The sequence below is a fragment of the Mercenaria mercenaria genome, unplaced genomic scaffold (assembly GCF_021730395.1).
Source record: "Mercenaria mercenaria strain notata unplaced genomic scaffold, MADL_Memer_1 contig_2967, whole genome shotgun sequence".
Lineage (NCBI taxonomy): Eukaryota > Metazoa > Mollusca > Bivalvia > Venerida > Veneridae > Mercenaria > Mercenaria mercenaria.
In genome coordinates this window covers 355-72,443 of record NW_026461063.1, presented here as the reverse complement: position 1 = coordinate 72,443, position 72,089 = coordinate 355, and the positions used below count along the sequence as shown (strand labels likewise).

The following is a 72,089-nucleotide window of genomic DNA, read 5'->3' as shown; positions in this document are numbered from 1 at the left end:
TCTCTGGGGTCTCCGTAGATTGTGGTATTGCTAAAGTGTAAACGTTTATAGATATATAACATGGACATCGCATTTTGTCAAAGCATACGTTAAAGGTGATTATGGTTGGATTTTTCTAATTTCGTTCGGTAAAAGTACAAACGGGCCGTAGTGCAAAATTGGAAAATGTCCATCCTTTTAATAATAAAAAAGGACACAATGTTCATAAGAAATGAAAACTTACTGCTGTTGGTTATTTACAAAAATGACACGTTCATGTTTTGAGGTATTTTTGCAATATATGTGAAATATTTTATTCATAGTATACGTAGCAACTGTAAACGCAAATATAAAGAGATAGATAAAATATAATATCCGTATGATATCATATTGATGTAAGTATAGTTACTGTGTTATCTTTAAAAAAGCTGATTGTCGTTTTTGAAATATGCTAATGGTACAGCAAGCCTTTATCTTATATTTTCCTGAACCTCTTGTGTATGTTCAGATCTTTCCAAAATATTTCTTGAAATCAATGCTTTTCTTATCAATGATTTGTGATACAGTCTCACTACTAATGAAAATTTAAAGCAATATATTTGACACATGTTTCAACATATATGCAAAGATGATAGCTATATTTAAGTATTTTTAATTAACTGTTTTATAAATAACCAGCTAAATCAATAAATAATTGCCGCCAAATCTGAAATTATTAGGAAATTGATTTCAAAATTTCATATGCACTAATTTCCCTCCCCAATAAGTCATAGAAATAAAGCAATTTACAATATAACGTTAGTTCACAACTACTTAACTTTTGGTAGCTACACCTCAAATCCGCTTTTACCTTATTTGAGAAAAAAAAATGTTATTTTTGCAAAATGAGTGATCAGATTAGCTCTGCTGGGGTCATGCGGAATAATTTAAACAAACTGAGATTGGTCCATGTAAGACTGATGTTAAACAGGTTTGGTGAATGTCTGTGAAAGAGTTCATAAGAAGTCGTATGAAGGTTTCTATTGTTAGCTCTTGCGGCTATTTATCTGGATCTGTCGGAACCATTTGATAAAAACATTAGAGAAGTCTAAGCTAGAATGCTGTATGCAAACAGGTCATGAAAAGAAGTTGTTTAAAGACTTTTTAGATACTTTTATAATCCCCGTCATGTGTGTTGGTCGGGGAACCGTCCGCACTCCACACCTTACAAATTATATATGATAATTTATTATGTATATGCAGAATATATGCAAGTCTGATTCCTGGCATAATATCATTACGAATATATACAAATATGAAATTTCTGTTATGTTATATTACATGTATTTAGAAACTTTGCATTGGTAAAAGGTTTCATTATGAAGTACCGTACATACAAATATGAAAGTATAATCTGTCACGATATATAACATGTATCTAAAAACATTGCATTAGCAAAAGTATCATTATGAAGTATATACAGATAAGAAATTGTAATCTGTCATGATATACACCATATATCTAGAAGTATTGCATTAATTAGCAAAAGGTATCGTTGTGAAATATATGCAGATATGAAAGTGTTATCTGTCATGATCTATAACATGTAGAGATAGTTCTAATTTTAGCTCCGGCAATCTCACCCCCCCCCCCCACCCCCCAACCCCCACTCCCCACCACCCCAAAAAAAGGACCATGCAGACATCTTTGAAGAAATGTTGAATAAGTTTTTACCAGAATGTAACATTTAAATATAATATATATATTATATAGATCATCTATATACCTACTCTAGAAAAATGATCTGAACTAAGTGTTGAGGAAATGCATCAAGACCTTGTTTGTTTTTTTAAGAACTTCATAATTTAGCTCTGTAGGTCCCAAAAAGAGGCCAAGCCACAATCACTTGAAAACAATTTAGAACGATCTTTTACATGAATACCTCAGACAACATATGGTAAAAACATCGAGTTTTCTCAAGATGAAGCTGCTTAAATGTTTTCTATTTTAGCTTAAGTTGCTATCAAGAAGACTTAGTCAAATACGGCCAATCATGTATATATTAACAGATGTTGATAAATTATGTGATTGTTTCGAAGTTTCGAAAATATTTGAAGAAAGACGATTTGCAATGACAGCAGTTTTGTTATTTTCCTATCATCAGATTTTGATATAGTGTGACAAAATAAAAATTGACTTATATCTTTTTAGTAGATACCATTAAATTATATAAAAGTTTACATAATTTTCAAATGACACAAGAAAACTGTAATGATAATAACCTGACTGTTTATTTTTAAAGTACGTTTTGTTATTCTTTTTATTATATTACTTGATTTTGCAAGTGACCTTGAGTTTTCGGCACTTTTTTATTGATAAGGCTTGAAAACAGAAACAAACAAGCATTTTAGATAAAGTTCTCATTTCATATTATCATTCTATGGTGTTACTGATGCATTTAGCTAATGCAAAATCGGCTGAAACTGGATGTGATATTTTCTTCAAGGTCTGTAATTGTCTTTCTTATTATGTATGAATGATAAAAATATCTCAGCCTTCAATCTTATCAAATGTCATCAAAACTAACGTTCAAAATAGAATACGGTTTGTCATTTTATCAATTACCAGATCAAAACAGAAATAGCCAGAGCTCTAAATCAATGCTGCGTAACACACAAAAATATATTTGTTCTATCTTCATGATTTAGCCTTGAAAAGGTTTGTTTATTTCTCTACAGGCATACCATCATATAAAAGCAGAATTCTTTATTTTAGATGAATAACACTGACGGAGACACCTACTGACAGCTTCAGCAAAGGTTTTACTTTTAAAACTCGTTTTCCAATTGATAACATGCAAAGCATTTTCAATAAATTTAGTACAATATATTATTCTCAAATAAAAACATGATTTCTGTGCAAACGTGACGACACCTCCATTCGTACTACTTGAAAGTTGTTGTGTACTAAACAATTATTTCTTTTTCATTTGACTGCCGAAAATAGCTCAGTAGGGTAAAAACGCAGATCATCAAATCGTTTTGAATGAGCTCTGCATACGCAGCCAAATCGAGAAAAGTTGCGGGGGCAAAAATCGAAAAAGACTACATGCTTTTCACCAGTAAAAATAGCAGCTGCTTTCAATGAAACTGTCCAAGAACAAAAAGATAGAGTATTAGGTTTTACAACATATTGCCCGTTAAATGTGCAAGTGCTATTTTTTTCTTAAGTGTAGAAAGCTGTAGAAAGAAACATTGGTAACATTGCATGTGTTGCTTCTCATCTGGAGTTAATTTCTCAACGTCCAAGAAGCTGACTACTCAAAGTTTTACATTTCAAAAAAAGTCCTGCAGAAAAGTGCTTCATATTTCTATACAAACTATCCATGCATCATGCAAAATGATTATTGCAGACGAAAAAAATATCATTCAAAAAAAAAATATATAAAATTAGTTTGAACACATATTTATGAATCAATGCTTCATTTCTTTATCCTTTTTTTATTTCTTTTCTTTGATTTTTTTTGATATGAAATTGAAATAGTGATTCGTTACTTCTTACTTAACAATGCACGAGGTAAGACGGCTAGCAATTTTATATGTCGTGATAGTGTATACGGTGTTATAGGATAACCTAAAATTTGTTATGGGTGCATTTTAACTGGATTTTCAGAAAATAATGCTCTTAAAAAAATTAAGTCATTGGAGTTACCAGCGTGTTTTAATATCGACTGAACATTTCGAAAAGGGAATAAAAGTGTACAGGAAAGAAAGAAAGAAAATCATCGTCTGCTACATTGTAAAACACTTGTGTAGGCTATGGACTTAATACACAGGTAAGAGAATTCACTAGACTGTAGCGCGACATACATATAATAGCTTTTATCTTGCCTCCTACAAGTTTCTTGCATTTCTATTGGTCAATAGATGTCACGTGAAGACAGGATATATTCCATATCCTGCTTGTACATTTCAGATATGAATTTTGATTAAAACAAAATACAAAATACTAGATTATAGCATGTGAGTAAAGGGTAGTCGGCAAGATAAAATCGTTACACAGCTTGTTGGTGACAGGAAATGGGATATACGCTGTCTCGAATATCCATATCAGGCTCGAGCTTCGCTCTCGCCTGATATAGATTTCCTCGACAGCGTATATCCCATATCCTGTCACCAACAAGCAGTGTAACTAATAATATATACATAGTCTATCACTGATCAATTGTAAAGGTGTTCACATCCTGGGTCACATTCCAGTACATTTAAATGTAAACAATAACACTGACTGCTGTCTAACTTGTTGAGAAGGGTCTGCTTTCCCTGATGGCACTGATCGCTTCAATAGTTTTAATCACACGTCCTGTGGTCTCACCGTTGCAAAACAGCAGAATCTAAATGGTAAATTTCTTCACACAAAATATATTGAGATACATTCATCTGTTGTTGACAAAAATACAAGTCTACGGGACTACGCATTTCTAAACGGAAGGCGATGGTACGATGGTGAAAACGAGATGGTACGATGGTGAAAACGCGATGGTACGATGGTGAAACACGATGGTACGATGATGATTACGCGATGGTACGATGGTGAAACCGCGATGATACTATGGAGAAACCACGATGGTACGACGATGATAACGCGATGGCACGATGGTGAAAACGCGATGGCATGATAGTACGACGATGAAAACGCGATGGCACGATGGTGAAAACGCGATAGTACGATGATGAAAACGCGATATTACATCGACATTTCACCATCGTACCATCACATCATCGCTATTGCATCATCGTGCCATCGCGTTTTCACCATCGTACCATCGTTGTTTCATCATCGTGCCATAGCGCCATCGCGTTTTCGTCATCGTATCATCGTGCATCGCGGTTTAGTATTAAATAAAATGTCACGATTGTCCAAACGGAACACTTTTATCTGGAACAACTGATTAGTATTAGACTTTCCTGCTATTATGTTGTCTTCATGCATATTTTGGTTGGTATTTATAATAAAGCAGAAATTTTTTAAAATGTTAAAAAATCACTGGCAGTTTCAGCAATAGTGGGTGTGTTCAAAACAACTTTTCACAAAAACAAGCCTGGTGACCCATTGGTTTTATTTGTTCATTGTTTTCAGCACAGATTTTCCTAAAAACTTTGATATTACTTTCAGAACACGTGAGTGCCTGCGTGCATGTCTTGACTCGAGGGTGATCAAATTTCAAAATCCTAATTATTTTTTTTTCTTTCTTCAGCTTTTTGTCTTTCTTTATTGAAGGGGCCGTGCTAAATACGGCTAAGACATGCAAAGACACAAAGGTGCGGTTAGTAATGTTCGAACCCGTTTGTCTTCTTCTAACCTAGGTACTAGCTTGTTCTTTCCAACAACGTATCATTTATTAAAATCGGACATCAGGAAATGAAGATATGATTTGTCTGACATAGCTCGCCTATCTACGGTGGTATGTTTAGAACATGCAATTATTTTTTTAGGATTAAATTATCTTGAGCGATCAACATCTTATCTGGTGCGCACGACATCTTATCTAGAGCGATCAACATCTTATCTCGAGTGATCAACATATTATCTTGAGCGATCAACATATTATCTTGAACGATCAACATCTTATCTCGTGCGCACGACATCTTATCTTGAGCGATCAACATCTTATCTCGTGCGCACGACATCTTATCTTGAGCGATCAACATCTTATCTCGAGCGATCAACATATTATCTTGAGCGATCAACATCTTATCTCGAGCGATCAACATCTTATCTTGAGCGATCAACATCTTATCTCGAGCGATCAACATCTTATCTTGAGCGATCAACATCTTATCTCGAGCGATCAACATATTATCTTGGGCGATCAACATATTATCTTGAGCGATCAACATCTTATCTTGAGCGATCAACATCTTATCTCGTGCGCACGACATCTTATCTTGAGCGATCAACATATTATCTTGAGCGATCAACATCTCATTTCGTGCGCACGACATCTTATCTTGAGCGATCAACATCTTATCTCGAGCGATCAACATATTATCTCGAGCGATCAACATATTATCTTGAGCGATCAACATCTTATCTCGAGCGATCAACATATTATCTTGAGCGATCAACATCTTATCATGAGCGATCAACATCTTATCTCGTGCGCACGACATCTTATCTTGAGCGATCAACATCTTATTTCGTGCGCACGACATCTTATCTTGAGCGATCAACATCTTTTCTCGAGCGATCAAAATATTATCTTGAGCGATCAACATATTATCTTGAGCGATCAACATCTTATCTCGAGCGATCAACATATTATCTTGAGCGATCAACATCTTATCTCGTGCGCACGACATCTTATCTTGAGCGATCAACATCTTATCTTGAGCGATCAACATATTATCTTGAGCGATCAACATCTTATTTCGAGCGAACAACATATTATCTTGAGCGATCAACATATTATCTCGAGCGATCAACATCTTTTCTCGGTCATCTTATCAATATCTATTAAGGACCTTTGTGTGAATTCAGATCATTAGTAAAAACATACGGCTGCCACCGTTTTTGTTTTTATTTAGATTATACTTATAACCGTTTCACATGTTTGCAGGGTTAGACATTTAAATACGGAAACTGATAAAAAGGCAGCAAAAAATCAGTGATGATGCAAAGAAATAAATTTAAGTCCTTGACAAAAAAAATAGTATGTAGGCTATGGAAGCCGTGGAGGGACAATTGATTTCCGTACTTCCCACTTCTGACTTCTAACTTTTGCACTTCTCACTTCCAACTTCTTGACTTCCTACTTCCTACTTCTAACTTCCACACTTCTGACTTCTAACTTCCGCACTTCTGACTTCCAACTTCCCGACTTCTGATTTCCAACTTCCACACTTCTTACTTCTGACTTTTGACTTCTTACTTCCTTCTTCTAACTTTCGTACTTTTGATTTCTAACTTCCGCACTTTTGACTTCCAGCTTCCTGACTTCATACTTCCGACTTCCAACTTCCACACTTCTTACTTCCGACTTCCAAAAAAGGAAAGTTGCCAGTTGGAAGTCGGAAGTCAGGAAGTTAGAAGTCGGAAGTGTGGAAGTTAGAAGTCAGAAGTGCGATAGTTAGAAAAGGGAAGTAAGAAGTCAAGAAGTCGGAAGTAAGAAGTGTGGAAGTTGGAAATCAGAAGTCGAAAGGCAGGAAGTTAGATGTCAGAAGTGCGGAAGTTAGAAGAGGGAAGTAAGAAGTCAAAAAGTCGGAAGTAAGAAGTGTGGAAGATGGAAATCAGAAGTCGAAAGTCTGGAAGTTAGAAGTGCGGAAGTTAGAAGTCAGAAGTGCGGAAGTTAGAAGAAGGAAGTAAGAAGTCAAGAAGTCGGAAGTAAGAAGTGTGGAAGTTTGAAATCAAAAGTCGAAAGTCAGGAAGTTGGAAGTCAGAAGTGTGGAATTTAGAAGTCAGAAGTGCGGAAGTTAGAAGTAGGAAGTAGGAAGTCAAGAAGTTGGAAGTGAGAAGTGCAAAAGTTAGAAGTCAGAAGTGGGAAGTGGGAAGTACGGAAATCAATTGTCCTTCCAGGGCTTCCATACTTCGCCCATATATTAAACGATTTTCCTTGTTTTCCCTTAATTCATACATGCAACTTTTCTGCGCGAATTTATCAGTCGAACTGAAATTTGTTGCTGTTCTAACATGCAGTATGCATCATTGGTTATGTTCATTTGATTTTGAAGATAGGATGACCAATTGTATGCATTGCTTTCCCAAATGATGTGATAAACTTGTACATGTACTTGTGGGAAGTTTAAATAACAGCGGAATAGGCGGGACCCTAATTACCAACTTGTCCGTATGTTTTACTGATGACCTAAATGCACACACAAAGGGCCTTAATATATATAAATAAGATGTCGTGCGCTCGAGATAAGATGTTGATCGCACAAGATAAGATGTTGATCGCTCAAGATAATATGTTGATCGCTCGAGATAAGATGTTGATCGCTCAAGATAATATGTTGATCGCTCGAGATAAGATGTTGATCGCTCAAGATAATATGTTGATCGCTCGAGATAAGATGTTGATCGCTCGAGATAAGATGTTGATCGCTCAAGATAAGATGTCGTGCGCACGACATAAGATGTTGATCGCTCGAGATAAGATGTTGATCGATCGATATAAGATGTTGATCGCTCGAGATAATATGTTGATCGCTCGAGATAAATGCACACACAAAGGGCCTTAATATATATAAATAAGATGTCGTGCGCTCGAGATAAGATGTTGATCGCACAAGATAAGATGTTGATCGCTCAAGATAATATGTTGATCGCTCGAGATAAGATGTTGATCGCTCAAGATAATATGTTGATCGCTCGAGATAAGATGTTGATCGCTCAAGATAATATGTTGATCGCTCGAGATAAGATGTTGATCGCTCAAGATAAGATGTCGTGCGCACGACATAAGATGTTGATCGCTCGAGATAAGATGTTGATCGATCGATATAAGATGTTGATCGCTCGAGATAATATGTTGATCGCTCGAGATAAGATGTTGATCGCTCGAGATAATATGTTGATCGCTCGAGATAAGATGTTGATCGCTCAAGATAATATGTTGATCGCTCGAGATAAGATGTTGATCGCTCGAGATAAGATGTTGATCGCTCGAGATAAGATGTCGTGCGCACGAAATAAGATGTTGATCGCTCGAGATAATATGTGGATCGCTCAAGATAATATGTTGATCGCTCGAGATAAGATGTTGATCGCTCAAGATAATATGTTGATCGCTCAAAATAAGATGTTGATAGCTCAAGATAATATGTTGATCGCTCAAGATAAGATGTTGATCGCTCAAGATAATATGTTGATCGCTCAAGATGATATGTTGATCGCTCGAGATAAGATGTCGTGCGCACGAGATAAGATGTTGATCGCTCAAGATAATATGTTGATCGCTCGAGATAAGATGTTGATCGCTCAAGATAAGATGTTGTGCGCACGAGATAATACTTTGATCGCTCGAGATAAGATGTCGTGCGCACGACATAAGATGTTGATTGCTCAAGATAAGATGTCGTGCGCACGAGATAATTTAATCTTAAAAAGAAATAACATATGTCCTAAACATACCACCGTACCTATCTATCTATCACTAAGAAAAAAACCCATATATTTTCACGAAAATAGTAGGTTTTTAGAGGTTCCCACGACGGAACCTTTGGCGGTAAAAATATACAAATTACGTATCTTTTTAGACAATGCATTGAATAAGTTTTTTAAAGTTATTTCAATAAAATATCTTATGTCTTTTATATTCTACAATAATTTGAAGTTTATGAAAGACACAGACTTTTACCGTACGTAACCTGAAAAGCCTGAATCACGTACAGACGGAAGAACAAATGTCGTCTATTTTGCAACTAACTTTTATATATTATTATTTTCTATCAAAAGAAATGTTTACTTGTATTTATTTGTACCTAATAATCAATTTACAGGCATTTTTACCTTATTATATAGCTAAAATTTTACGACAAAAAGACCAAAATTCAGCAAATGTTCCCGACGCAACCGTCGGGGATTATTTTATCATTATTGTATATTCGTTTAAACGTTAGTTCCAACTACCTGTTAAAAGACAGTTTAGTGTGACATGTTATTCCAAACAGTTTTTATATCAAATTGAAGTTAATGAAATTTAATGGAAGAAAAACGTCCAAAATTACTGTTTAACGGTCCTAATAGCAAGTCTACAGATCGTACAGACGGATATGACTTACACAAAAGTATTTATTATATTTAGAAATAATAGTTATGCACCAAAGCGTGTTACTTCTCAGTCTTGGTTGGTGTAAAATAGATTTTTTTAGACAAATAAGGTGCATTTTTCGCATTTGAACCTGGCACTTATATTCGAGCCCGGACGACCCTATGGTTGGGTTTCAAACATAGACTATACCTTTACTGAAAAGCCCTTGAACATTGTGTGAAATTTGATCAGTGGCATTCAAAACTTTCTTGCATCAAGAATTACTAACTTCATAAATATTATCAAATTTATTGTGCTAAAATTACCACCAAATAAAAAAATTCATAACTTTTAAGAGCAACAGAAATGCAAAGGAAATTTAAGAATTTCATTACCAATTAAGCGCAAAGTAAATTGAAAGTAAAGTTTGCAATTAAATTTATATTAATTTCAATGTAATGCAAGTGCATTCAAAATTTCGATATGATTTAAGTTACATTTAATTTTGTATTAAATCCAAAGTCTTCATGCAGTGTTCGTTTTTCGTTTTATTCTTTCTCAGATTAAAAGATTGTGACAATTGATCCTAAATCATGATATGTTTGGATAATATTATAAATATTGTTTAGGGGGGAAAAGGTACCACCACACAGGATAACGCCTCCAAAATGAAATGTTTTATTGGTGATAGCTGACTTGTCAATAACGATGTCAATTAAATAGCTGATGGTTCCGCTTTTCTTTATGACCACCTGCCAGACGCAATACACAGCTGCCACAGCTTATGCTTGCAAAGGTTGTTCTAAAATATTTCATTCAACCGGGATTACAGCCTAAATTTGTTTGAATTAATATCAACATCTAATTGCATGTATACTCAAGATCCATTACATGAAACATCTATTGCAGGTTTTGCATAATTTGCAAGACACTTAAAGGCCTAGATTCTCTACTATATAAGTGTCCCCCCCCCCCACCCAAATCCAATATACAACTCCCATCTTATCTGCTGCTTATCACCGATTATGTAACAGTAACTGATTAGAGGGCAATTAGCACAGCAGGGACCCCAACTAGACCATGAAGATGTGTGCAGTGGAGTTAAAAGAAATTAATTTTTCTTCAGTGAATGTGGAATGATAATAATTATTATTTTCATATTATATAGATGATAATAACTATTACTTTAATGTTATGGAAATGATTATAATAATAATAAAAAATAATCATTATTATTATTATTGTTGTTATTATTATTATAATTGTTATTATTGTTATTATTATTATTATTATTATTATTATTATATTACATATAGGATGATAAAAGATACAGTAATAATATTGAAAATAATAATGATAATAATTTAAACACAAATATAGTGAAAACTTCATGAGTTTTTTTGCCCTGAAAAACAATATAATATAAAATTATTGTGTTCCATCTATACTCAATTTTCATTTTCAATATGTTGCCAAAAGTGATTTTTTTCATGCTTTGCTTTGTAACTTTGAAATGCACATTCTGTTTTCAATTATAGACAAATGTTATTTACAGTACTCCGCAAGCTTTAGATGAGTGAAAGTTACATTTTTCTGAGACATAATTAAAAAAAAAGTAAAAACTTGCATATTTCTTTAAGAAGGTTTCTCAGTATTTCATTATTGTGAAAATAAGTTTCTGATTATTTTATTATTGTGTTTGATCAACAATACTTTTTTTTACATAGAAATGAAAAAAAAAAAAAAAAAAAAACTAGTATAACTTTAATTTACCCTTGTTTATTGGAACCATACTGTGATGGTCATCAGCCCCCAACTGTGCAGGTGAAGACAGAAATCGCTTGGCCCACTGCCAAAATCTAGGCCTTTAAAGGCCTAGATTCTCTACTATATAAGTCCCACCACCCAAATCCAATATACAACTCCCATCTTATCTGCTGCTTATCAGCGATTATGTAACAGTAACTGATTAGAGGGCAATTCGCACAGCAGGGACCCCAACTATACCATGAAGATGTGTGCAGTGAAGTTGAAAGAAATTATTTTTTCTTCAGTGAATGTGGAATGATAATAATAATAATTATTATTTTGATATTAAAAAGATGACAAAAACTATTACTATAATGTTATGATAATGATGATAATAAAAATAAAATAATTATAATAATCATAATCATAATCATAATTATTATATTACATATAGGATGATAAAATATACAGTAATAATATTGAAAATAATAATGATAATAAAACAAAAGTATAGTGAAAACTTAATGAGTTCTTTGTGCTGACAAACAATATTTTTCGAATTTGAAATTGATTTTATTGTATTTATGTAATCAACATTATTTGAATATAGAATTATTGCGTTCCATATATACTGAATTTTCATTTTCACATTTTTCTGAAATATCACAGTTCTCCAGACAGAATTTGAAAAAATAAAAACTTGCATATTTCTTTAACCCTTACCATGCTGGACACGATTGATTGTGCATTTGCGACCAGTGTAGATCATGATCAGCCTGCACATCCATGAAGTCTGATCATGATCTGCACTGTTCGCTATTCAGCCAATATCATTTATGGTAAGCACACCTTTTAAACAGTTAATGGTACTGTCCAAATTGAAAATGGACAAGTTCATAATAGAAATTTAGCATGGTAAGGGTTAAGTAAGTTTCTCGTTATTTCATTATTGTGGAAATAAGTTTCTGATTATTTTATTATTGTGTTTGATCAACAAATATTTTTCTTCACAAAGAAATGCCAAAAACCTAGTATAACTTTAAAAGTTATCAATTATTCATTAATTTAAAATAAATTACATTGTATCCACTTCTCACTAATTGATAACCATACTGTGATGGTTATTAGCCCCCAACTGTGCAGGTGAAGACAAAAATCTCTTGGCCCACTGCCAAAATCTAGGCCTTTAAGCTATAGAAACAGGTAAATATGAATTAAAATTAATAAAATTTCATCCGGGTAGACGCATTTGCAAAACAGAGATTCTATTCAGCGTTTATCCGTAAACATATGATATTTCTAAATTACATACGTCAATTACATATTGTGATTTGTATGGGAAAACAAAATAATATATGTTCTAAAGGTCGTTTGCAGCCAAGTGGGTAGATGCGTTTACAAACGTTTCTGTTTTCAATGAAGTGAACAAAAAGAGTTAATGATCCCGGATTCTGTTTTCAATGAAGTGAACAAAAAGAGTTAATGATCCCGGATTCTGTTTTCAATGAAGTGAACAAAAAGAGTTAATGATCCCGGATACAGAGTTAATGATCCCGGATGCTGCGATTTTAATGGGTAAAAAAGGACAATTAAAACAACCATCCGTGCAGTTTGTTTACTTATACGGGCTGAAATGTAATATGGGCAGACAGAAATTCATTTAATATTCAGTCATAATTATACCCGTTACATAATATATTTGAACTTGACAATTATCAACACATTCTGAAAATGATTGTCGATGACGGATATAAGCTTAAAGTGTACATTCATGAGAAATAAACCTCGCTGTGTCAAGTTGTTTCGCTCTTTTGATATTTAGTATCAAAAGAGGATTCCTAACAAATGCAAAGTTGTGACAGGAGACTATGTATTTTAGTTCTTGTACGTTAGAAGTGCAATTACAAAGAAAAAATATGAAAAAATTTGAAATCTGAATAATTGAGACTACTCATCATGGGTTAAACAATAAAGCATAAGACTATATATTTCTAATGACCTAGGTTATGTTTTCAGATATTTTCAATTCGGTTGATTTGTATATTTTCGGTCTTTTTTTTTTTTTTTTTTTTTTTTTTATTAAAAATACGGCTTAAGATTTTTCACATAAATCATTATAGAAAACACATCCTAGCAAAATATATTGATTTCTACTGTAGAAATATGTATTGTTTGACAACTTGTACTCATTGTTATAACCAGGTTACGCCTGTTTACGCCTTGCTTTGGATTCGTCTTACGCCTGTCGATGAAAACGTGGCAATTAAAACGGCTTAGTCGTTGTTACTCCTTTGGTCCCGAATTAAACGAAATTTACCAAATGTTCAAATTAAAATGTTTAATAACATCTAAAATTAATTCAGTATCTAAACGTGTAGTCGGTATACCAGTGTACACCAAAATACAATATACATATACATAACATATAAACCTCTACGGACAAAAGGCACGCTGAAAATGGGAACATCGTTTAGAAATGGTCAGAAATCTTGAAAGCGAAGAACCTCACACTTTAGGATCTAATAATCAAGAAACACATAAATAAAGCGGCAAACAAAAAATAAAACAAGTGGGCACAAAGAACAAACTAGTTGGGCACCGTCTTGCTTTGCTTTGCGTGTGCGTGCGTGCGGACGTGCATGTATATTTGTATGCGTGGACCTTTTAGTGCAAGAATTTGTGCAACAATTTTGCACCTCCTGTAAAAAGGATGAAGCCTCGGTGCCAATACACCTTTTAAATTCTTAAGTAAACATTAGCTGTCTCAGCATATAATAAATTAAACAATCTTCTTTAAGGTACTCAAACTGTCAAATAAGTGCTGTTTAACTCGGGCAAATTCAGCATGGGTCATTTGGTACTTTTTGCCTCTGGAACACGCTCATAACGTTTCAAGATTACTTCTTTGACATCATAATTTGAGCTTTGAACTACAGAGTGCACGGCCTTTGCAAGTGATAACACTTTGTCATAGAAGACTCCGATTTTCCCATTGTCATATAAGATTTTTAGCTACTTTTTCAAAACGCATAACAGTGAGAGGAAATAAATAACGGTGACTACCGGAAATCGCTGTTAAAATTTCATATTCAATATGTATCGAACTCGAGTGAGAGCTAATTATACATAAAGTATTTACAAAAATAAACGTAATAAAGGCAAATTTATGACAACTAATCATAACTTTTACCAGCAATTACCTTACTGGCAATTACCTTATAAGCTGGTACTGTATTACAGTTCATAACAGTACATGTATATTGATTACCGGACCTCTAGCCTGCCAAGTACGGGTTGTTTAGAGGTCCGGTAACCGGACCTCAGACTTCGGGTCTAAAAGTCCGGTTACCGGACCCCTAGCCACTTGGGGATAGGGATGGGCATTTTGAGGGGGTTTCTTACTGGTCACCATGTATTCAGTCTGACAGAAAAAAAGTTATAATCTACAAACCTTTTTAACTCTTGTACTACTTCCATGGCTTCTGACAAGGCGGTCAAATTATTTGCACATCCGGGATTAGTCTAAATAATGAGACCTCGGGTAGACCCATTTTACATTCTAATATTTCACGATGTCTACCTCGAGGAGGGAGATATCGACCAGTCAAAAAGGTATAGCGATATTCAATTATTGAGTACAATTATTTGCACTAATCCCGGATAGGCTACAGTCATTCTGTTGACATTTCTCATCAACGCGTTCAACCGGACAATGGCGCTCTCTAAAGCATCTTGAGACTGTGACACTTCTAGTGACCTATTGATCGATCCCATTACAACTCGAACTCGCTATGTCCATTACTTTAATTTGTCATTTTTGAAATTAGCTGTCTGTTGCGTTTTTTTTTTCAGTCTTTCGCAAATCGCACTCATATGAATAACGAGCTTTCTGATTGGTCGATAGAAAAACAATACCCTACCGTACTATACTGCATCCGGTTAAAGCCGGGTAAACCGTATGATGCGGTTTAGTATTTCACGCACAAACGGTTCAAAACTTGTTCCAGCGCTTTATAAACCGCATGATGCGCTTTTAAACCGTAAGATGCGGTTTCTGAGAGTTTTGGACCAGCTCGTATCCCATAACAGTATAATTTGGCCAGCATTCAATAAACAGGTCCGAGTTACTGGAATACATGATCTGTATACATTTTGCCGATTTTATATGAAGTTGAACAGGCACTCCGCATAAATTAAAAAGACAGAAAAAAGCTTATAAAACGTATATGATAATACAGTCATAAAACATAACTTTTTTTAATGAAGTCAATTTTAATGGATTTATTGCGAACTGTATTTCCGATATTGAATACCAAAGACTTATTGAATATCCTTTGATTTTGTAACATATATTGTAATCACATGCTATTTGTTGAATAAAATATTTTTAAACCAATATGCATTGCTAGTGTAGTTTGTATTCTTGGATCAAATAATTTGCAAACTTTGAACATTTGTTAGTAGCAAGGTAAGCACCAAATCCGCTTGTTATCAGTCACATTTGACCGGCGTTTGCGACATTGAACTTGGACACTATCATGGAATTTCTAAGCCCGATTTCTGCTTTTTTGTTGTTGTTGTTGTTGTTGTTGTTTTATGGGGAGGGTTTACCTAGGACTATGAAGCTTTATTAGAGCTCGTGTAAACTTTTTCAGATTTTAAATGTGCGGGCATAGCGAGCGAGAAAAGAATGCATTTTTTCACCCAGAACAAAAGACAAATCACCTATGCGATAGAGAAAAAAATGCATATTATATATTTTTCACCCAGAACAGAAGATAAATTACGCATTCGAGCGTAGCGAGCCAGAAAATGCATATTTTTCACCCAGAACAATAGATAAATTATTTATGCGAGCAAAGCGAGCGAGAAAAAATGCATATTTTATATTTTTTAGTCAGAACAAAAGACAAATTATTTACGCGAGCGTAGCAAGCGAGAAAAATGTGTATTTTGCACTTATTTTACCAAGACCAAAAGACAAATTACCTTTGCCCCGGCGATTTTAGGGGGGCACACGCCGGGTGCACCCCCATGGACCCGCTAGTGTTTACTGCATAACTTGTGTGTCTCTGTTGAGATCAGTACAATGAATTTTATTCATTGTTTTTATTTCTTTTAACAATATAGATATACACATGCACTTTCAAATTAATGCATTATATCCGTCTTTGAATGTCTTTGTTTCTGTTTTTGCATGTCTTTGTGACTACCTTTGCATAATTTGTAACAATATTATTTACTTATTTGTATCATATTCTAAATAAATGTGTCATAAAATCACCCTTTAAATATAATTATACCTTCAGTTTTTGTGTGTGTCTAGGTAAAATTTTTGTTATTACTGTATTTCATGTCTTTGTGTATGATACGTGTCTCTGTTAAGATTCAGCATAATTTGTAACAATTTTGTTTATTGTTATTATTTTTTAGATAAAGATCCCCTAAAATCACCGTTCAAACATAAATATACATGTCTGCCTTCAAATGTATGTCTTTGTGTCCATCTTTGTGTGTCATTGCATGTTTCGAAAAATGTCTAGAACAAGTCAGTTAAAAAACTTTATATTTTAATAATTCTATTTATTGTTTTTAAAACCAATACATACCACAATTACACCAGAATCATGCATTTCCGAACGATACTTATAACATTTTTACCGTAAACTTTTTGCTATTACTGTATATTATGTCTTTGTGTACGTTATATGTCTCTGTTAAGATTCAGCGTAGTTTGTTACAATTTCATTTATTTTTATTTTTTTTTTAGATAAAGATCCCCTAAAATCTTGGTTTTCTCAATGCGCGGCTCAAATGTTTAGCTAAAACTTATAAAAAATTCTTAAGGTTTCCTGACATTTAGTTTCTTGCTGACTATTCTAAAGAACTCGTGCGCCTGGAGAGTAAAGAACCAGACAACGATGCAATGCACAAATACCAGTGCCGCCTTCACAGAATACTCTGTACCGTAAAAACATAAATCCAACGTATCAACGGTCCTTTTTAGGACCGCCCAAAGGTCCTTTTTAGGACCACATAACTGTCCTTTTGAGGATCACACAATTGTCAAGAAAGAAGTATCATCGGTTATTGTCATACATATATTATGTGTTTATGATATATGCATTGTATAATGTTTTATGCAATAATTTGTAAATTTGTTGTTCTTCTTGTTGTTGTTTATTCTCAGGTTCATATAAACAGATTAATAAAGGCAATTAATAATAATGAAATAATTATAAAGTTTATATTTTTATAAATTTATTTTTTTTTTTTAACCAATACACACCACAATAACGTAGAATCTTTTTCGAACGATACTGAAGAAAGTAATTTTACGGTAACTTCCTGTTATTACTGTATTTTATGTTTTTGTGTGCGATACATGTCTTTGTTATGATTCAGAATAATGTGTTACCATTTTATTTATTTTTATTAGATAAATATTCCCTAAATTCACCGTTAAAACATTCAGATATATGGCTTTGTGACCGTCTTTGCATGTCTTCGTGTGTCTTTGCATGTCTTTGTACGATACATGTCTCTGTTAAGATTCAGAATAATTTGTAACAATTTCATTTATTTTTATTAAATAACTATTCCCTAAAATCACCGTTAAAACGATAATATATCAGTCTACATTCAAACATATGTCTTTGTGACCGGCTTTGCATGTCTTTGTCTGCCGATACTCACCTCTGTTGAGATTCTACAGAATTTTGTACAATTTTTATTATTTATTCTTTTTTTTAATAAACTTAATTTAAAATCACTGTACAAACGTTAATATACCTATACACATTTACATATATGTCTTGGTGACTGTCTTTGCATGCCTTAGCATGTCTTTGTGTGTCTTTGCATGTCTTAGCAGTGTTTAGCATGATCGATTCTGATAGATCCATCTGTTACCTTAACCTACTCTTGGGAAAGGGCCGTCGCTAATGTTTGAAAAACGTATGGCCCATCCCTTTTGCTTCTGATATCAATGTATACATTTTAAAATAATGCGTGTGTCTATTTGTATTAAAAACATGTTTTGATTCGTTTGCAATAAACTTTGGTTAAACTAAACTAAACACGCGTGAGTATGGATTACGGAAAGGGCTTAGAAATGACATACTGTTCTGAAATACATGTTTGCTCTTCAATGGTGCTACACTATAAATACGCTATTAACATGATATTTACAGGTTTGAGCCTCGACGCAGTACTCGCCACAGAACTTAAATTATTTTAGATTTTAACTACTGAATCCTACAGAGTCCTGTTTAGCTCATGTGACATTAATGTCCCGCGTCATGCTGCCCGTCATATGTAGACGTCTTTATTAGTGTTATATAGATATAACAAGGATGTTACAAGGATGTTACTTATGTTACGTGTGTCTGAGAAAATGCGTCATTTTGTAGTTTGTAATCTTTAGCATCTGTGCATATTAAACAGCCGTAGTTTGTATCATTTACCTATTTTTTCAAGCGATAAACACAGTTTAGGTATGTTGTATATTGATTCGGGATGCTAAGTTTTGCCGAGAAAATATAGAGCTGCTCTCTTCAAGAGACTCTTACTTAATTGTCAGGTGATGTACACAGATAAATAAAACATGGACAGGGTGTACAATATATACCTATGACACTATAGATAAATAAATATTTCGACATTATATGTAACAAAAGTTTTTTATATTAAACAAAAGTCCTTAAATATGGGGTATTCCAAATCACTGCACTTATATCTTTTCTATGCTATATCAAATAGTTGTTTATATATAACATATATACCTCATTTCCTGTTCATCACCGTTGAATATTTACTAGTGTTACCCTATTCATTTAAAAATGCCTAGAAATCATGTCATGTCATAGTCTTGACAATTTTACATATAACTATGTGTTACACAGAATGGCGGTATGTCTCCACATTGAAACTACATAATAATGAATATATACAGCTTTCATTATGGTCTTATTTCTTTTAATTCAGAATAATTATTTTGTGTTATCTACCGATCGTTTTCAAACATTCCGAAGAGCATTTAACTTTAAAACTAGTATCCGTTGGTAATCATCTAAAGATAGAAATGAGTAACGGCAATAATGGTTTGGAATATCCGGAAATGACTCGAAATAGCCGAGGTCACGGAGTTCTGAAAAATTAAAAATTACGCGAAGTAAGTGATATTTCAGAATTTAGATACAATTTTTTTTTATTGGCAGATAAATGATGTATTCATGAATATGTATAAAAGGTAATGTACATGTTAAAGCATTAGTCAAATTTAATTTGTATGAAAACTGGTTCGGAATACCCGAGTAGACTGTATGTAAATTATCCTTTTTTTCTGCCTAAGAGCATGGCAAAGTTTTTGGGTCCTTGACCAAAATCACAGACTTTTCGCTACGAACTTTATTCAGTAATAAAAATCGACAATATCTAAACTGAAGAAATAACAGAATTTGCAATTCTTTAGCAGAAATAATTCGATTTGTCTAAAATTGCAAATCATTATGCCACTGCTTTGTAAGTCATTCTCTCATTTCACTGCCTGTAAACACTAGCTCCATCTTCTTTTTGGAGGTTAGTTGAAAAAATAGTTTATGATACCCCATGACAGAGCTATGATAAAAGGAACTAATAAGAGTTCTAATTAAATGTAAGCAAATAAAAAGGGTGAAAGGGTGAATCGTTGTATTATTTTGTCATCAATGGCTTCATTTGCTACAAAATCAACAAAATCAAACCAGAACAAACACATGAAGAGATACAAAGACAAAATCCACCAGCGTTACAGATGTAATTCTGATGTAAACCTTAATGGAACAGGGAACCTAATGGTATGTCTGTAGTGTGGAACGCTTTTTAATATCACAACAAGTATAATTGTATACCTTTAGAATCAACACTGATTTCACGTTCTTAGAGCCGTCCTGTTTATTCTAACTCCATCTACTAGTACATGAATTCGGTTTCCATATACTTCAATTTAGTAACAACATATGGTGGTGTAACTCTTACCAGAGTTGAGCATTAAACAACTTTATGATCATGTTATTTTGTGTTGCCACTACAGTGCTAATCATTTTTTTTTTTTTGATAGATAAATAAAGTAAATAAAAGTATTTTCCCTTTGTAAATTGATGAAGACGAACACAGAAGAAAACCCAGAAGCTCCTATATTACTGCATTTCGCAGTCACTGATCCTGTGTCTCTTGCGTTACTGACCAACACGGTCGTGCATCGCCATATATTGGTCCGCAATGATGAAATATGTTACAGTAATATGTCAGTGATCTTAAGTGTTTTTGCCGAAAACCTTATTGTATTAATGCTTTCCTGAGTCGTGGCATTTTTATGTGCTATTTTCGCATGTTTTCCAAAATATCAAAAGTAATTAAGAAAAGTGCATTGATTTGGAAATGAATAGCAACGAGTGCTTCATACTATTAAGAGCACATCTTGCATTATATGCCGTCATTGACAACAAGTTCTATACAACAGAAATTTTTTTATAATTTTTTTACCCAAAATCGCAAAAATCACAAAAAAATACGTTCCATTTGATCTGAACCTTTATACCGTTTTCAAAAACAGCAAAACAACAAAATGGTAACATTGCATGTTTTTTTTTCCATAAGAATAATGACAATACACGTTTGCTTTTTTTAACGTCTGCAGAAGCCTTTTGGGTATGTTTGTTACCTTCGGTCTCGGTTACAAACATTCCTGCGGGCTTCTAAAGGCATTAATACACAAAAAGAATGTATTAGGTACAATAGTTCTAAATAGATAATCAAGCAGCACTTTCGGAATTTTATCAAGCTTAGACTCGGTAATTTTCATCAATAAAGCTACTATATAAACAATGTACTACATCTTCTATATATCTTAAGCTGGCACTATTACAACCTAGAATATTTTCGTATAGGTATAATAGTAACTGCAGTTCCGAGCTAATCGGATAATGGCGGGAAGAAAACTTCCTCAATTTTTTTCGAAGATATCATTTTCGAAATGACATTTTGGTAGCATTTTCATGGAGATGCTTTTCATTTATATAACTATAGCATCACTTTGTTTTGATATATATAAACACTTCGATTGGTTTTTAAGCCGCCTGTAATCATTTCGTTCGGCTACGCCAAACAGGTGTATAACCTATACAGTATACATGTATCTACATATATTCCTCATCTTCGAAGAATTGTTAAATAAAGTTACTAAATATTGTGCCCTAATATATTTCGTTTCTTAAAAATTAAGGAGAAAATGACTCACCGTTTGTTCTGGACCCATCCAAGTGGACGTAAACTAAAATTACAGAGACTGCAATAACTACAATTAAACCAACAGAAAATGCAGCTATCAGTCCTATCTTTTTTCGATTCAGTGAACTATGTGCAGATACTTTTGATTTTGGGCTAGAATTAATCCCAACTTTTTGGTAATTATCAGACCCTGTATAAAGGCTGGTAGGTTCTTCTCCGTCTTGTTTCGTGCAGGGAAATTCATCTTGCGGTTGTTTTCGCAAATCGTCGTGGTCGTTTGTCGTGCATATGCTGTAGGGAGATTGCTCTTCTTTCTTTTTACGTAACACTTCATAATTTTTACTATATTCCTTCAACGTAATTCCAGGTTCTCGGTAATAATCCTCCGGTTGGGCCATAGTGGGTTTAACAAAACGTTCAGTTGTACATGATACTTTATTCTGTTCAAAATTGAACTGAAGTCTGACTTTGTTAAAACGGATACCGCATATTTTATACTGCCTTATTTTCACACGCAATTGTATTGATTTAACTTTGTGTATGCACATTCACGTATATAATCATATATATTACATTTTTTGCCCTGAAATAGCGGTGTATTAGAATGGAATACATTTATTTTGTTGTATCTTTATTCTAATGTAAACTTTTTATTGCGTACTTTAACACAATGTCAAATATCAGCCCTTCTTTTGTTCATTGGCACATTATTGTTGCTAAATATGATTTACTCTAATCAAATTATTAATAATTATATTGTGACCACATTACGCTTAACGAAGTTTGATAAACTGGAATATTTTTTCTCCTTTATTCTAATATATATTCCGATGGCTGCAGCACACATCAGGACCCATTTTAAATGTTTACTTACATTTTCTTGAAGAATATTGACAGTGCTGATTAAAAAGAATAAGAAAACAGGGGCCATCTTTGATGCAATAAGATAATTTCAGTCAAACACTAACTACAAAATAAATTGTTGTGGTGGTGTATGACCTAAGATTCTGTCTCTGTCAGACGAACTCTGTCATACTCTCACTTCATTATGAAAATGCTTCAGAAATGTCAAGCATTGATCCTGTCATCTGATTTCAACAACAAAAACAAATAATGCGAAGAAAATAAGCAAAAACCTGAGGGCTATTTGAATCCGCATTTATTATATGAGATACCATTTTTCGCGCTATTTTTCTGTTTAGTGTCTGTATGGCCATCCGTGTACGGATATGGAAATCGTTTTATGAAATAATGGCAACACAAGAGTAAATTTATTAAAAATACAACGTTGCTGTCTTTTTAAAGATGAAATATGATATTAAAACGGTTAAAAAATAAAGAAAGTCCACATTACGTAAGTTATATTTTAGAATCAGTGTGTATTGTGCGAATCTTTTTTTTAATCGTGGGCAAATACCTAAACAAGCATGCGGACCAATATATCTTATGTCACCGTATTATAGCATATGTGTATTTACCACAGTGAGAAATCTCTTTAAAATCTACATTGTAGAGAAATGTTTGTTTGCGAAATGCTATCAATATTGTGACTTTCCCATAGACGCCCATTATAAAAACGTTTGTGACGTCCTTTAGAAAAAGTTTAAGCACATGACCCTTTCTGCTTTAATTGCATATTCTAAATTCTTCATCGTAGAAATACCTTGATCCGAACGTGAATAACTATCCTACAATAATATGTTTTTAATGATTACCATTCAAAAGCGGTTACTGAAGGAGCTCTTATCCTATTGTAAGGACCCGTTTTAGCTTATGTCTTGTTGGTATATTAATATACTTGTTGTGATTTAATCTCCTTTTGAGTCCTATCAGTTCTGCACATAGAAGAAGGAAGTCGTTTGCAAATAGATGCCAGGCTTGATTTTGCTTCTAATCGAAGGAATCCTCGATTGTTTATACTTGCTGATGTTTAATATCTCACCCTCCACTCCCCTTATTTTGTTTGTGTTCTCCTTTTTTATATTTTCAGGTACATCTTATGTGCTCAAGTTCAGCCTACACCTTCCTTGCCTTCAGTCGTTACAGCTTCACATGGAATATTGCCAGTTTTCACATGTTGATTTATGGACATGACAGTGTTTGTTTTCCAGAACTGTGAAATGTGTATGTGACATATATAAACGTTTAACGTAGTCACTGATTCTGTATGTCTTTTTTTTTTGTATACCTGATCTCCGTAGAATTCTGATCCAAGGTTCGGCGGTTAGGTCAGCCTCCACCAGTATATCTTAACGTTGTGTAAAGTGGCAGGGGCCAGTTTCGCATTTGGCCCGGGTACGTTTTTTAAATAAAATAGACATATGTACTTTACAGGCATATATATTCAACTGGTTATTTATGATGTTTATAGAACTAAGGATTCCTGCGTACGAGTGATTATTGTGTAAAATAAATATGTGCATGTATCGATTTTCCTAGCTCCATGTAGACGGCCGGGTCTAAAACTTTACCTGAGGTAACGGAAGTCAGACGAATTGGAAACGGTCCTCCATCCATCCAGCTTCAGCTCAAATTTGCGGAAAAAGTAAACGGTTATGAGATACTTTTCTTCCCACCATTATTTTCGTCTGGCCACATGCTTTAAAAATATGCATGTGTTTTAGGTCAGTCATTTGCAGATAATACGGTACAGGTCGTGCAAGGAGTGCATTTTGGGCCATTTTTGTCTAAAAATTTAGTGTCCTGAAACCTGCGTTTTACTCGTTTTTTATCACAGAAGCAACAGAATCGGCAGGCTGAAAATGTCACATAATGAAGTGCTATGTTTATGCGAGACATTCGCTCAACAATTGCCTTGAATTTGTCAAAATTGGATTTTTTATGATTTTTTTTCGCACTGGTATCAGCGCAGAGTTGTGGAGTTTTCAAATTTACTGTCCCTTGCCCCCATAAGAAGTTTGTTTGTTTCAAGTATACTGTATTAGGCTTCTGTTCCCAGGGCCTCCACATCTGCATTGTAAACATATACTTTATATCATATGTATTTGTATATTGACATTTATGTGAAGCTGTGACTAATTTCTGCCAACAATTAATTAAAACGAAATTAGATATAAATAGCTTGCTATTGTAAAAATGTTAATAGTAAAAGTAAATGTATTCATACAACTGTCTTGAGTTGTTCTTTTTAGTATTATTAATTTCTGTGCCACGCTATCTTCAGTAATATCATATCTAATGCAATGCACTATTTTGATACAGACTTCCAGTCTATATAAATTGTACCCCTACAAATTATTAACGCTTTTTATCAGTCTAAAACGTTATAGGATTGTAATTCAGCACGTGAGGTTTACACTGATTTTATTTGTTGCATGATAATGATTTAACAAATTGTGTTATAGGTCTAGCATATTAAGTTAAAACGATTTTATTTTATTCAGCACTTACAATGTTAAAAGAATGTCTGATTAAGAGCAAAAAAAAAAATATATATACGGGAGACAAATCAATACTTACATTTGAGTGATTACATTTCTGCTTCAAGTCATGTATACTTAGTTTATATAATAATAATAGTAAATAAGTATTTCAAAAACTCGTGTAGTTGCATATGCATTTGAAAAAAGGGGTTTATTTAGGGGCACAATGCTATTTTATACTATTATCTCAGTAAACAGACAGGCGAGTAGCTGCCATTACGCAGATACGCAGCTGCGTAGTGAAAATCAATCAAGCATTCACAATTAAATTGGCTTTCCTTTGGTGCAATAAGAAGTCTATATCATGCAATGGAGATTGCTACATACGTAATCATTGCTTATTCATACTCTGTTTAAAGCAGAGTATACCTCGGTTATAACAAAATTGTCCAGACAAACAAAATATGTTCGTTAAACATATAGTCAACATGTTCATTGAAGGCATTGGTTTTTTTGTTGTTGTTTTTTCTGTATAGCAAACTAATTTACATAATAAGTACAGCAAATATTGGCTTACAAGCCCCCTAAAAATTGAATCGGCTATTTTCTGTAATACTGCATACTTATTGTTAACGCATAATAATCATTAGTTGTTTTCAGACGTCATCGAATATCTGATATATCTTGTGATTGTACTTAAATGTATACTATCATCAATCATTCCATGGTCCCATTGTTTTAGAAATTTAAATAAAATCCTATTGAAATCAAATAATTGCACCAGCCAGTGACACCGGCACAAATTGTACGACATTACAGTTCGTGACATCCAGTTCACAATGAAATGAATATGTACTTGATGATAACATATTTTTCAATGGCCTTACAGGTACCTAAATTGTATGTAATTATATTTGAGAAATTCTTATACAACAGTCTTAAGAATATCAGATCAAGACTTCAGTGTAAGAACTGGCTTTAGATGTCAATGAGATATATCAACAATCACGCTATGCTTTAATTATTTGTTTTACAAATCAATATGTTAGTACTATGTCTACCCAATGCGTAATACTATGTTAAAGCCGTTTATAAAACTCCTGAAAATGACTATTTTTGTGGTTGCTATAGCCTGATATATGTTATAGCAATGTATATTTTAACATTGGGACATGGAAACATGTTCCTTATTTCCAGTATTTTCTATAACCCTGTTTTCTATAACCGTTTTGTTTTACATAGATCAAAGAAAGGCTAAAATAGTGACATTTTTAATTGTTCCTTATAAAACAAAATTTACCGAAAATTCGTTTTAACTATGTTTGTTATATTTGAATTTTTTAACTGTATACATAAATTTCGCTAGACAAGCGCTAAATTTCGTAGTTTTGCGCTTTGCCATTGTAATATCGCGCTTCGGAATCATAATTTTGAGTTTTGTGCTTCTCCATCATGCACAAGTGATAAACCAAGTGCTGGACCGTGATGGCGAAACACAATATCATGACGATCAAAAGCACAAATCGCGAATTTTTCTTAATAATTCGCCATCGTTATCTCACGCTTCACCGCCGTTATTTCGCTAACATATTAAGGTGATACACGAAAGCGAAGCAATAAATTGCTAACATTTCGCGATTTTGTATTTTTGCTGTCGTCGCTCCGCAAGCAGTGCATGAAGCTCAAAGCGCAAAATCACGCTGCCTTAGCACGAGATCACGATAGCTACGAGTTAACTCGTAAATATTTCGTAATTTCGCACTGCGCCATCGTGATCTTGACGTTCGCCATCGTCATTTTGCGTTTCACGCTTCTCCATCATGGGCAGGCGATACGTGAAGCGTGGGATCACGGTAGCAAAGCATGAGGTCGTGCAAAATTCCTTTAACAACGGTGCTAAATATTCTTATAGACATATCCCTTAAATGATATATCTAATCATATTGATAGTTTGAAACTGTTAAAATACACGTTAAAATGCACCATCAAGGTGCGGATACCACGATCCCTACATTACCTCTGCCTATTGTGAAAAATGCCCCAGCTACAAGCCTGACAGAGCTATAAATAAGTAATACAAAACTAAACCAGATATTTTCTTAGTTTTGTTTAAGGAAAGGGAATGAAACTTCTACATAAGGAGAAGGGTGTTTATACAGTAGTGCATGTATATGTCAATTATAAGAAAAAGAATAATGTTCTTTTTTTTTGTTTATTCTGGCGAATACGGTATTGTTATACATATCTTCATATCTAAATGTATAGTCTGGCGGTATACGTAAGTACATGCATACATTGGCATGACGAAACAATACTGATACTTTTTTGCATTTTTTTTTCGTTTTGTCGTTTTGGGTTTAACGCCTTTCTTTCAACAGTATTTCAGTCATGTAACGGCGGGCAGTTAACCAATACTGCATAAATCAGAACTAGAAATCTTTTGTTATTTCTGTTGAAACTTAGTTCTACTTAATTGCAATTAACGTATTGTCATTCGGTGGTTTTGCTTTATTAGAAAGTTTAACACTGACGGTCTTTAAGCATAACTAACTAGCTACAGGATTTATCAATTGGAATGGAATCTCCTTTCAAGCCAGTACTGGGAATCGAATTGTCAGCAATTTAAAAATAGCAAATTTTAAATTCTACAGTGTTACATGTTTGCTTGATTGTATGAAAATTCTAGTTTAAAGCTCTTATACAAAAATAAAAGGAAACAGCCAAAGTGTTATTCCTTTCATAGATTGCAGACCGACACAATGAAGACTTTGCAGACGAGAATCTCACATATCTTACATATTTTAGATATAAACAGCTAGTGTGTAGTATATGTATGAATATAAACTTAATAATTATGTTTCGGGTAAATAAGTGTTGTGTGATATGTTTTAAATACAGACATTACTAAAGGTATCAGCATATAAGTGTAAACACTGTAAATAAGTAAAACCACTGAACACGAAATTTTTTAACCAATAATTTTTTCCAACACATTACATGTAATTAAAATTACAACTTTACATATATATTAGGCATATATATTGAAGATGATATACACTACACGCTACTTTTTCCTAATTTGCATACATACCTGTAAATATTTACATGCATTACATACAGATACAATCAAAGACAAATGCACTGAACTGTACATGTAAACAATCAGCTTCGATAATATAACTATTCATCTTATTAATTTGTGCACATGCTGTTAAACAATATGACAAATTAACAGTAATGTAGGTGGTTTTTGGCCTAAAAGTATTTTTATTGAAGTGAACTAGTTGTTAAATTTGTAAATCAGTGAGTTGATATCTGAGTTGAATAAAGCAAGGAAGATAAAATAGCAGTATGTCAGTGATATTAAGACAAGAAAAGTAATAAATGTCATTCTATATATACATTTACCACAGTTAGCAGAATTAAGAAGTTTGCCAGGCCAAATTTGAAGAAAATATACATCGTTGCATAAGGAAAGGACAAAGGATAGCCTGCAGGTGTGACGAAATCTTTGGGTTTTTTTTTTTCTTTTTTGGTTTTTTTTTAAATGTTGCAACTGTTGTCTAATAGTTTGATAAGCTGACGTGTTATTTTGAGTAAAAATGGCGCAAAAGCGTCAAAATTTTATCCGCATACAAACACTTGTTGTTAGGGTCAAAATTATTCAAGGATACTTAAAAACATTCTATACCATATACGTCAAGGTATAGAGCCAAGATTACGACAAAATGTTTGCAAAACGGTTTTAGACTACCGCCATCCAGTCGTAATATCAGCACAATCATTATCAGTGCAGTGGCACTGGTATGCGCTGTTTACTTCCTAGTCAACGATTAACCGCCAATGAATTTTAACTACGCAAAACGGTGTCAATTCATACATTTACGGAAGCCTTGGGTATAAAATATATAGAGTGACATTGACATGGGTACTTTGGACAAAACAACTCCTGTGCCAAGTACTTGCCTTTGTTTAGCATAGTTCATGTAAAATGGGTCAAGAGAACAATTACTGCGCATACAGTTTAAATAGTATCTATTAAGTTTGTACTAGAGGAATGATATCCAAATTATATAGATACATAAATTAAAATTAGGTTGGCCATTATCAATATGCATGATACCTGTTACCCATCAGTATGAAATTTAGAACGCATGTTCACATTAGTGGGCAAATGCCCTTCACAACACAAAATTATTGAAACTGCAATTGTATTGTATTTAATATTATGCTCACAACGAATACCTAGGACTACATGGGAAATAATGATATTTCTGAAGCTTGACAGATATAACTAAGTATAAAAGCAATTATTAGCTGTAGAAATGTTTGTCTCATCTGATAAATTATATTTGGTAATTATCTAAATGTGTGCTTATTGTCGTAATGTCAGTTTTCAAAACCAGGTCCTTAAATACTTTTGTATTGACTTTTCTCCCTTTGGTATAAACTGGAAGTTTTTCTGGTATAGGCTTTTTTTTTCTTGAGTTAAAAGATTCTAGGCTTTCATAAATTATGATAATGAAAGATAGTTTGGACGAAATTAATGCTTAAGAAGAGCTATATCGCATACATAATAATTGAAATATGATACATGTATTGGTTAATAATCAATACTTTTATGAATGCATTGTTTCCTTTAGAAAATGGTGGAAAACCTGCTATTTCTCCCCTGTCACTGCCAGACGGGAAAACCACAATGAAATGACCACTTTGCAACCAATCACCGACATTTCTGAAACAAATAAGTCAGTTTAACCTACATGTACGATATTGGAGTCGGCAGTTACCATATCATCAATATTTACAATAAGATCCAGATCCGCTGAAGATTATATAAAAAAATTCGGTTAATTTGTATTATGGTTTTGATAATTCAAAGATAGCTGTTAAGTTTCTATGGACAGAGTTTTGTCATCAACTGCGTTGAAATACTGAATGTTTTAACCTCATTTAAAATGTTCGCATTGTTCATGTGGTACGCAAAGGTGTTTATTTGTCACGTTCTGAATTGGTCGCAATAAACAAGTTTACCTGTAATTATTCAAAGGATAGAGTGAGATTGAATCGATTCAGTCGACTCGGAAGTTGTTCCAAGTTTATATTTACGCATGATAGTTATTTAGGTATTCATTTTTTGTATATATATCACTCTGAAACAATGCCATATAAATGCGAGCGACAGTATAAAAACAAAATACGCCTAAATTAAACAGTTACGTCAAAAATGTCAATTTAGGAAATGATAAGAATGGCTCCGTCCAAATGCATTTCATGCCAATTCGCCGACAGATACAATTCCAACTAATTAATATGCGTTTGTTTCAAATATTCAAATGTGTTTTTCTGTTTTGCTATTTAATTTTTATCTCTCTTGACATACTCCTTAATAAGGTTACTATCATTAAGTAACCCTTTCCGTGAGAAACAGTTGTTTTTGCTGTTTTTCTTCATTGTTTTCGACTTGGCAAAGTCCTTGTCTTGTTTTCTTAACCCGTATATTTCCGATACGATCTGATGTAACTTTGTGAAACCTTATAAATATGTCAGCTAAACCTAAATTGGGAATCTTCTATCTAATCAGATAAAATTAAACAATAAAGTATTGTTCAAAGTTTGCAGCTTAAATTCCTTGCTCACATAGGACAATATTTTGATCACGGAAGAAATCTGGCGACTATTGACCCACTGCCGATAAATTGTTTGCGGCAAAGTTTGTCACGACAAGGTTATTTATCCCACCATGTGGCAAGATGTCATAAGAGTTTGGCAACAGTTAAAATGAATCTGTATTCGATATGTTTCGTATCATAATTAAAATCAGGGTACCAAAATATCCGATACTGACATATCGGTGCCTTATGTCTATTGAAGTTTTTATGTACTTGGACAATGCACACAACTGTTTTTAGTGTTAAAGTTTATCTGGCTGCGAAAAAAAAAACAAATTCTAAACACTTTATTAACACATAAGGCTATATATGGCACATAAAACATGTATAATTTAGTATCTAAATTAATATTTGATTAGATATACGATACGAGGAATGGATATATACTTTAAAATGTTACTGTGCATGTTAACTTTTTTCAAACTATGTCAGATTTAGTATTAGGGATATCTTTGTGATACTCGTGTTAATAATGTATTTAGCATCAGTAAATAGTGGCTTAATAAAGCTTATACGCGCTTTTTCTACAGATCTAGCTCTTTAACAGATTTTTATCAATACGAAGCTATATATAAATAATTTTATGGGTTTACACTCTGCAATAATACGGTTTAATGCTCTTTATTCCATTTCAAGATTTTAGATATTTTGATTTTCAAAACGTTAAGGATAGTAATCAACATTTTATTCTTGAAATTGAGGAAAAAGCCGCATATATGTTTTGTATCTTATTCTTGACTCTGAGGACTAGGTTTCTCTTGCATTTCAAAGTCCCCGATTCTTCATTAAGATTTTCACTTTTTTCCTTCTGTCTTTTTTTTTTGCATTTTTTTTTTCAAACTGCATTGTTTCTAGGTTTTATTCGCAGTTAACTTCAAGCCGCCTCTTATTTAAGTCTGAAAGTGCATTATCAGCAGAACTTCCTTCGTAAACAAAGTAATGGATTAATTTATAAATAATTTCTTATTTACACGTCAAACATTTAATTTCAAACAAAATATAACTTTTTTTGCATAATTTCTTAATCAAGTTAAACTTCCCCTAGGAAGTTACATCTATTAACTTATCCAAAGTAAATAAAATGGCTGTTTGTACAATTAATTGCTATGCACTACAATGGTCAAAAGAGAAAACTTAAATATAATTTACCAGAGAAAAAATCAAGGTTACACAACATAACAAACATTTTTATGTTGAGGGCTCGGTTTGATTGAGCCTGTTTATGGATGGTTAATAACAATTGTTCAATATATGGGATGATTAAAAATTTCTCATACGAGCTACGCGTAAGCAAGAAAGTACTTTAAGCACTCATAAATTTATTTAAAAGTACAGAAAGTAAAATGCACAACTGAATCGAGGTCATAATATAAATTATTTATAGTTTTGTTATCTAAGCGTATTACACAGGGCACTACTGTTTTAGCTAATATCTGTAATTAGGTACTCAGTCAAGAAATTCATTAAAAATGAGATGTTGTTTGTTATGTTGGATTTTAAAATCCACGGACAGAAGTCCGAGAGAAATGTCACATTCAACGATATGTCGCTTTATTCACATCGACACTCTTTATGACGCATGTTTCTAACTTTTGACAGTGGAGGAAGACAAAGGATACCCCTTAAGGAATTATTAGAACTACCAGCAGCATTTAGGTCTCACCGAAACCTTTCCCAAGACAGTCTGATGGCTTCCACATATAAGAACATGTGTTGTATACGCAGTCGAGAGTTTCAAAGTTTACCTCTCGTCTAAAGAGGCCTTTTAGAATATAAGAAAACCTTTACAGCTCTGCCAAATAGCGTCATGCAAATGTTTGTATTAGTCTAGGAAACGTTAATAGATTTCGTCTAGTATACAGTAGGTAAGGAATTAAAACAAAATAAATTTCGTTGATGAAGCAGATATTAATAACACACTGTATTAACTAAAACGTTGAATAAATATGATGTAATACTCGGCACAGGCTTGACATGTTATTCAACATTACATGAGGGAAGAAACTCTTGCAAGATCCTCTATGTCCACTTTGACTCGTATGCTCTAAAACTTTAAAGAACCACCAAGAACTAGTGACCTCCTTTTTTCACCCACAAAATCTTAATGAAAATCATTCTCATAAATAAGGTAATATACAGCTATCCTACAAGATTTCAGGCGGACAATTTAGGCGCTTCCTGAATAGATATGTTTTCAACACATGATCTGCAAACTTATTCAGTCAATCTGTTTTCAGCATAGTTTTTAGAATATAGATAAATGGCGGTCTTACACTGTAGAAACAAAATTTGATTGAAATTTAACGAAATACACTGAGTTATATACATAATGCTACAATAATTTAATAAAATGTTAAGATATTAAAGACATTGTCATAGCCTTATATATGTTACTGTCATTTTAACTAGCTCTTTTTATTTCTTCGAATTCATTCAAAGCATGTATTTATAAATAACATGAACATGGAAATACAAAGAAATACAGTTATTTTGTTTAAGCGATGCTGCTTTTATGTTCAACAGTGGCACAATCTACAACTTTACATGAGATATCGCTATAATATAGAGTTATTGCAACATCATATCTAGTAAGGATAAGGAGAGTCAAGTTTAATGGATGCACTTTTTAACCTATGTCACTAATTCAGCAAGTTCGTAATTAATAGCTATTTCTAGGTAAAGAATGATAACTGTTCATTGTATGTTTCATAAGTTATAAATCGAAGTTTTCTCCCTTGTATTGAACACCTGCATCGAGTAACTTTGGTGAAGTTAATTGACATGAATTATTAGATCTAATCTTTTTGATATTCTTAAGATGGAAATTATCCGTTTAGGCACTAACAAAATCAGCTATAGAATTACTTTCATTATATTCCTTGACTGAATATAACTTATGCAAGTTCTATGTATGATACTGGTTGGGAACCATTTTCCGGACACATTTTCATATTTTGGCTCCATTATTCCCTAAAAAACTATTTGATATAAAATGAAGCCCACACTGCACAAACTTCAGCTCCTTCCGCATCCGATGTTGTAATCTGCAACGCGTTGTGACGTAAAATATGAGTTCCGTGGGGCCTCAAATGGGGTCACTAAAAGAAGTTATTTTCCCCGTCAGGTAAACCAGTTGCCGGAAAAATATTTTGACGGTGTTTTGCTGTTACTTCGATATCAAAATAAGTAATTAAACTATTTCTACACATTTCTTTATCATTCATCTCTTCAAAATTGCACATGAAACATAACCTGACGTTCAATAGCAACTACGAGAGCAAACCGAGGTTGACTATAAAAAACTCGAATTTCGTCTAACACGAATTCTTGATATTCCAATAGATATAGAATAAAATAAGTGCAAAAACCGACAGCCCTGCATCTTACGTAACTTTTACTCTGAAATTAAAAGTAAAATATGTTATCAGCAGACAATCATTATGTAGTTTAATTATTTCTTCCCCACTTGATACTTCGGCAAGTGTGAACTACTACGCATGTCATGCCTTGTTTTGTAAACGCAGGTGAGTTATCATCAAAAACCCAAACATTATACAGACTTATAATATAGTGGTTTGTTGTAGACATAAATTACAAACTTCTAAATGATCTAGATGAAACAAGTACATGAATCGCAACGAAATAAAGCGGATATTACATGTGTCCGGAAACTGGTACTGTCCGGAAAATGGTTCCCAACCAGTATATCGATAGATAAAATCAAAGACAGGTGCACTGAACGGTTAACAAAGAAACAATCAGCTTTTATAATGCACTTATTCATCTATTTAATTTTATGTGACACAGTTGAACAGTCTGTTACATTAACAATAACGAAGGTAGAATAAACATATAAAATCATTTTGCTGTAATGAACTATTTGTTTAATCCGTTGATCATACTTAATTGTTTAATATATTGGTGTCCGAGTTAAATAAAACAAGGAATGTAAATGAATACCGCGCAATAATTCTCATAGCAGTGTTGCTGTTGAGATACGAAAAAGGAATAATCATGATTGAAAGGGAGCGAAGCATTGGTATGATTTCTATGAGTGATGTTTTAGTGAGTGAGAGTTTACCGGAAAGTGAGCGGAGCACTGATACGATTTCTGTGAGAGACGTTTTAGTGAGGGAGCCATCGTTTCAAAGTTTACCGGAAGGAACTTTTCAAAATGTTCCTCCGACTTATGACAGACTCGATCACAAAACAAAAAGGAGTGATTCTATACATACATGTTCTACAGTTAGCAGTGCTGCGCCACTCATTGGAATAAAGAAATCTGCTAGACCAAATTTGATGAAGATTGGTATGGTTACATTTATAGTTGTTAGTATTTGCACGATTATAGGTCTCATCGTTGCCTTAGCTGTATGTTCAAATGGGAAATATAAGAAGAATAACAACAATTGCCGTAAGTATTTTGTTTCTTTTTTGTCCTTGTTAAAGCTTATCGTCCAAGGTCGGGGTCGAATTTTTGTCAACAAGGTATACATATATGACGTCGATATTTGATAAATAGTATGAAAATATGTGTAAGATATTGGTAAAATTACAAAGCAAGAACTTATGCGCAATCAATATAGGACATAAGAAAATACGCATAATACACAAACGTCATGAATCTAGCGTAAAGGATACTTAACTTGCAAGTAATGGTAGAGGAAAACTTTCAGAAATTTAAACTAGTTCATTGGTCATGAAGATATCTTTGAAATATTGAAAGATGAAACATTTTTTTTGAAATGTCCTTATTTCATAAACAGCTCAATGAAAGCTCAAACTTGTGAGTGTGTTAAACTTTGATATTTTTCCTAACTAAATGGTTTCCCTCATGAAAATAATGTCTGAATTGGTCTGAAACTGGATCTGAAAATAAGCTGAATTTTGGATGAAAGTGTCTGAATATATGGTCAGAAACTATGTCTGAATTTGGCCTTAAAATGGAACACTTTCAGTCGAATTCAGCCAGTTTTCAGAAATATTGTTACCGGGATTCAGAACTGTTCAGACTATCATCTGAAAAAGATCAACCAAAATTCAGATACATTCAGATTGTCTGAATTTATCCTTAAAATGGAACGCTTTCAGACAAATTCAGCCAGTTTTCAGAAAAATTCTGTTACTGAGATTCAGAACTGTTCAGACTACATTTGAAAAAAAATCAGCCCCAATTCAGATACTTTCAGATGAAATGTTCAGATATAATTTGTGTTGATTTGAGTACAGACAACAAATGATCACAATATAATTGGTCTAAAGCACTAGAGCTCAGGCGAATAAAAGTAAATTTTTAATTTATAATGTGATATTATGATCATGAAAACTGATGACAATTGTGTCTTCACAAAACTCTTGACATTTACTATCAAAATACAGATTAAAAAGCACCCACTACACTAAATCATTCCTTTCTACAGCATTTCAATGTGAAAAAAATACACACTGCAGCTACAAATGATTATGAACAACAAAACAGAAAGACCTACAATTTTTGCGCCTAAACATAGTGCTCTGTGAAATTAACACATTGTAAATATTACAATCTTGGCTTACTTAAAGTCTGAATTGTACAGATAATTGTATTACCAGTGTTTTGTCAGTATCTGGTTTTGAATTATCAGTAAATTATAAAGTAAATTTATATCCAGTGTTAATATTATTGTCAGACAGGAAATTCTTACCAGTACAAGGTCAATTGCCATTTTTAGTGCCTTGATCTACCATGTTTGAACATGTTTAAATTTATTCTATTCCTTGTTATTTTTATTGCTTTCAAACTCCCTCTGCCCCTTTTGAGTGTTTTAGTTTGCTTCAGCTCTGGGTTTGAAACATAGGAAAGCATTTTTTAGAGAAATTATTTATTGTGTAATCATGGTTTAACATGTTTGAACAGTTTGCCATTTTCTGATTGCTTGCTGTATCTGAACACTGCATCAGACTGGTTTAAGGCTAAAAACATTTTGGCAGAAAAGAAAAGATTATGGCATACTGATGTTTTATGGTTAAACATGTTCATAAAACATGATTGGCTAACAGGATTATGAATACAAAAACATGTTCCAACATGTTTTAACATATTTAATCATTTTAAAATCGTGATCCATATTTCGCTGTGGAAAGTGTCCAAAGTCTGTCACAATGCCTAACCTATTAACACACAATATCCATTGTAATGCCTCTAAGGCCAAACGTCAATTTAAATATGTATTGATAAAACAAGTTAACTTTATTGTTTCATTTTGGTCTTTTGATTTATTTTTACAAATATGTCTGAAAATTCTGACAAACTCACATGACTGAAAAATTCAGTCTATTGGCACTCAAAATAATTCAGATATAAAAAGTTATCTGAATAATTCATCGTTTTCATTTATACACTTTAAGACATCTGAATAGTTAATATCTCATTCAGAAATATTCAGAAAATATTCAGAAATGTTCTGACAAACTCACATGACTGAAAAATTCAGTCTACTGGCACTTAGAATAATTCAAATGAAAAGACATCTGAATAATTCATACTTTCTTATTCATACACTTCCAGACGACTGAACAGTTAATATCTCATTCTGAATATTCACCAAATATTCAGAAATGTTCAGTTCCTAAAACTCTTAATTCAGAAATATTCATATAGAAGATTTGTGTGCAGAAATATTCAGTATGAAATCTGACAAATTCCGAAAAATTCAAACCGATTCAGACATACTTTTTCATGAGGTAATTAACCGTCTCAATTGCCTAGAGGTAGAGCGTTGGCTTCGAGTGCGGGAGGTTGTGAATTCGATCCCAGGCCGCTTCATACCAAAGACGTGAAAAATGGTACCAGCAGCTCCCTTGCATGGCGCTCAGCATTCAAAGGGAAACTGGCCTCTTCTCTCATACAGTTGTGGCGATGGATCCCATCACGAATGAGGTGTCGAGAGGGATTAATATAAGTCGAAGAACTTCCGTTACAATCGACCTAAAATAAATCATGTTTAAAAAATGGTTTAGAGTTTTGTATTGACTCTTATTGACAGATTTCTTGTCCTTATTGATTTTATTTTCGATGCACCACTGAGAGATACCGTTCGTTTCAATAATGTCCTACAAGTCCACATACTCGCACTCGTGAAACTGCTATCTAAAACATTTGCTTTAAAAGTTTATGTTGAAACGCTTGATATTCTTAGCTCAATCAGGGGTTTGAATGAAATAAGAAAAAGTATCTGAAACGCTAGAATGTTTCACAGGTGCAGTCAATCTAGAAAATACTAACAGTTTTTTTTATTAAATTTGTAATTTTCACTTATGTCATAAACTGATGAGTGCGAATGATTTAATTAAAATGAAATAATCTGTAACAACCTAAGAAAAGTATAATGTTTTGTATGAGAATTGAACCAGACAAAATGGATTTTAAGCAGTATATATTGCTATTTCTTCTTTTATGTTTATTTATTGTATTCAGTATATATCATTAAAATTAACAGTACATTCGTTTTATTTTGTAGACAACTCGTAAATAATGCAGTATTTGAAAGGATAAACATGTACCTAATTGCTTTCTGTTACAATGTGAAGTCTGTCAGGATAAATGGTGCATAGACTAAACAGCAGTTATTGCTTTTTTGTAACACAAACTATAATGTAATGAAACCCGTCTCGTGGTAATGATTTCAACAAAAAACTTCTAATGGGAATGATTGGAAAAGTATCTTCCTCAGTCATTCCAGCAGGAGACTTGCAAGTATTTAAGGAAAGGGAGTGACGGTTTAAACTGCTAAACTGCTAAGACCTAAAACAAATTACAAAAATCTAAGTAAGGAAAATCAATTCTTATGCCTACGTACTACAAAATAAAATGTCTATGAGTTAGCCTAATTAACTTCGTTTTTAACATTAAATGGCCGCCAATTTTAATTTGACACGGACAATAATTGGCAAAAACGTCAAGTACTTCTACAAAGGCTTTGGACTTAAAAATTGTACTGAATGATAGCCCATATCTACCATATAGCAGCCAACAACTTTCATCATTCTAATCTTATTATTTTAATAAATATTGCTATTATAATATTCTGTTTCCCATGGGAAATGGCCGATTTCCTATGGGAAACGGCCATTTCCCATGGGAAAATTGCTTTCCCATGGGACGGTGTTTTCCCATGGGAAACATTTGGGAAATCTTTCCCATCGGAATTTCCCATGGGAAAACCTTATTTTTTATTTTCATATAAACTATTAGAAAAAAATCATAGCTGTTTTATAAAAATACTTTTATGGCACTGGCTAGTTTATTTGTTTAAATAAAAGATAATTTAGTTTTCCCATGGGAAAGAATTCCTATGGGAATCCCATAGGAAATTGTTCCCTTGGGAAAAGTTTCCCATGGGAATACTTTCCTATAGGAAACTGTTCCCAAGGAAGCGTTTCCCATGGGAATGCATTCCAATAGGAAAGTTTTCTGTATGAATTTTTCCCTAGGGAAGAGTTATGCAAAAGAATGTAGCCAGCGCAAATCTACAGATCGCGTGGTCGTGAAATCGGTCCTCGGGCGAGGCGCCATCCGCACTATCTTCTCCACTACGAATTGATTAAAGACATTGTGTCTAAAAGCGGAAGTGTTATAAATTTAATTCTTTTTTAGGCTCGCTAAATAAAACAAATCGTTGACGCTTAAAGATTTTCTACTGGAGTAAAATACACTTTCACCTTCAAAAATGACCTTTTGGGCGAGTTCATATACTAAGATTGGTCTGGTAGTCGGATCCTCTCGGCTGATGATTCACTTTAGAAAATCTGTTAAGACTGCACAGTGCATATCGTGTAGGTTCGAACCCATGATGATTTTTAGAGTATAAGCAATTATAACTCAGTTAGTACGTATACATTCGAACCCATACCTACAATAAAGACATGGTGTTTGGCGTTCAGTCTAAATCACTGCGACAAGTATTGGTTAATGTCATTTTAAGTTTAAAACATGTATTCAGGTAACTATAGCACCCTTAATTACACAATTTGAATAAAATAATAAAATGAAAGGCTCTATAGAAAGAATTTTATCACATGCAAGATTTGTTATGCTGAAACATAAAATTTCTTGTTTCTTTGTAGGGATAACGCATGTTTTTCGTGTTACAACATATGCAGAATCCCGAGGAGTTCTAAATACATGTATGTTATTACACGAAATGGACATGAGTTAAAACTATTTAAGCATAAAGCACATAAACGAATGCAGAATTAATATATAAACTCTACCTCAACGTCATTTAATTTCAATGAAATGCGCAGGGATATCTGTTGTTTCTTCACGCTGACGTTATTTCCATTGAATTATAAATCCGTTATGGGCCGTAATACCTTAGCGCTTTACCACGGAACGTGCATATATTAGACTGTTTTATAACAGCACGTGAATCTATCTGTTAACACATGTTTTCTCTCTTCTTAAGACATCTCCGAAAAGTGACTAGAACAGCAGTTTTATGCTAGAATATCTACGAGCGACCAAGTAAATCCGAAGTAAAACGACGGTAACCTCAGAACTGCATTACACTGGTTTATTTTTTGGCTTTATTTCATTCACACAACGTCAAAACATCAATAAAAATGTATGTGTAGTTCATATGTGCATGCATATTTGTAAGTATACAAGCACTCAGAATAAAGCGTGCATGCATAAAATTAAACGCCTATTATGGAACATGTATATGCACACGCGTATATATATACAAGCACATAGAATTTCGCATGCGCGCGTTAAATTATACGCGTGTGTAGATATAAATTTACGCGTACACTTATTAATGTATAAGTAAACGAGTATATATAGTGCAGCTAGAATGTGCGTGCACGTTTAAAATATAATACGTCCACCTGTCCACCCGTGCGTTAATATGTTGGTGCACGTGAACATGGATATGTATATAATATTTTTCTGGCGGCAGGAAATCTTTCGCCTTGCTGTTTATTTCACTTCGGACAAGGAATCGACACTGTGGGAACGCTAAATGATACAACTTCGCTAAACGAAACAACTGAAAACGACACAAAACTGACACTAAATGATACAATCAGCGCTGAATGATACAAAATCGAAGCTCGCTAAAAGATACAAAACTAAGGCTAAATGATACAAAATTTTTAGTCTCGCTAAAAGATACAAATCGTTTATGCTAAAAGATACAAATTTTCTATAGGGGTATATGGAGAATTTTTACATTTGTTGACGCTTTCATGAAATTATTATCTCATTTCCCGCTATATAAACATATAGATGATCCCAGCTGTATTTTTCTGGAGTTTTTTTTTGTTGGATTTAACGTCGCACCGACACATGATAGGTCATATGGCGACTTTCCAGCTTTAATGGTGGAGGAAGACCCCAGGTGCCCCTCCGTGCATTATTTCATCACGAGCGGGCACCTGGGTAGAACCACCGACCTTCCGTAAGCCAGCTAGATGGCTTCTTCACATGGAGAATTCAACACCCCGAGTGAGGCTCGAACCCACATCGATGAGGGGCAAGTAATTTGAAGTCAGCGACCTTAACCACTCGGCCATGGAGGCCCCGTATTTTTCTGTATGTAGCATCCGTGCACTCATTGTATTCATAAAACTACTTACAAAAACTAGCGAAAATTGAAAGGAAGTTGAAGACATAGGCATATGAGCCAGAAATACAGGTCATATATATCATATTTCGTCAGTCTGTCTTGCGACAAGAGAGGATGACTGAGTTAACAGACTGCTCATACATAACTTTAGTGTACAATCTAGGTCGAAATCTGCTTTGCGTGTGCGCACATTTCAAAATACACGTGCAATTATATACAATGTAGAGGACATTACATGAGTGTCCTGTCACATGACTTTATTGCACGAGTTGAATAAAATGATAAGATGAGGTCTGCCAAGCATTTTATGAGTTTAATAAAATCTATGCGGGAAGATTATTCTTATCACATGTTTTTTTCTGCTTCCGAGGGATTCTGAAGATAAAAACAAAATGAACATGCGCTAACGATATTCTGGCATAAGGCGCAAAAATCTAGTAAATGAATACACTCTACCTCAACGTCATTCAATTTTAATAAATACGCAGGAATATCTGCGTTGTTTTTTCACGTTGACGATGCTTAAATTTATCAACAAAATAAATACATATCTTAAACATACCACGGTAAGTACGCACGCATAGAATTGTGTTCTTGCCTACCTAGAAGGGAAAGTATACATTTGTCAGGGTACGCGCCGGGGAAAGATATTCCTGTCTTTCCATAGGGAAAAATCTTGTCTGAAATAGCGTGCACTAGGGTGACGTCACATAGTACTGACACTATTGTGACGTCACAAAACTATATAAATGAAAGCTATCAGAAAATATCCAAATCCACTTGTCTCCACGATCTATTTTGAACATGATAGGCAAGAAAAATGATCTAACATGTTGCCTGTATAAGACAGCTGTTTCCCCAACCCTCTGGACAGCTTGGATAAAAAAAACCTTGGTTTTCCATTCCACTCTGTCCCTCGGGTAGTGAAAACCCCGTCTTACACTGATGGGCATGTAAGATTCTTATATTCTTGCCTTCCTAGCAGGGAAAGTATACATTTGTTCGAGAACGTGCCAGGGATAGATTCTATTCCTGTCTTTCCCTAGGGAAAAATCTTGTCTAAATTAGCGTGCACTTTGGTGACGTCACATAGCACTGGCACTATTATGACGTCATAAGCCATATAAATAATATCAGTTAACATGAAAGGCAAGATTCTACCAAAACAATGACTGTCTGTAAAATGCTGAATAATCAACTGCCTACCAGTGGGCAGTTGGTTATTCGCACGCGAATTGGCAACAGGCTCTCTAGTGTTTCCAAGACTGACCTATACGTTGAAAGTGTCGGATATTGATAAGAAAGAACAAAATATATGTAAAATTAAATTATTTTATTCATATGTGTCTGAAAAAATCGGCTTTTCTGAAACATATCGCGAATTGGCAACTGGCTCTCCTGGTTCATTTTGAGACTGTTGAATGCATTTAAAAGAATAAATACTAACATAAAACAACAACAAAACAAGGGTTAGAATGATTTTTTTAGCATGTTCTACCAAAACAATGACTGTCAGTAAAATGTTGAATAACCAACAGCCTACCAGTAGGCAGTTGGTTATTCGCACGCGAATTGGCAACTGGCTCTCCTGGGTGTTTCCGAGACTGACGTATACGTTGAAAGTGTCGGATATTGATATGAAAGAACAAAATATATGTAACTTGCTCTCCTGTGCATTTTGAGACTCTTGAATGCATTGAAAGGAATAAATATTAACATTAAAGAACGAAACAAGGACTAGATTGATTTTTTTATCATTTTCGATCCAAACTACTACTGTCTGTAAAATGTCGAATGACCAACTGCCTACCAGTAGGCAGTAGGTAGTAGGCAGTTGGTTATTCGCACGCGAATTGGCAACTGGCTCTCCTGAGTGTTTTCAAGACTGACCTATACGTTGAAAGTGTCAGATATTGATACGAAAGAACAAAATATATGTAAAATTGATAAAATTGAATTATTTTATGCATATTTGTCTGAAAAAAAATTTTTCTAAAACATATCTCGAATTGGCAACTGGCTCTCCTGGTGAATTTTGAGACTGTTGAATGCATTTAAAAGAATAAATACTAGCATAAAAGAACAAAACAAGGGTTAGAATGAATTTTTTATCATGTTCTACCAAAACAATGACTGTCTGTAAAATGTCGAATAACCAACTGCCTACCAGTAGGCAGTTGGTTATTCGCACGCGAATTGGCATCTGGCTCTTCTGAGTGTTTCCAAGACTGACCTATACGTTGGAAGTGACGGATATTGATATGAAAGAACAAAATATATGTAAAAGTGAATTATTTTATGCGTATGTGTCTGAAAAATCGGCTTTTCTGAAACATATCGCGAATTGGCAACTGGCTCTCCTGGTGCATTTTGAGACTATCGAATGCATTTAAAGAAATAAATATTAACATTAAAGAACGAAACAAGGACTAGATTGAATTTTTTTTATTATTTTCGACCAAAACTGTGACTGTCTGTAAAATGCTGAATAACCAACTGCCTACCAGTGGGCAGTTGGTTATTCGCACGCGAATTGGCAACTGGCTCTCCTGAGTGTTTCCAAGACGGACCTATACGTTGAAAGTGTCGGATATTGATACGAAAGAACAAATTATATGTAAAATTGAATTATTTTATTCATATGTGTCTGAAAAAAATGGCTTTTCTGAATCATATCGCGATTTGGCAACTGGCTCTACTGGTGCATTTTGAGACTTTTGAATGCATTTAAAGGAATAAAAATTAACATTAAAGAACAAAAGAAGGATAAGAATGAATTATTTATCATTTTCGAACAAAATATATGTAACATTGAATTATTTTATGCGTATGTGTCTGAAAAATCGGCTTTTCTGAAACATGTCGCAAATTGGCAACTGACTCTCCTGGTGCATTTTGAGATTATCGAATGCATTTAAAGGAATAAATATTAACATTAAAGAATGAAACAAGGACTAGATTGATTTTTTTTTTATTATTTTCGACCAAAACTATGACTGTCTGTAAAATGCCGAATAACCAACTTAATTTCTAACAATCTGCAATCTAACATGTCACCCTGTTTTCGTAAGATATCTGCTGTTTTCGTAAGATAGCTCTTTTCCCAACCTTCGAGACAGTGTGGAATGGAAAACCGAGCATTACCCGTCTAACAAAGGCACAAATGTAACATCCTGATATATAGTCTACTGTGAATAAGGTTAAGGTTCTGTTTAAGCTAACTTTGTAGTGTGCATTTTATGCATGTATATATTCAATGAGTGAGTATTAATCTCTTCTAACAACACTCGGATAACACTTTCATAAGGTTAATGAACGTGAAGGTTGCGAGAGGCAAGTGATATTATTATAATATGAATTAAGACACCGCCTAGCATGGGGATTTATCTTTTATATATCGAGGGGTGAATGCGACACAGTGCTAAGTGACATTTTTTGAAAAAAATCACTTTTTTTCATATATCAAGTGTTTATGACCTTGCCCATGTCCTGTAAAAATATCAAGATAATAGCAAGTCATTAAATGAATTTATAACAAAATGGTCAAAAAGTGCTAAGTGAAAATGATATATCATTTGAATGCGACACAGTGCTAAGTGCCTTACGTCACTTGGCGCTTTTTCGCACTGAACTATATCAAGTTTGCACTCAGTATATGTACCAAGTGACAAATATTTTTCAATAATTGTGCCATTTAGTTGGTTTCTTTTAAGTATGATATCATTATCAGTATCTGGTATAAAGGATTATTTATTTTTTTGACAAACAGTTGATTTTTATTCTTCTTTTTTTTCACTTGGTACTTTTCACAGTAAACATGTGGCTGTAAACCAAGTATTGTTTACTGTGAAAAAGTGCTAAGTGACAGAATGCATTTAAAGTTCTTCAGATGAAATTGTTTGATTTTTTTTTATTTCAAACATTTGTCTCAAGATTTTTGATCTAAATGAGGACAGGGAAAAGTATACATTAGTGAAATATAATTATTTGAACTCAAAAAGTATTTCTATATGTACAACTGCACTAGTTCTGACTAACGTGTTGTAAATCTTGCCTCTTGGGGCAGGGGTACAAATGAAACAGCCCCTGATCCAAGCAGTATACTCGGTTGCAACAGCTAAGGGAGAATCTGATCCCACGATGCCTGCCAAATACAATGACCTTATTCTTATTTCAGCAGCATGTCATGTGTTTTATGTGCTGCTACCACACAAAACAAAAAGTACTTAACTACATAGTAATATATGAATACTAAGAACAATCGTGTAATTTAGCACACAACTAGTATGCGGAAACTGACAAATCATCATATTTTATTTTCCTTTTGTAAATTAATTATTTATATTATATTCAAATGAGTTCTGCAATAAACCCTACAAAAGTACCATTTATTCATAAAATACGGGTGTATTTCGGTTATGACAATTTCCCACACGGTTATCGTTTTGAGTGGACGTATTTTATTTTACTTTCATAAGTTAATTATTTATGATATATATGATTGAATTATAAAGAAAACTTCAGCAATACCTCTAATTAAAAAGATACAAGTATACTAGTATTCCAGTTATGCGGAAAGAGACAAAGAGTATTCCGGTTTTTAGGTGGATTCCGGTTTAATGTATAATGAAGAAACATCTTAACCTAATATTAAAGTGGAATCTATGTTACACAATGACAGTCTGATTTGTAGTGTATGTTATTAGTATGCATGACCTGCACTGCACAGAAATGGCAATGTGGAGTAAGACTGACATTAACTCCTTATGTGTAAGTCACACTACACCGTATAGCGTTAACGGACGCCAAATGTATATAAAAACTGTGACAGAAAGTTATCCGGTGACAAAAGGCATTCCCCGCTGCTGCTCGATGCTCTCGCGATCGGTGTATTGGGCGCATAATACACACAATGACCGCAAGATTTACGCATATATACAGGACGAACAACGTTCAATTAACGGATATCACCATACTAGTAACAGACTTGTACCATGTAAAACAAAAGCGCAACGCATGAGAAACTGACAAAACATTCTTGTCAGTTATCGTCCGTTGAACATACGTTACATCCGTTGCATCATTCGGTAGTGGTCCGGCCGGTAATCAGGTCCACCGGACAAGAATGAATGCGAACCTGACAAGAACGGATGCAGACTGGTCAAGATCAGAATAGGGAATGCACGAGTAACGAACAAAACGCATATCAGCGCATTGCTACCGTACATCTAACGGACAACTTTGTCCGGTAGTGTACGTTCTAAATTCTGAACATGCTCAAAACCTTCCACTGGATGGAACGAATTTCGCAGAACAAGGAGTGCAGGTGCCACATGAGAAACGGAAAAGAAACGCATGCAAATGGACACAAATGGATTGGAAATTTTGTTAAATGTTAAACGTCCGTTAACGCTATACGGTGTAGTGTAACTGAGACTTTAACTCTTATAATAGATTATTTAGTCAGGTTAAGTTATTTAATTATACTCTTCTGAGAGGCTAGGTCTTGAAACAAGCTTTCCAACTTGTATGTATATTTCTCAATAATTGAAGTATTGAAGCTTCATTGGGCAAAAAATAAATTGAAACACTGTTTTCTGTACTCAACATTAATCTAAGTACAGAATAGGAAATTGCATGATGATTTAAACTTTATTTATTGTAAACAGTTTTTTTACAGGAAAAAAACATTTTGCTATTGAAAGAGAACTGTTTTACTGAATCAAAGCATTATACTGAACAATACCAGCTGTCCAACATTTGTAAATATTTCTAGAAATATTTAATTCTAGTGATACAGTAATTAAGAAATAATTTACACCAAAGCAGTGTTTTAACATTATTTATGCATGATAGGTGGTTATACATCAGGTGTAATAATTTCACGAGGGTGCAGCTCGAGTGAAATTATTTCAAACGATTATTAATGCCAGATTGTATAAATAATTTTGCTATAGAAAATTTCCTTTCTTATATGTCTTTGTCATAAAATTTAGATCAATATTATGGAACTGTTTCCTTGTGTTACATACACAGTGTATGCATGGCGTGTCATCACGCTCCTTTGTTTATACACACCAGGACTGGAAATGGTAATACGTCTTGTGGAAGAGTTCAATTTGGGCGAAAATGATGGCAAATTATTCTGTAAAGCGAATATACCAGATTAGTATGTGCGTAAATTAATCTAGACAGTTGGGAGGACGGACGTTTTGGCCATGGAAGTTTTGGCCCGGACGTTTTGGCCTAGGATGTTTTGGCCAAGAAAATTTTTGAGGTAGGATGTTTTGGCAAAAAAAAAATATTTCCATAATATGCAAAATATGATCTGGATATTAATATGTTATCATATGTTATAGTATAATTGATCATTTTTTAAGAAAAATAAAATTCATTTTCATAACTCTTTTGGTGTGTTGTAAATGGCAAATATTTTCACATACACACACACACACACACACACACACACACACATACAGTGTATATATATGTATACATATAAAAAGATTATAAAAAATAAAGATACAATACCATGAGTTGGTTTTATTATCAGTTTAATTTGTTCACTTATACTATAACATTCTTTAGAATAATCTCCAGATAATATTTTGCATGATATGGAACCACAATTTATTTTTGGCCAAAACGTCCTACCCCCAAAAAATACCTGGCCAAACCATCCTAGGCCGAAAGATCCTAGGCCAAAACGTCCGGGCCAAAACGTCTGCTGGCCAAAACATCCTACATTCAGACAGTTGTGCAGTGTTACATTTCGTTTTAAAAATGCTATTAGGTAAAATACTGAATCAAATTTGAAAGCACTATATGGTGCTAAATATCATGTTGACATGATGTTAACATAATAACGTTGTGATGAATAATGCATTGCTGGTCATATTAGAATGCATGAATTTTTAACTCTGAGGAAAATATCATGTCTGAAATACAGTTTTTATAATTCTCTTAAAACTGATACACTAACTAAGCCAAAGAATATAACTTATAAAGATACATTGTGATTGGCTAGCCATTTTTGTTCAGTGTAATTGCGAGTCTGAGAAATTACTGAAGTTTAAAAGCTTTAAATAAATAAAATGGAAAATAATTATTTGTTGTTTCTTAGTGTGATAAATATTTTCATGTATTATTGAAAAGATCATCAGCAGATAAAGCAGTTTCATTCGTTATGCTATGCTCTGTACAGTGAACACTACTTTTGATTACTGTGAAAGAAATTAAAGAGCCTACTTCTTGTGTCCAGCCATCAAACACCATGTTGTTTTAATAGATACATGAAAAATATTTCCTTCTAAAGAAAAATAAGCTCAAAAGCAAAAACTTTGGATGACCTATACATTGTAAGGGCTTACTTATAATGTCACTTAGACTCTTTTCGATGTCACAAAGTTTTATAATAGTAAACAAAAATGACTGCGAAAAAGTTTTAAGTGACATGGTTTTAGTAAGATTCATTTTATTCAATGATTTCAAACACTACAAAAAACTGGGTACAAAAAGATGAATTTTATGTCCCTTTAATAATAAAATACAAAATCACTTAGAATTTTGTCGCGCTTACCTTTTTGCAAATTTGTATCTATTTGGAGTGCGACAAAGTTCTAAGTGACATTTTGATTAAAATTTCTTTTCTGTCAGACATTTCTTTAAAAATCCCACTAGATTAAAAAAATAAAGTTGTTTCTAATCAGATTTAAAAATATTACAACAGTTGCCAGAATTATAAAGCAACAGGAATGTTTTTTCCTTCTCCTGTAAAATTTCATGAAATGCACTTAGCACTTTGTCACATTCACCCCTCGATATCCACTTACAAACAAATATTCAACGCTCAAGAACGTGAAACTTAGCTATAAACACGAGTTTACATTTAGTGTCATCATACCTCTTACAGCAAATATTATACTTTGCAAGATTCACGGGAAGCCGTGACGGTGACGTCACTCAGCGTTCTCGCACTGGCTTTAACTTTAGTGATTTTTGTTTGTTTGTTTGTTTGCACTCCACGCAGAAACTTGACGGCCTTTAAACTTCCTTACTCTTTTAAAAGTGTTTTTCATTTGCATGTACAGTTTTCATTACGAAAAAGAAGTAAAAGTATCATGTTGGCGCGGTTTACGAATTTCTGTGACTGATTCTGGGTGCTTGGATGTTCATGCAGACAACCAGTATGCGCAGTGTACATAAACCGGAACCGGAAAACATCGAAAAAATTGCCTCAGTATATGCAGACAACACTACTAATTTGTTCTGTGCAGCAAATGAAGAGATATACAATATGATTTGGTTTTTATAGTTATAAAATGAATGTTAAAAATCAGCTGTGGTTGCTACAACACAGATGAATAATTATATACGGACGTTACCGTCTCGGTGATTTTCATCCCCTATTATACCTCACTTTTGTCTGCAATGGTAAAATCCCATTACCCGAAAAATAGATATTTTGACTATCAAAAACGCAGAGTTATGGCCCTTGTTTATTCCACCTTAGGTATGAAACATTATAAAAATATTTTTTTCAGCATGTTAAGTTGTGCAACTTGGGTTTTACGTCCCGGACCACTCAATGAAATCAGAGTTGCGTCTCTAATAATTTATTGAAAAAGAGCTATATTTATGCTCAGCAAAAACTATTCCATCTTCGGTCATGAAACATTACAGAAATATTTACCAGCATGTGAAGTTGCGCACATGCGGTATTACGTCCCAGACCACTAAATGACAGCGGAGTTAATCCCTTTGATTTATTGTAAATAGCTATTATCAACTGGAACGCGGCAAAATTGCGCAATTCTTTGCATGTCCGCACTCATTCAGAATATAAAACGCACAATATACTGACTAAAGGTTACTTACTATCACCATGGTTACAAAATATAAAATTTAAGATACTTTTTGTGAGGCTCGAACCCACATCGATGAGAGGGGAAATGATTTGAAGTCAGCGACCTTAACCACTCGGCCACGGAGGCCCCGTGAAAAGAAATATCGCCTGTAGAAGACTCATGACCATTCTCTATTTCCCATTTGACATACTCTATTTAAGAAATAATATATCTCATTCAGTGATTTGTCGCTGAATAAATCATTGTTTGGAATTCAGATGCGAAGGAATTATATCATGAGGGCGCAGCAAATCACTGAATGATATATATTATTTCGATTCTAACACGTTACCAAGGATTTTTAAGTACATCCTTGACGACATTCATTAAATATTTGCACGTCAATCGGTTTCTTTTCCAGCGCGCCGCTATGCCGTTTGACGCCATGACGTAATAATTGTGACGTCAGAACAGTTGTATAATAATTTACTGTTTTCTGCCTTCTTTGTTTAATAGGAAAATAGATCGGATCGTGTAAGAATTCCAATTTGATCCCAATTTAAACGACAGTATCGACGACTTCCATATCTATAAAGGTATTATTCAGTTTAGAATTTTCAGTTTCTTATCAAGTATTTTGGAAAATTATACACATGTCTCATTTTATATCAAATATTCCCACCAGAATTCATTCCCGTCGGAAATATTTCCCATGGGAAATATATCCTGTAGGAAATATTTCCCATGGGAATATTTTAAAAGTCTTCCCATCGGAAATATTTCCCATAGGAATGTCCTCCCATGGCCAAAATATGGGAACGGTTTCCCATGGGAAAATCTGTAAAATGATAAAATGACAAATAACTTTTTCCAAAGTCATGTTATGATGTACCTAGGGTAGAATAAGTTTAAAAGATAATGATTTACTATTTTAAGAAACAAATATATTTCCCATGGGAAATCCACTTTCCCATGGGAAATTTATTATATGTTCTTCCCATGGGAAAGTTATTTTCCCATGGGAAAGTGTATTTCCCATGGGAAAAGACCGCAATCCTATGGGAAAATAGCATTTCCCATGGGAAAGTTAAGTTTTTAATGTTGACTGCTGCTTTGTTGGTGGTATAAAATCAAATTAAAAAGTATGGCGTGCATGAGAATTTGAAGTACTTTACTTTTGCGAAAGAATTTTTAAGATAGCATGTACAGAAGTACTTGCTGTTTTTGCCACATATTGGCGTGGCAAATTAAAATTGGCGGCCATTATTAACGAAGGACTACATAGAAACAGTGACATGTCTTAAGTTATTTATAGTATACATTCAAGATTGAAAGCAATTACTACCTGCCATGTGTATATCCCCTTTAGTACACGCTTGCTGTCACAGTTTATCACAACCAAACTTCAACTTAAAATCCGTATATATGCATTGTTTTCTTTAGAACATGATTGAAAAACTACAGCTTCACCTTTGTCACTGCCAGATGGGAAAACCTCAACACAAGTGACAACATCGAAGGCAGATACCGACACTATGAAGATAACTGAACCAACTGAAACGACGTCAGTAGAGTCGGTAGATACCTCATCATCATCAGTATCTACAGTAACAGCAACATCCAGTTCCACTCAAGGTGATACTATAAATTCAGTAATGTATCTGTTAATTCAGAAGCTAGTAATTCTGTTTCAAATGACTGTTTTATTTATCTTTATATCTTGATACAAAAGTGAAAAAGCTGCTAGCAACTGTTCACACTGCATTTTTCTCTGTCCATTTTTAACACGTTTCAGTGAAAGTTGGATACACTATTTAATCATCTTTGTCTTTAAAAAAGTGATAAAAACAATCACAATTGATCGAAATGCATTGACAGTTACAATAGGGTTATCTTCAACTAAAAAGGTCACAGACTGCATCGGCAGCACCTATCAATTTTTTGTTTTCTACAAGGGATAGAATATCCCTTAAACGGAAATTGGATATAACGTAAATTATTAACTTATCAGTTAGTTGTCAGACTTGTATCGAGGAATATGTGCGAGTTTTTCAGGGGAGATATTGTGGACTTTATGGGTTCAGTAATGATCAGCGAAAATAGAAACGCATAATTTTCGATGAACGGCTAGTATTTTTGTGGCATAAATGTTGCGTTTTTCAGCTATCAAAGGCTCCCAATAATTGCATTTACACATTCATTAAGTAGCATTGGTAAGATGCACTGTCAAGCTTCTACAAGTACATTATGTTTTGCAACTCTAAAACTAAGGTTTACTGTAACATCGTCCTGTCGTTTGATTGTATTACAGTGAATTTAATATTTTATAAACACCAGAAGGCATGAAGAGTAATGGTCTTTAAGTCATATAGGTATGCCATATTACGAAAGATTCATTTCTTTTTGGCGGTATGTGCGTCCTGAAGTGTACCAGACAACTTTGAAATAGGTCACACTTTTCAATGTACGGTAAATGTCTCAAAGTCGTCTGCTTAATTACTGTAAAAAAACCGCTTGTATCGTGCCGCGAAATTGATATACTATTAAAAAGGCGTTTGCTGTTTTTACATAAAAAAAGTTTGCATAACCAGATATTCAAATTTATGAGGATAGAAAATTTGACATTTAAAAAACTGTAAAGCTTTGGCGCTGATACATTTTATGCGTCATTTTCAAAAATTCAAATACAATTGCTGTTTTCATTTTTAACTCTGGTGGCATGCTCCTTGAAATTTAGTCTAGGAATAAGAAACCCATGTATTAGCAAATCATAATGTATTGTTGCTTACTGTCTTTGACTTTGCAAAATCCTTGTCTTGAGCCCGACTTTTCTAATACGATCTTTTGTACCACCTGTCAATGAAAATAAATTGTAAGCTAAATCTCAGTTTGGGTTTTAATCAAATGATGATGATAATGATATTGAATAAGAAGTAATTGTTCCAATTTTTAGTATTATACATTAAAGATTAAAAGAAGGTTGATGTATATACATGCTTACCGCCATAATTTTTCAAACCTAAACCCCGATTTAGAATTATTTTAGGGAATATATCAATTAGCTATATCGAAAATATACGAAATCTTTGAAACAATATATTTCACTGGTTTGTTATCCGTATATATATATTGTTTTCTTTAGAAAATAATGGAAAAACTACAGCTTCACCTCTGTCAGTGCCAGATGAGACCTCAACACAAATGACCACATCGAAAGCAGATACCGACACTACGAAGATAACTGAACCAATTGAGGCGACGTCAGTAGAGTCCGTAGATACCTCTTCATCGTCAGTATCTACAACAACATCCAGTTCCACTCAAGGTGATACTAAAAATTGGTTTTATATCGGTTAAATGAGAAGCTAGTTATTCTGTTTCAAAGGGGAGTGCTTTTATTTTGCTCAACATCTTGATACAAAGGCGAAAAAGCTGCTGACAACTGTTTTAACTCCACATTTTTCTTTGCCCATTTTTCGACACATTCAAGAAAAGTTATTAGCTTTGCCTTTAAAACCATAAAAACAATCACAACTGATCGTAAATGCATTGGGTCGTGAAAGTAACAATAAGGTTATCTTAAACTAAAAATGCCACAGAATGAATACAGGCAGTGACATCAGCAGCACCAATCAGTTGTTGTCAAAATCGCTTTCTAACATGCTGTCAAATTGATATAGTATTAAAAAGAAGTTTGCTATTTTACAACAAAAAAAATTAAAAAAAAAACAACAGATAATCAAACTTATCAGAATAGATATTTCGATATTTAGAAAATTCTATAGTATTGGCGCTGATACATTTTATGCGTCATAGTCATAACTTCAAAAACAACTGCTGTTTTTATTTTTAACTCTGTTGGCATGCTCCTTGAAATTCAATCTATAAATGGGAAACCCTTGTATTGTCCAGTCATACTGAATTGTCTTTGACTTTGTAAAGTCCTTGTCTCGAGTCCGACTTTTCTAATATGATCTTATGTATCATCTGTCATTGAAAATAAATTGTAGGCTAAATCTCGGTTGGGGTTTTAGTCAAATGTTGTTGATGATATTGAATAATAAGTAATTGTTCAAAATTTGCAGCCCAATTAGTTTGATACATTGGACTGTATTTTGATCAAGGAAGTAATCTGAAAATTATTGGCACACCATTGACTTTTTATTGATAAAGACGTTTGTGACATAGTTTAACGCATACTTTGGCAAAACAGGGATAATTAAATAATATCTAAAAGGATTGTAACATATCGTAAGAATTTGGCGCAGTTGAAATGTATTTTTATTTGATCTTTGTCTTATTATTATAGAATTATGATCAGGGTAAACATAAATCAAATACTGACCAATATCTATTCAACGCATCTCTGGCTGCGAATAATGACAACTCTAATAACTTTAATTCTTTTTCTCATGGAACGATCTTTGGAATAAAGAATACAGACATTGTTTGCGATTTGAATATATTATCGGCGCCTCGATATATTTTGATATGCAACAGAGCATATTGACTTTGTATTCAAACTATGTCAGTTAACCTTTCAGGATGTTTTACAATTCACCCTCGGCTTATGATATGTTTACCTGAGTACAAATTGTTACACTGACGTTTATAAGCAAGTTTTATAATTATAATAGTCTGTTATAGGCAACCGTAGCCAAGAAACTTCTGTCTTTGAATTTATATAGCTTACATATTCAAATCCCCGCAGATGATTAAGAGTCAATGCAGTGTGAGAGTTTATTTTTTATTTTACATAAACATATCTTTAGGAAACGAAATTAACTTACTAATAATAGTACATTTGTGTATGTTTGAATGTTTAGATTTTCTTTTCTATCATCATTGGAAAAAATCATTGGAAAAAAGTAAATAGGGCTCTATTGCTTTTCTATTCAAGCAAGAAATAAAACCCGTATTACAAAAATGTATTTGCAAATAACATGTACCTATTTTTGTTATAATGTTATAATATCTTGTCATTTGTATTTATTTATTTACATCTCATCATTGTACATGCATCTATAATTATAATTTGTAAGACTACTAGGGGATTGCGCCCAGAGAAGTACATTGGTTCTTCCTATACCATGAAATTTGAATGCTCCTATGTAATAAATATTGTGTCGGTGTGACAAACAAAGCAAATATTGGAAAAGTGGACGGATGCGGTGCTTCGGCAACTGACGACAAAAACTTTCATCTTGATATTAATATTGTTTTACCTAATTGTCTGAGTTTACTGCACTCAAAATAATTCAAATTAGTTTTAACATATTGGAAACAATTACATTAGCCGTCATCCTAAGAGAATCAAATATCAAATTTCCATGCCGGTTTTATTTAAGTGCCTTGACATTTTTTGTTGAAAAAAGGTCGGCATTTTGAAGACAGGAAGTCAGAAATACTATGAATATAAAACAAAACCTGAATAGTTTGCAAGCAAAACTATCTTCTTTTTCTTCCAAAATTTGGTTGAACCACTACTGCATGGATAATGTTCTTTGAGCATCACTTTTATGTAGAGCACTGTCTAAAAGGGGCATATGAAGGAATTATTTTTATCTTTTTGCAGGCACATGGCTGACATTGGGTACATGGACAGAGTGCAGTTCAACATGTGGGAATGGTATTTACACCAGGTATCGTGACAAAAGCACAGATTGCCAAGGACTTTATGTTCAGACGGACATTTGTATAGATACTGTGTGCCAAGGTTATTCTTTAGAATATATCATTTAAATTACTGTTTGATCCCCCTAATCCATGAAAGTGCTGATTTGTTGCAGAATATCCAGATATATGCCACCTAAAGATCTCCAAGGGTAGTTGTAGGATCTTAATATTTTTGGTAATAGCGATTTCATGTATTCTTCCTGTGAGAAACAAAAAGCAAAATCTCAATTTGGAAAGGAGGAAACGTTGTTTTTATGCTCACTTGGATATCGTGACAGTTTTATAAAACTCATTCCTAAATAGAGAAAATTTACTTTTAAAACCTTATAGGCGTCAGAATTTATGTCTGATTTTACAATGGAAAATATCCTTTATGACGATTAATTCAAAATATTTTGACAAATGAAAAGTTCAAAAAATCATCTTTGATGTTCTTTAAAATAATGTATGCTTTTCTAAAAGTATCCAGTGCTTTTGACACTGTTGATATTATGTATCATGTTTATGAAAAAAAGTAACTTGAAGTTCCTTTTTTGTTATATTATACCTATGAAAATGACAGCCGCTATTTATTACTGAAATCTTATAAGAAAACTTGTTAAAGACATAGACAAAATTTGGTCGGTTATGGAATAATCTTCATGCGTGTATTCTATACTATTTGTCATTATGACGTGTCTTTAAATAATAGGTGTAATCACTCCTATCTTAAATAACTTATCAAATGTATTGCTATTAAAAGAATATGGAAACTGGGCAACATGGTCGTCCTGGGATACTTGTGACGTCACATGTGATGGGGGTACTCAGTCACGCACGAGATCTTGTCTGAAAACTGATGCATCTGATCTAGATTGTATTGGTGACAACACACAACAGCAGCAATGTGCTAAATGGGAATGCCCAGGTAAAGTCCAACTTTGTTCTGAGCATTTGGTAATTGTACAATTCAGTAAATCGATGCTAAAAGTCATATATTTTCGCGAGGCTACAATTTCTCCACTTTGACTGGTTCTAGTTTTATAATGCCCACGGTATATTAAACATTATCAAAGAGATAGGTCTATTTATAGAAATGATAACAACACTTTCGCGAGTACTTGTTTTCGTGAATACGGAGAGTATATTAAATTCCTCGCGGAAATTTCTGATCTTACAGAGACTGACATAATGTTTAAATTGTAAAGTATTTAAAAGCACGAGCTACTTGGTCATTGAGGTTATTTCGTACTGGATCTTCATTCATTACATTCAAAAATACATTTCTTCTAACATTTTCGAGGGGTGATATTCATCGTAGTTAATGGCTATAAATTTTACAATAAAATACAATGATCCAAAGGCGCTTTTTACTGATGCTTTAGGACATTTGATTTTTAAGTACATTTATATTATTACTATCTAAGCTTTCAATGTAATTTCAGACTTTAATCTTAAATCCTAACATTGTAGCTGTAAATTAAGTGCACATTATTCCAATTTAATATGAACTGTATTCGACAGTTTAAGCTGTTATGCAATTTATACCAAAATGCATAAAATGGTAACGGACATTTGGTTTTGTTATTACAGACTGTTCGAAGGTTTGTTTTGAAGGAGATCTAAGCCCAACTTGCGAAATGTGTATTTGTAACACGACTAGACAAGGTGTTGTGATGACGACCGACAATGAAGCAATATCAAACGCAACTGTGTTTTTAGATTCGAATCCCACCACTGTAATTGCATATTCAGAAGATTTTGGCTCATTTTCTAGTGAAGTTGTTTGTGACGGAGGATATTCATCACCGGTTTGTCAAATCAGCTCTGCAAGAATTACATGCACTATCGTGAAAACTGGTATTAGGCCGATTGTGATGTAAACAAATAACAAAACGGAAATCCTAATTTGTTCAAATTAAAGTTTCACATTTGCATTTTCAACGGCTTGTCAATGAATCTGCATTGCAGTATGATATAACTATACAAAAAAAAGTTTAAAATCTGTATAACTAACATCAGGCGTTGTTGCCTTTAAATTGTTGGTTAGGTTATAACTGTAATATCCACACTAAAAACAGAGCTATAAATTATATTACTTAAAGTGAACAATCTTTATACCTTAATTGCGCCTAATTGATGTAGCCTTCTGTGAAATAACCATGAGTCTCTGTTCTGTCATTACACATACTGTTTTCATTTCATTCAGAAAAACCAATATTTATTGAACATCCCCAGCCAAAAGCTAGACTTGTTGGAGAAAATGTCACATTGTGTTGTTCCGCAGAAGGTATACCGGATATAAAGTATTATGAATGGTATGTACGGCTGACTTAAAGTAATAAAAACATGTTGTCGTAAAAGTGTTTACATATCTTTGCTTGGAACACTTACATTGTACTATCTACCATTAAAAGTATCAATTCAAGTGATTATTCTTTGGTTACTTCGTCTTCGACAGAGATATTCCAGAACTCCTTTCACTTTATGACCATGTTAGAAATATAACTTATATCACGTGAGATATGCATTTATTGTATTTAAGGATGAAAGGCTCCCTTCTATCCTGATGGAAATATGCTGCATCTTACTGGCCTTACAACGTCTGATTCTGGTGTGTACAGATGCAGAGCCAACTCTGATGCTGGAGGTATGATGTCAGAGGAAGCAAGTATAATTATCAAAGGTATAATTATCTGAATATCCCAGATCTGGTATCACAGTTTAAAATAATACTGGTATCTTTATCATGATAAAGGACTTGGACTTTTAATTCATACCTTGAATTAAATAGGAAAATACGCATGTTTGTTTTTAATGGTTCTTGTGTTAGGTACAAAATAAAGAACAAAAGTCCAATAGGAAAGCCACACACAGCGCTAAGTGAAACTAGTCTTTTTAGTCACACTTCACCATGTAGGTGGATACTTTCCAGCTTTTGACGGTGTAGAAAGGCCTGAGACACCCATTTGGGAATTATTTGAACCATAGGCAACAAAAAAGGTAGTACCAAAGACCTTCCTTGCGGCTTCCTCATATAGAAACGTTCTACATTCTATCCAAATGTTATACACATTCAGTGTCAATAACCCTAACCACTGGGCCATGGATGTCTCTAAGATATTGTTATGGATGATAGTTATAAACGTTTATTACGGTTGGTCCTTTTAGATATGCAAGATATCATTGCAGCTTCATTCATTTAAGAAACCACCTCGGTAGCCTAGTGGTAGAGCGTCCGCTTCGAGTGCGGGAGGTCGTGGGTTCGATCCCCGGCCGCGTCATACCAAAGACGTAAAAAATGGTACTAGTAGCTTCCTCGCTTGGCGCTCAGCATTAAGAGGATAGTGCTAGGACTGGTCAGCCCGGTGTCAGTATAATGTGACTGGGTGGGGTATCATGCCACGTGTCTACGGCGTGATATTCCAGTGAGGCAGCACTATAAAGTTGGGCATTGTGCTCACTGCTACAAGTAGACACCGTCGTTTATATGACTGAAAAATTGTTGAAAAAGACGTTAAACCCGAACACACACACACACACTCATTCATTTAAGCGTTCTGTGTCTGTGTTTTAGGAACAGAAAGCGACTTTTGTGATGACGCATTAGGGCAGAGACTTATCCATTTGCCAGATGATTGTGTGCAGCCAGAGTCTATGACAGCATCGATCGAAACAGGCTTCTGTAACCGACAGCTCTGTCGGCAAAGTACTAGCTCTGCATCCAATGGGTGTCGAGAGGAAAGTCAGAATTGTTGCACGGTTGCAGATTTTGAGCTGAATACAGTCTATTGTTCGGGATATAACTTGTCGGTCCTCAGTGTAGCGGACATTGTAATTTCAATGCAGTTAGAATTGTCGGTACGGTACTTTACTACGGTACTAACGAATACGTTCGATTCGGACAAGTACACGTAAACGGTGTATTTAGCACGTACACAAGCTCAATGGGATCTTTTAAAGTGTCCGTTAACGAAGCGTATGGGTCAGCCGTTATTACAATTATCAGTAATAACCAACACACAACACACGTTATTGATGTTTCAGAAGGGACGACGGGAACAATTTACACAAACATGTATATTGTTCCGGAAACATGCAGTGTACAGATAAATGCAGGTGAAGACAATATCGTTGATATAGGTAACTGTCGGAATGGAATTAACACTGCTAATACAATCGCTGAAATACACATTCCAGCAAACTCTTTTATAGGCGATTCCTTTAACGTTTTTAATGGCATCGTAAATGTTAGTGTAACATTTCTAAACGCGACAGATATTTCGGATTTAGACATCATGCCAGGATTGCTCTTATCTGTTAATGACGAAGGAGAAAAAGTTCCCATTACATCTTTTGGTGCGTTTCGTCTATGGTTTTATGATTCCTTAACATTATTATCTTTGAAACTTGGTAAAAACGTTAATATATACCATAAGGAAACTGATCTTGAACAAAGTTTGTCTTTTTTTGGGTTACAAGAAGCCAGTGGAATCTGGCACGAGATAAGTGATGAGAAGCCTGTCGAGTTAAATGAACCTGATCTTAAGTCATGGATTAATATCGGTCAATATGATAATACCGCCAAAGAATGTTTCTGCAACGTTCGTATATATGAAGATCCTTACCTTTTATCTGAAGTAACAGTTAGCAAATACCAGTTGTTTATGCAAACCATACACATTCATGGTTCGAATTCTTATGAAACATATGGTCACACTTTCAGTCCGAGTAGGACATGTTTTAGAACGATTTGCGATGACAATTTGGGATTTATTGAGGTCTGGATAAGTAATTTTGAGAAAGAGTCTGCAGAATATCTTATGCCTGCAAATCATATGGAAAATGTTTCAGTAGGTCTATCGTCCTCAAAACAACAAAACGTCGAGTATTCAGTTCTTAAAGATGATCCCCATTTGAGTTTAAAGTTTATTATTAGCTCCAATGGGCCATTTTTTGAAAGTTCGTATACATGTCTCTCGTCAACTCAAACAGATAATCACTTCAAATTTTATTTCCCAGACAATGTGGAGGATGTTTTCACTCTTAGACACTTTTTTTGATTTAAGTACTCAAAATTTGAGCGCATTAGAGGTAGTCAATCAAAGAGTGTGGTATCCCAAACGACAAGAGGGATACCGTGTATGTTTTGTCAAAGTAAAATTTGAACACCAGACAGTTGAAAACATTACGGTTCGAGTGATTTCGTACGGGGGAACGAATAAAAATACATCAAACGAGATCTTAGGCATCCGCCAAACGGATCCATCGATCTTCATAACGAATTGCTTGGAATATAAATGTAGTGGAACGATCAACGAACAATTTTCTGAGGACGATTTCGATGACACCAAAGTAACTGTAGAATTTTTGAGTTCTGGGTCAGGCAAGTGTACCGTTCAAAGTTTTAGTCAGGAACTTATCGACAAGTTTGCTGATCTTAACCCTCCAAACTTAGGGGAAAATACATTTACTTTTTATGCTCCGACTAGTTATTCGCCCAGTCTTGGTATTTACTCAGCCAGTACCTCAAGCGATGATATCGAATCAGCAAGGAGCAGTGCTAAGAGGGAATGTCGATCTGGCATTCCAATGGACTTTTCTTCTGATAATCCTGACACAGGAACTGCCGTAGTATTTTCTTGCGTTTGAATATAGTGAAATGTCATAAGTTTTATGTCTTACTCATTGCTTCATCGTTTAATAGATATGTGGTTTAGATCAATTTACATGTCTACTGGTATGAAAGGCAGTTGTTGTAACATTATTATGATTGAAATGTTTTCTTGTAAACAGTTACGTAAGTATCTCTCTGTACTTGCAATATCCCGAACATTCTGTTAAGCAGCAGCAAAACACGCCTATTACAAAGTGTTTATTCACATGTCAGACAGAGAATTGACAAATAATAATCAAACTAATGAATAAGGACGTTTAGTCTTATCATTTCAATGTTTATGTGCTTAACGCATTTTAATTTTAATTTATGTTATTCAGCATGAATGTTCAACACTTTTTCTTCTTATGCCTTTCTTCTGGCAAATATTTGTTTACATAAAGTCTGATTACTTCGAAATGATTTCTTGAAGAAAACTGACAATTCTTATATGATGGAACAAAGTGGTTAAATCACCCCAATTAAACTGCATAAAGAATATGTTAAATATTATTACCAACCACGTTACGGTGCTTCCGGTCGCATATTATCTAACTTTCATAACATTGTGAACATATGTTTAATAAAGTGGTTCTTTGACGAAACAGCTGTTTCCATGTATTTCTTTGTTTCTGATAATTTCTAAGGATAATTACTGCCAAGTTGTGTTGTTACGGACGAATGATATTTCGCTGTTTTTGGCCAAGTCGTTGGGATGTTATTTTTTGTCATACTAATGAAAGTTTTATCTAATAGTTCGGCCTGAATTTTGCGGATTGATGAAAGTACGAAATCCTCGGAAATTAATCCGAACGAGTTTTTATAATTTTCCAGAATTTTAATTCATACTTGGTAATTGCATCTCATTCTACTTTAGGTTTGTTCCTCAGTCTTCTTTTGAATAGATTTACCATGTTACCTCCATTTAATGGTATTTATCCGGTCATTTTTAGCGAGGTACAACATTCGATTGACACTCATTCACTAGATGTATAATGATTTTCAAAAATTTGTAAGTGTTTATTCTTTTACATACTATGTAGACCTGCACATCGCTGTAGAAGTCTTAAATAGAAAGAAAACAAGAGGACCATGATGGTCCTGAATCGCTCACCTGTCTCCACATGACCCAGTTTTTAACTGAATATGACGTCGTTTTTTCTATTATTTGACATAGTGACCTAGTTTTTGAGCTCATGTGACCTAGTTTAAACTTGACCTAGATATCATGAAGATAAAAATTCTGACCAATTTTCATGAAGATCCATTGAAAAATATGGCCTCACGAGAGGTCACAAGGTTTTTCTATTATTTGTCCTAATGACCTAGTTTTTGAAGGCACCTGACCCAGTTTTGAACCTGACCTAGATATCATCAAGTTGAACATTCTCACCAATTTTTATGAATATCTCATGAAAAATATGGCCTCTAGAGAGGTCACACGGTTTTTCCTATTTTTATACCTACTGACCTAGTTTTTGACCGTACGTGACCCAGTTTCAGATTTACCTAGATATCATTAAGTTGAACATTCAGACCAATTTTCATGAAGATCCGTTGAAAAATATGGCCTCTAGATAGGTCAAAATGTTTTTCTATTTTTAGATCTACTGACCTAGTTTTTGACCGCAGTTGATTCAGTTTCGAACTTGACCTAGATATCATCAAGATGAACATTCAGACCAACTTTCATACAGATCCCATGAAAAATATGGCCTTTAGAGAGGTCACAAGGATTTTTATTATTTGACCTACTGACATAGTTATTGAAGGCACTTGATCCAGTTTCGAACTTGACCTAGATATCAAGGTGAACATTCTGACCAATTTTCATGAAGATCCATTCAAAAGTATGGCCTCTAGAGAGGTCTCAAGGTTTTTCTATTTTTAGACCTACTGACCTAGTTTTTGACTGCAGTTGACCCAGTTTCAAACTTGACCTAGATATCATCAAGATGAACATTCAAACTAACTTCCATACAGATCCCATGAAAAATATGGCATCTAGAGAGGTCACAAGGTTTTTTATTATTTGACCTACTGACCTAGTTTTTGACCGCACGTAACCCAGTTTCAAACTTGACCTAGATATTATCAAGATGAACATTCATGAAGATCCATTGAAAAGTATGGCCTCTAGAGAGGTCTTAAGGTTTTTCTATTTTTAGACCTACTGACCTAGTTTTGGACCAACGTGACCCAGTTTCGAACTTAACCTAGATATCATCAGGATGAACATTCTGACCAACTTTCATAAAGATATCATGAAAAATGTGACCTCTAGAGTGGTCACATGCAAAAGTTTACGGACGCACGGACTGACGCACGGACGACGGACGCTGCGCGATCACAAAAGCTCACCTTGTCACTTTGTGACTTGTGAGCTATAAAGGTAACAAAACTAATCTTAATGTTCATGTGTTACCCATTCTCATCTTAGTAAGGAGTTTACTCGGCCAAAAATGTTATTAATAAGACACCACTGAACCGTGGCGCTGACTTAGGTGGACATATAACCAACTATTGCTGCACATCAATGGGCATATAATCAACTTGAAGGTATATTTCAAAATATACGGCATTGTTCCCTCAAACGAGAAAACGTATCAAATGTAAAAAAAATAAGCCTACTTCAATAATATATTTTATCACCTGGAGTGGGATATACTTCTTGTAGTCACAGGCGCTATGTATAGTAATATTGTACTTGCTAGGGATGTTTACATACCTTTCAAAATTGTAATGCTTAACATATGTTTTAAAACTAAGATGAATTATAGTGAACCGAAAAAAATTTCATCGAACGTATTCAACAACCTTAACTTGAACTTGCAACATGCTTGCGTGGACGATTCTTCAAGGTCACTGAATTGCTTTCCCCTCGCCGGTTTCGACCCGAAACATAGCAAGTGAAATGCTGAAGAAGCCATTTAGCTGTTTAACGATAGGTCGGTTGTCCTATTCAGGTGCCCAACCGTTCCTGAAATAATGTCAGATTTGGTAAAACCGGGTCTTTTTCCACAATAAAAGCCTGGAATTTGCAAAGAAAAAAACAACCTAAACTATGTTGATGTAATTTAAAACAATACAATACAAAACGTAGAATCCAAGACCTTCCGTAAGCCAGTTGGAAAGCGTCCTCACATGAAGTATCCAACGCCACAAGTGCGGATCGAGACCACATCGATGAGGGGTAGGTGATTTGAAGTTAGCGACCGTAACTACTTAGCCATGGAGCCCCCAGCCTCCCCCACCCTCACTCCCCAAAAGAATAAAAAAAAATGGATCGTGTATGGTATTGTGTTTGACTAGTATTTTTCTCAAAAGTTGTATGGAAACAATTAAAATGGAACTGTTTTGTCACGATTATGTAAATGATATCAAACAATTCCCAATTTTGACACATTGTTACATGGCATACTGAGGTATTTAAATGTTGAACACTTGATGAGATTTTCATCTTTTATGTATTTTTGTGGACCATTCATGTGTAGAAGCCCTCAACTGTAGATTAGTTTCTTTGTATATTGATAAAAAACTTTATAAGGCGTTTATATTAATCTTTGTTGTATGGCAGAAAAAAACAATTATTTGAAAAACAGCTAACCGGAGATATTAAAAAAACAAAACAATATTAGAATAATGAAAAACATCTGGGCCAACATACATTTTTTTAAAGCACCACTACCCGTATTGCTCATTAATTAATTGAGGGTGACTTCGTTTAGCAAATGCATACCAAACAAAAATAAGCATACAGACGACAATTTGAAATAGGTAAGAACACACATGATCTTAACGCCCTGATCCGCAGCTATTCAAATTCTGTTGTGTGTATGCAACCCATGATTACAATAGGTTACAGTTAACGGCCACGCGCCACACTTAAGCACACAAAACCACATATATTTTATATAGAATTTTATATAAAATAGTCACTGTTCATAGTCAGGAGAAGCTAGGAACACCACTATGGGGAAACGCATGATCAAAATAATCTCTAAACTAAAGTTATAATTTGAAGAACATGAATAAACTTCGTAATCATAATCAGATATGAAATTTTAACATAGTCTAACAGAGACTAATAAATATTGTTAAACCATGTAGTTGACAATAATGACAGATATCCTGTAATTACAAACACTTAGGAAAAAACGAAATCCCAGTTTCTTGAAGTTTCCAGATAATCAGAACGTAATTGTGATAGAAATCTATGTAATTTTAGGGTACATCTATGTTGCCATATGATAGGCTATATTTGAGATTTTTATCAAAACTTGCTTCAGTATTATCACATATTATTCGTTAATTTATTTTGGTTTAGAGATTATATTGATCATGTGATTCCCAAAATTGAACACTGGATACTGCTCACTGTACAGGCTCAATCAAACCGAGTCTGCAACGTTTTCGTTTTTGTCGTGTTAAGCGACATGTGGAGTTCCAACTTTTTCTATTTTAACTGGCTTTAACGATCAAGAACAATTATCAGTCGTCTTATCCAACACACATGGGCTAGAATTAAACTCTTTTTATCCAACGCCGGAGGTGGAGATATGTAGATTTGGAGTTGGTTTTGCGTCCGGCTGTTCGCCCGTCCAGATATTCCTCCATCCGTGCGTCCTCCCGAAATAAAATTTAAAAATGCCTTTAATTCATAGAATATGACTTACATGTAGAATCATCAAACTTCGCGTATTTATTGATGAACTTTGCTCAAATGCCCCTTAACCAAGTAAAAGCAGACCTTTGATTTGGCAAAAACTGTACTTAAGAAACCTTTTGATGGATCTTCATGAACCTTTACACAAATGAAAATTACTAAAGGTTGGGGGGTACGCAACTTCCGTAACTTCAGTAGTTCGGAGCTTTTGTCCTCAGTTTGTTAACAATTCATACATTCCTTCATAGGAAAGTAATCCATTATTAGATTAAAATTAATACAAATATAGATCACTAACGGATGGCGATGCTTGTACATTTTTCGTCAGGATCTCTTCACAAACTGTAGAGTTATTGCCCTTTATTGTTTTGCAATTCATAAATTCCAACAAATTCAAGTAAATCATTGATGGATATTCATGATACTTAATACAAAAATAAATTATTGTAGAGTGGTGATGCGTGAGCAATTACCCACAAGATCTTTTCAGTAAGTGCAGAGTTATTGTCCTTAAAGTGTTATATCTCAAAAATACAAAAGGAATCTGCGGGAGATTCAGTTTACCGTCTGTTTTGCCGGGATGAAAATAGTTGTTATTTCAACATTCTCTAGTTTATCAGATTGTAAGAGACTTATATTCCCATAAAGAACTATATCTCTACTAAAAAATGAGTGAAAATAGGATGTCAACTTTTATATAAGAATATTGCGATTCATTAAATAAAACCCTTTAATTTTTCTCCATTTTTGCTTCTTTCGGAGAACTTTTTCTTACTTGGACTACTTTTGGCTAAATCTGTGTAAGCCTACATTTGATTAGGTAGTGATCAGTCTTTCTATATAAGGAAAATGGATACGGTACAGTTGCACTTTACGGTTAAATTTAGACCATTAGACGGAAGTAAGATTAAATTCTGTCTGAAATACTTGTACATGTATATTATTATCTGCGGGAACAAGATTATTTGAATGTTTTGCCTAACCCAAAGGGTTTAATGCTTTATGTTACTACATAATGTTCATATAAAGGACATGATACCGCCTTTCAGTAGTCTAAATGACATTATTTTTGCTATTGAATGTTAGCCATAGTCTTCAAGCTATTGGAAATAAAGTTGCAGGCATCAGGAAGCATTGGTGCACTAAACTGATGATGCTTTAGCCTCTTTAGAAACTATATCTTCCTTATTTTAGGAGAGGGCATTCATCAATGTTGGAAAAACTTGTTTCTCAACCCTTTGTACTTTATCTCTTTATGCTGTGTGTATATGTTCAGTGTAGATTTGTAAAGAGCAAATAAAATAATTGAGCCGCACCATGAGAAAACCAACATTGTGCATTTGCAACCAGCATTGATCCAGACCAGCCTGTGCATCCGCGTAGTCTGGTTAGGATCCATGGTGTTCGCTAACGGTTTCTCTAATTGCAATAGACTTTGAAAGCGGACAGCATGGGTCCTGATGCGCGGATGCGCAGGATGGTCTGGATTTATGCTGGTTGCAAATGCACTATGCTGGTGCGCCTCAATTATGATTAAACTAATTACTTCCTAGGAGTAATTGCTATGTTCATTTGACAAATTAAGGTCTTTAATTAAAATGATGATGAATTGCACTCATTTAAAAATACTTAACTGCCTTTTATCAAGCACTAAAATATTGGAGACAATACCGGGTATACATAGAGGGTTAAAAGAAGACCTTTGCGAATAAAATTATATGCCGCATATTGCTAGTGAAATGTATTTATTTTGATTGAATATTGTCAATTGCACTGATAGCAATAACTTAGAGTTTCGTGTACAAAGAGGCAAAAACATGTACAAAGCTCAATATTTTCATTTGTCTTAACTGTTTTATTAGCATATTAGAACAGATAATATTCTGCCCAGGAATTTAAAGATCTCAGGCTTTATTATGAATTAACGAATTTAAACTTTATAAACTATGTAATATTAGCACAGATAACAACGCAGAATTTTTCCGATAAAACCATTTATTTATTAACTCATTCTGCCTGCGCGACGCATTGATGCGTCGGCCGATTTTTATCTGTATACCGCGTGCCGCTTCTAGGCGGTGTTGTTATCTACATCTGGAAACCGTACGCCGCATACATGCGTCTTTATAGTAATAGCTCTGAATTCCGCGTGACGCTTTCAGTCGTCACATTTCATTGGTCTTAATTAAACTCTTTTAGTTCTTTCTAACAAATTGGATCAATCAAAGTTTTTGTTGCATCACATTTTTAGAACATAAATAAAAGCGGACGTTGTGAAAAAATGAATGCTTTCGCTGAAGAAAGCTGTAAAAGCGAGCGTCGTTCAAGTTATAATTTGTGATTTCTTGAAGCCTGAAAATTACTGATGATTCTTTATATGATCAATACATAAAAGAATAAGTAAAAAGATGAATAAATAAATACCAACGAAGATTCACTAAGCAATGTCAATTGAAATAACGCAACCCAAAAATATATAATTTGTCGTTCGTCGCTACACGGCAAATAATTCCATCTGCGGGATCTTCAGATCTGTCAAAATGTAGCAGAGATAAAAATAAGAACCCAGCTATGGAGCTAGAAAAGGCGTTGAGTATATTCTTTATAAGTACAGATCTAAACATTCGAGTTTTGAAAAAAAAATGAATTGTAAATAATTGGGTAGTGTTATAAAAATACACTTCAATAAAGACAGGCGTACATAATTACCGCACAAAAAGAATGTGTACGCATCATACCGAAATACAAAAAAAAATCTCATACAATTATTTTACATTTTCATACCGCGTGAACATTGTCAAATAGTTTCGTCGTGACGATGCACACAACACATCCCGGAAAAAATTGGTAGAATTGTGGATTATATCATAATGAAAAGAAAAGAACAAAAATATTTTCTTTTACATGTATGATTAAGCTTTCTTCCACTCATGCACACGAGATCTTTCATCTTTACCTATGCGATATGACAATGCTAATGTTTCTATGAAAAAGTAAAATCATCTTCGTGGGTATCTATTTATTTATTTATTTGTTTATTTGTTGTTAATCTTGATCTATAGAATAAACTGTTAATAATAACTCAATCATTTTAACACTTTAGAAACTCTACAAAATTGTTTCAAAATTCAAATTTTCATATCGGAAAATTAGTCCAAAATAATTCCATTTTCAAACTTATAGTTTCTGTCTACGATAGTTAAATATTCACTTATTTTCATTTTATAACATCTTCATAGTAAATACAAACACAATTTTTTGAGAATTAACTTTATTTTGATGCGTTTTAATTGCCTGTATGCATATAACTGAGTAAAATCTGTGTTAGAAAATGACAATATTTATTTCGAATTATTTTTAAGAAATGTTCTTATTTGTTGTTTAGATCTGTGCATGATAAAATTTATAATTTTATAAATGTTGTTTAGCCAAAACAAAATCTGATTGGAGATTATATTATTTGTTTTGTGTCTTTAATTCAACTGTCTTTTAAAAATGACTTTACTACACAGCTGCATGAAATTAGCTTTGTTGTGTAGCTACTTCAATTTACTTACAAAGAATGCAAATTCCATACCAATTAACACATATTTGATGTCATATGTCACTAATTAATAACAATATCCCAAGCCAAAGAAACCCCTGCAAAATCAATGTTATCTCTCAAAACATCTCTAGGTATTCAGGAGTAGATTGGCTTATCAACCTCCTAGGTGGCTGAAAGATAAATATCAGCAGGGTGGAAGTGGAGATAACGCTTTAGGGTAGAATGAGTTAATCACGTAGTATTTATAAGAATCAAGCTTATATATTGATCTAAACAATACCAAACAAAGATTAGATATCGTAATTTCTTTACAATAGAACTGTTATGTGGTAGGAATGTTTCACATATTTAAAGGTACAAATTTAAAATGTTTTGTCAGGTAACATAATGAACATGATAAGGTTGTAACAACATCGCTTATATCTCTAATACTGATAACTACAATTATATTGAAATAATTCTAAAACTGTTAAGTACATTATTCCATCATAGTGTTGACTTGTCTTTTATGGTGCGGAAAACGTAATATGTGAATTTGATATACATATGGTTAGTAACTGTACAAAGTTTTGTGAAAGGTTATTAATCTATGTTGTTGAATACTCATTCTATTTATTTAACAATTTATTATTAACTTCACAGCATGAATGCTTCCCTATTGTCTCACACGAAACCATGGCGAAGTCCGCTGTAGTCGATGTTATATAATTCCTAAATATTGTTTTGATAAAAAAAGACAGATTCTGCTCGGTAAACTTCGCAATTCCTTGAAACAATGTTATTTGATTTAAACACTTGTAGATTGTGACGAAACATTTTAGATACATAAATAACACAGGAAACCTGCACAACTGATACCCGATACCTGCTGCATCACCCCATCCGCCCCACTCCCCTAACCCCCGACTCTTCCTCCTTGCATATGTTTCCTCCTTGCATATGCACTCCCTTGCATATGCACCTCCTTTACTTCGAGTGAGTTATCGTGCCCACTGGCCGTCTTTAGGTGGTGTCCCATTATTGTCTTTTATTCCTGCTGTGTGTGCGTGTATCTGTCTGTACCCAACTGTGTGTTTTGTCTGCATGTTAGTTGTCTGTATGTGTGTGTGTCTGTCTTGTATACGTGCGCGTCTTATCGTGTAGAGAGATTTTTAGGAACGTGGCTTTTCCTGTTGAATATTCATCCCTCCTTTTTCTACTTTCCCTCCTGACTCTTTTATCTACCCCTTACCCCTATCCAGCCCCCTCCCTTTTCTACATTTTGAATATGATTAAAATGTAGTTGATAATAGATTTTGAAGCGACCCGTCTACGTGATATGAATTTTATACTACATTTTTGTAAATTATGAAAAGTTAATGATTTCGTGTAGCCCAGGATACTATGCACACTAAACCACACAAACATAAGAACCAGAAAACCATGACCACAACCAGAATGAACACCTGCTTTTAAATGTAAAGGTTACTGCCACCCCAGTGTCCGGGTTATCATCATCAATATTTTGTGGTTCTCCTGATCGGCATTCACCTTCAGCCGTGATATAGGCGCTGTCGATATCTAACATGTCACTAGTGGCCGAGTATAGACCAATATCTGGTGTGTATACTGTCGGTGCATATATTACGTAAGTGCCATTTGTCCTTCCAGTCTGGGCCTCATTTAGGGAAGTAGCATTAGAAGACAAAAAGTCTGCTTCTTCTGTTACGTTACATTCCATTTCGTTGTTTGGATAAACCAGTGTCAGCACTACTCTTGTGTAATCAAACTGTTCATCAAACATTGGATCTATGGTTCCACTGCATTTATATTCGATACAAATCGAAGAATTCTCTGTGACATTTGTAATGTCATACTCTCGGATACCAAGAATAAAGTCTTTTATATCATCGTTTGTACCGCCGTAGCTTGTTGCTTTCAGTTTGATGTATGAGCCAGGTGATAAATATAGTCCGTCTTCAAACAAAAGGCGTACTTTCATGAAACATACTCCGTAGCCTTCAAATGAACGGTCTGGATACCACGTCCTCTGACTGATCTTTATTGACTCCGGTATCCCTAAACTTAGACTGAAAGTAAATGTTTTCATGTATGTGAAAGCTTCAGACGTCATCCCGTAATGATACTTCAGGTGATAATTGTTCGATGTTGAGGCTAGACATTGTGCCCGATCATTGTAGAAAGGTCCATTGCTTGAAGAAGACATTTGGATTTTTAGAACTTTGTCGTTATCTATTATTTCATAATAATGGCTGCTTGACCCTATTTCTGGCGGACCAGCATAAAGAGAATCATAACCATATCTTCCGTAATAATACAGAGTTATG

At 34.0% G+C, this 72,089-nt stretch overlaps 1 protein-coding gene across 1 annotated transcript; it reads left to right on the top strand.

The window, feature by feature from the left end:
• Positions 1-34,736: 34,736 nt before the first annotated feature.
• On the top strand, positions 34,737-58,463 carry LOC128552627 (thrombospondin-1-like). The gene is made up of 7 exons (XM_053533671.1): positions 34,737-35,196; positions 53,381-53,563; positions 55,814-55,954; positions 56,657-56,821; positions 57,487-57,753; positions 58,103-58,211; positions 58,439-58,463. The coding sequence occupies exons 1-7, from the start codon at positions 34,797-34,799 to the stop codon at positions 58,461-58,463; spliced, it is 1,290 nt and encodes a 429-aa protein (XP_053389646.1). The 5' UTR covers positions 34,737-34,796.
• The last annotated feature ends 13,626 nt before the right edge of the window (positions 58,464-72,089 follow it).

Coding starts and splice junctions, on each gene's coding strand:
- LOC128552627 (XM_053533671.1), top strand. CDS start 34,797: ATGATTGAAAGGGAGCGAAGCATTGGTATGATTTCTATGAGTGATGTT. Junction 35,197..53,380: donor GAAGAATAACAACAATTGCC/GTAAGTATTTTG, acceptor TGTTTTCTTTAG/AAAATAATGGAAAAACTACA. Junction 56,822..57,486: donor TGCTAAATGGGAATGCCCAG/GTAAAGTCCAAC, acceptor TTGTTATTACAG/ACTGTTCGAAGGTTTGTTTT.